At 41.7% G+C, this 71,096-nt stretch overlaps 5 protein-coding genes across 5 annotated transcripts in view; 3 read left to right on the top strand and 2 right to left on the bottom strand.

Annotated features, from left to right (window-relative positions):
• The first annotated feature begins 2,377 nt into the window (after positions 1-2,377).
• LOC129339755 (vomeronasal type-2 receptor 26-like) lies at positions 2,378-9,246 on the top strand. The gene is made up of 5 exons (XM_054994337.1): positions 2,378-2,665; positions 3,708-4,595; positions 6,131-6,340; positions 6,856-6,982; positions 8,345-9,246. The coding sequence occupies exons 1-5, from the start codon at positions 2,378-2,380 to the stop codon at positions 9,244-9,246; spliced, it is 2,415 nt and encodes an 804-aa protein (XP_054850312.1).
• A 6,937-nt stretch (positions 9,247-16,183) lies between these two features.
• LOC129339756 (vomeronasal type-2 receptor 26-like) lies at positions 16,184-24,623 on the top strand (the record flags this gene model as incomplete). The annotated part of the gene is made up of 7 exons (XM_054994338.1): positions 16,184-16,188; positions 16,272-16,563; positions 18,022-18,891; positions 20,520-20,747; positions 20,855-20,981; positions 23,160-24,029; positions 24,613-24,623. Coding segments are annotated over exons 1-7 (2,403 nt in total), but the record flags the coding sequence as incomplete, so codon positions are not given.
• A 4,782-nt stretch (positions 24,624-29,405) lies between these two features.
• Positions 29,406-41,264, bottom strand: LOC129339757 (vomeronasal type-2 receptor 26-like). The gene is made up of 6 exons (XM_054994339.1): positions 41,122-41,264; positions 39,711-40,002; positions 35,382-36,236; positions 34,805-35,032; positions 32,710-32,836; positions 29,406-30,304 (listed from the first exon to the last, which is right to left on the bottom strand). Exons 1-6 carry the CDS (start codon positions 41,262-41,264, stop codon positions 29,406-29,408), a joined length of 2,544 nt encoding a protein of 847 aa, XP_054850314.1.
• A 4,691-nt stretch (positions 41,265-45,955) lies between these two features.
• Positions 45,956-57,714, bottom strand: LOC129339758 (vomeronasal type-2 receptor 26-like). The gene is made up of 5 exons (XM_054994340.1): positions 57,431-57,714; positions 54,581-54,872; positions 50,285-50,512; positions 48,085-48,211; positions 45,956-46,857 (listed from the first exon to the last, which is right to left on the bottom strand). Exons 1-5 carry the CDS (start codon positions 57,712-57,714, stop codon positions 45,956-45,958), a joined length of 1,833 nt encoding a protein of 610 aa, XP_054850315.1.
• A 5,214-nt stretch (positions 57,715-62,928) lies between these two features.
• Positions 62,929-71,096, top strand: part of LOC129339759 (vomeronasal type-2 receptor 26-like) — a 9,843-nt gene continuing 1,675 nt past the window's right edge. The window contains exons 1-5 of the mRNA XM_054994342.1: positions 62,929-63,041; positions 63,670-63,847; positions 64,450-65,301; positions 65,895-66,122; positions 70,124-70,250. Coding sequence (XP_054850317.1) covers positions 63,812-63,847; positions 64,450-65,301; positions 65,895-66,122; positions 70,124-70,250 — 1,243 coding nt within the window. The 5' untranslated portion in view covers positions 62,929-63,041; positions 63,670-63,811. The remainder of the gene's footprint in view (positions 63,042-63,669; positions 63,848-64,449; positions 65,302-65,894; positions 66,123-70,123; positions 70,251-71,096) is intronic.

A 71,096-nucleotide genomic window follows, 5' to 3' on the forward strand; every position in this document is an offset into this window, starting at 1 on the left:
GCCAAAGAATCTTCGTCATGTACATGATACCTTCCATGTAAGTTTGTTGAAAAAAGCCCCTCCTGCTAATCAATGGCACACCCGTGCCCCTCCAATCCCCACTCTGATCGATGATCAAACCCACTATGAAGTACAACAAATACTAGACTCTAAAATACAAAGAAACCAGTTATTTTATCTCATTAGATGGAAGGACTTTGATTCTGGATTTGATGAATGGGTGAACTCTGTGCACGTTCGTGCCCCTAGGTTGGTTAAGGCATTCCACTCCCGCTACCCACATAAACCTGGAGGGGGGGCATCTTAGAGGGGGCAGAATGTCAGGTTCAGACTGCTTTCATGTATGCCTTTGCTTTACTGACTCCATTTTAATCTTTTCAGTGTATAAGTGCTCTCTCTTCCAGGTGCCAAGGTTCCCAGGAAGCTATCTTGCAGAATTGGATTGTTTTGGCTACCGACGTTCCACCAAGAACCGGCCTTGGGAGCTTCTCGCTCTTCCGTCTTCAAAGGGGTTGTTTTGAGAACTGCGGGGGGAGGATGGGCCTGCTGTGATCTGTTACTTTGTATCTCATGCTTTGCTTGTCATTGGTAACAATGCACATGTACCATCCTGGACCTTGTGTTCAGGCTAGTGGACTATAATGAACTAATTCTTCAGTAAAAGCCTTTTGGAAACAATGGACTGTTGTCTAATTGCAGAAGGTAGTCTGGAGTAAGAACGTTATCTAGCCACAAGTCTGACAAACGTTACTTCTGGGTCAGCAAAATGTCACTTCAGGGTCAGTAGAAGGTCAGCATAAAGCCCATCTCCCCATTGCCTAGTAAAGTGATTGATTGGATATCTCTGGCGATGAACTGAAAAATGAACCAAATGAACAGGCCCAAAGTTAATGGCAGTTCATCAGAAATGGGCTCTGACAAACCACTGGTTCGTGAACTGTGGACTGGCTCGGTTTGTGACAAATTTGGTTTGTTTTTCGGTTTGTGCCTGTCTCTAGTGCACATTAAAAGGGAGAAAAGTGGGTGGAATATTCTCCTGCCTACTGCAAAGCTTAAGTCAGACTTCCAGTATTCAAATTATAAAAAGGTACTAAAAAAAAAATGTATACACGCTTTGTCCAAGCATGAAGCTGAGCATACACACCATCTTTTTTCCTCTTTGTATAATTTGGACTTGGTAGTGGGAGAATAAGGGGCCATATCTCACCTTGCCTAGCTAGTTTAGAATGTTTTTTCTACTCTATGCTATCCTGATTGAAGACAAAGAGAGTCTATCTGTCAACTTCCTTTCCCAAGTCACAAACAAACTCTGCTTGGTGGCTTTGCATTCTACCTAATAGTGAGAATATCTCGTCAACATGTTTGCCCCAGTACCTTTCCTGCCAATGATGATACAAGGAGTTGAAAAACTTTTCAGAAGTAATTACCGACCCTGCCATTATCAAAATTATGGTAATTGGCTCCAAACCTCCAGTGGCTCTTCAGAAAACACCAGGAAAAATCAATGATGCCATATGAAAAAATAATATAACTGCCTCCTCGGTTTAGGTATTTGAGACAGGAAGGACTCTGTCAGATGGCTTTATTTAAAAACCATAAACAGGCTTTCATTCCAAGCCTTTTTCTGAGGAAACAAGATAAAGCAGACATGCTTCCTTCTAATGCTTCCTTGGAGAATTCAATATTAGTCTTCTACCCATCTCAGACAGATTGCTAAAACAAGCCATTGTATGCCTGCTCCTCAGTAGAATCCATGAGTGAAGGGCATCTTTGCTATCAGCATAATGAGGGCTGGGATGTTGCTGTTGCTGCTGCTGCCTCTTCCACACAAAATGTGCAAGCCAGATACTATGATGTGTGGCAAAAGCGAACCTTTGCACATTTTACATCAATGGTACAAGCCAGCTGACATTGTTATTGGTGGGATTGCAACTCATATTGCAGTCTTGTTTCCGATGATTTCCTTCAAAACACACCCCTCTCAGGAGCCACCTAATGATCTAATGTAAGGAAATATTTCATATCATAAAATGTTTTTGGTTTTATTTTACTTGTTATTTTTTCATTGATTCAAAAAATGAGTATTTTAAAAATATATTGTTGAATAAATGGATACTAAGTCTTTTTTTAAAAAAATATTTAAAAAGAAAAAAACAATAGAAAATGCATTAAAAACTGTGTGTACATATTGTAGATTTAGGCTACCACCAAAAAAGAAAGGAGAAAAATAAAAATAAAAGTATAGTGATGTGTGTGTGAGAGTGTGTGTGTGTAACAGTCAGTGAAAGAGAGAAAGAGAGAGAAAGATGGGTGTGTGATTTGACACATTCTAGATTTCAATGAAGAAACTTCACCTGGATACTTTCTTTGCAGTGTGATGACCAAGTTTTACCAGCACATCCTGGCCTTGGTATTTGCCGTCAATGAGCTCAATGAAAACCACAAGATCCTGCCCAATGTCACACTCGGCTTCCACATTTATGACAGTTTTTATGATGTAAGAATGGCTTACCATACAACCCTCAATCTCCTATTCAACTCACAGAAGCCTTTGCCCAATTATAAGTGTGGCTCAAAAAATGATGTAGTAGGAGTCATTGGTGGGCTGAACTCTGCTATCTCTTCACGCATGGCAGAAATCTTAATTCAATTCAAGATTCCTCAGGTGCGGTGACTGGTAGGAAGCCATGGTTTTATTTGCAGTTCTCCATATCAGATCAATTCCAGCATTGGGTGGGAGCAAGGTGATTCTGAAATAGGGGACACTATACCTAAAAAAGGAAAATGAGTATGTTGATCTGCCAAACAATAGAGAATAACACAGAATGTGTTTTGTTAGCATGCATAAACTATAAGAAGGGTGTTCTAAAATGAAGAATCTGGGGAAGGAGAGAGGGGAGGTCGAGCAGGAATGCGGATTGGAATGAAATGTTTTTATATGTAAAAAGATCCACCAGAAAAAGATTGCCCATCACCAATATGCACCTTCAATTCTTTACCAAATCCATCAATTTGATAAGGGGTTCGTCACACTTCCATTCCATCCAAGATTCTTCTCTTGACCTAGGCTGGGACATGTCAGGGCTTAGACAGAATATACTAAATAAAGAGGTGCAGTTAGCCTTTTGCTAAGTACGATCCAATCTGAAGTCCTGACATGGAAAATACAGTGAAATTAATATAGTAAAGGTTCAGATATGAAAATATAGTGAAAACACTTCCTTTCAGGAGCATTTGGAAGACTTCTGATGTGAGAATTATTCTGGCTTCTCATTATCAGTAAATCAAATCATTGGACACAAGCCATGCAAGTTTCTTTTGTTTGTTAAGGTTTACTATAGGAGATCTGTGAGCTACTATGTGAGATAATAAGTAAAACTTATACATGCACAAGGAAGTGGTTTACTTGAGGTGTAATTAAAGAAGAATTACATCATTAAAATTACACCATAAAAATTTGTTGAAGTCAATCGGTTCAGATGGTTTAGATGGATGCAATTTTGCTTTGGGTAGCACTATTAGAAACCTCAACATTTTAAAATTCGATAGAAGTAAGCTTGGTGTCTGAAAAGCCTATACAATAATTATGTTTTAATTTTATGTATGTATTTAAATATATATTTCACTTTTCTCCCAATCAATGAGACTTGAAGTGACTTACAGCACTGGATTTCCTCTCAGGAATTTATTCCTTTTTATGTTTTAAGTTTTCCTATGGTTCATTTGAGCCTGAAGAGGATGAAAGAACAGATTTTCCTTCCTTTTATCGTATGGCCTCCAATCAAGCCCTTCAATACCAGGGAATTGTCCAGCTACTTCTCCATTTCCAATGGAAATGGGTTGGAATCCTGACTTCGAGTGATGATGATGGAGAACAGTTCTCACGCAATTTGGAGCCACTGTTCTCCCAGAATGGAATCTGTCCTGCTTTCATAGAAATACTTACAGACACTTTAGACTTCTCTGATTTTGAGCAACTTTTCTCTGTCTCATTGAGTAAAATTCCATTTTTCCTGGACATCAAAGTCAATGCATTTGTTCTAGATGGAGAAGTTTTATCCATTATGTGGGTGGCAGCTCTTCTATGGATGACAACAAAATGGAGTCATCTGTCTGATTTTGCATATAAGGGAGACATATCTGTAGGAAAAGTGTGGATTACAACGGCACAGATAGACTTCATATTCACAACAATACAAAGAAACTGGGATATACAGATGTTCCATGGTGCACTTTCCTTCAACATTCATTCCAAAGAGCTTCCAGGATTCCGAACATTTCTTCAGAAGACAAACCCTCAAAGGACAAAGGCTGATGGGTTCATCAAAGATTTCTGGGAGCAAGCATTTGAGTGCACATTCCTTCTGAGTTCCAACGATCCTGAAGAGGGCAATAAGTTATGTACTGGGGAGGAGAGGCTAGAGAGTCTTCCTGGGCCAGTGTTTGAAATGGGCATGACCGGCCATAGCTATAGTATCTATAATGCAGTTTATGCTTTGGCACATGCATCACATGCCTTGTACTCTTCTAGATTCAAACACAGAGAAATTCAGAATGAAGGCATGATTTCTCCTTCTGATGTGGATCCCTGGCAGGTAATATGTTTTTAACAGTAAGGTAAAGTAATCCCTGTGCAAGAACAGAGTCATTACTGACCCATGGGGGAACCTCGCATCACGACGTTTTCTTGGCAGTTTTTGTTACGGGGTGGTTTTCCATTGCCTTCCTCAGTCATCTACACACTTTTAACAGTTACACTTTTGAAGAGTAACAATATAATAAACTACTGTCATGACTTGGGGATGATACAATGGTATTTCATATGTATTATTCCATCCTCCACAAAAGCTCAAATGCATGAGATTTTTAGTGAGTCAGGTCTTTAGAACCATGACATGGGGGAAGCTCAAACCTTTCCCCCATCCTACTTCCTAAATTGCCCCCTCAGTCGGAATGAAGAGGCAGACACCAAGCTGGGTTTAAGGGCCACTTTATTAACTTTCTACAACAAAACAAGCCAAACAGCGGCAAGAACCTAAAGCGGTACAGGTCAATCCACGGGGTCCCCCCTTAGACCACCGCCTTGACCTGTCTGGGCGAGCCCCGAAGCCCCGGGTGGGACCCATCCAATGGATGGGGCGGACCCGGCCGGCCAGGCAATTTGGTCACCCCCCCCCTTTAAGCTCCTGAACACCTCAGCCATATAGCAGTGAGGGAAGGACTTTCAGGCAGGGGTTCCCGAAGGCAGCCTGCCTCTACATCTGGCAGCCATCAAAGCAGTACCAGCCCTTTAGGCAGGCCCCTCTTCCCATCAATAGGGAAGCGCCAAGGGTGCTCACCAGCCTGCACCCTACTCCAACTCAAACCAGCGATGACACTGCTAACAGGCACCACCCTTAGCCAATCACCTCGATCCCTGAAATCGGTGCAAGGTAGGCAAAAAAAAACCCCTTCCAAAGCCAATTAGGAAAGGGGAAAAAATTCCTACCTGACTCTGGCAACAGCAGCCGGCTAATCCTATACCAATACTGGGAGAGGAGGGTGGGCCGAGTGACTTAACTACAATGACTCTGGGAAGGGCAGAGCGGCTGCCTAAGCATTTCCTCCGCCTTCCCAGCAACCCATATTAGGAAGTGGGGGGTGGTTCTGCCTCCCTCCTCCGAAGTGGCAATAAATGGCCCCTGGCCCAACAGCGTTGCTGCGTGCCAGGAAAGGGCCGCATTATAACCATCCTGGTGGAGTATTCTGTGCATACAGAGCTCCAATGTTATACAAGTATAAGGGTTGTTGGAGCTTGGAAGAGTTTGGAAGGGAGCTGGGAGACCCTTCTCCCTCCTACAGCACAGTCTCAAGTCAAATCAAGGCCCCTTTGCTTTTAAAACTGACATTACCCAAAGCTTCTGTGTGGCTGTGAGGAGAGCAACTTGATTTTTACTTCAAGAAGTTGTTTCAAAAGATAATAAAATCTCTGAATACTGTTTTGTGGCTACCTTTCTACCAAAAATTAAAAAGAATTGAATTCTTAAAATGATGTGTTAATCCAGATGTTTCTATGAATTTCAGTGCATGTATAGTATTATTTTAAAGATAATTTTGGTCTCTTTCAACCTAGCTCCATTTAATTCTTCAGAGGATCTCATTCAATAACAGTGCTAGAGAAGAAATTGTGTTTAATCAACATGGAGAATTAGACCTTGGATTCGATATTACAAACTTGGTCACTTTCCCAAATAATTCCTTTGTCAGAATTAAGGTTGGATGGTTTGATTCTCAGGCTCCTCTAGGTCAAGAGTTCTCCTTTGATCAGTACAGAATCAACTGGCACAGAAACATTATGAAGGTGAGAAAATAAAAGAAAAAAACCCAAATTATCTACTGAAATGTGAGAGCACAGGATTCTGGAATGGAAGAGAGGATGTGATTTCTTTAATCTGCCAGCTGTTCGGTGATAAATGGAAGGGGAGAAACAACACCTGTTTTATTGGACTGTTTTCAATAATATGAATGCTATATATGTATTTGCAGTGGCTGGAGTATTTTAAGGTGGGATGTACGTATAATAAATAAATAAATAAATAAATAAATAAATAAATAAATAAATAAATAAATAAATGTATGCTGCAGAATTTGTTTTGGTTTTTAATCTTTAAAGCAACAGGAGACTGATTTTCAACAGGCTTCTGTTATTTTATTACAATATTTATGTTGCAGTGCTGAGTGCCTTTATCCAAGACCTTGATATCCATGGTCTACACGGATAAAGAAAAACATTATTCTCCCCTTGAAGCTGGTTCCTTAGAAGGCTTCTGCAAACATTTTCTCGTCGCTAAATTCTTCCTTTATCTCCCAGAATAGGTGCCTCCTCCTTCTGTATGTAATGACAATTGCCTTCCTGGGTACAGCATGGAAAGAAAGGAGGGAGAAAAATTTTGCTGTTATGATTGTGCTCCTTGCCCAGAAGGGATGTTCTCAAATGAGATAGGTAGGAGATGTAGCCTTACTCGGTATGAAAATAACCAAATAATGAAAAGAATCCTAAGGATTCTTCATACCTGGTGGTATGAAGGGTACACAAATGTGTTGAATTTTCTTCAACTACAACACAGACCTGGTTGCCCACAGATACTGAGATGAAACGGATTCAGGATAGCATGAGTGGAAAAAGAAAGGAGGAAAAGTCAACAGAGAAGCGTGTCAGCACGTTCATTCTTGGGGCCCATGGGCATGGTGAACCACTAAGGAACTCATAGTGAAATCCTAAGCAGAGTAACTTCAATGGGCTTAGACTGGAGTAACTCTGCTTAGGATTTCACTGTCAGAATTTTACAGCACAATCCAAAACAGACTAACATGCTTCTCAGCATATTGACTTCAACTGGAACTTGAAGAGGTAGATCCCTACCGCACCACTCCCAGAAACCTTACCTGAGCAGGCAGTAGGAAAGGTACCAATAATAAATAATAGCTTGGCCCAGAGCCTGGCAGCAGCCCTGGAACTTGAAGGGGTAGATCCCTATCCCACCACATACAAAGAAAATTCAAGCTCCAATGCACTCTATCAAAATGCCAACAGCAGCTGTCTCTCCCTCTCCAAAGCCAGAGCTGGGAGCCCCCCTCCCCCCTGCTCATTGTTCCCTTGTAACAAATTTGGAACTCCACACTTGAAAGGAAGACCTGCCTATCAAGATAAATTGGGCTTAGATTGGGGTTTCCAGGGCAACAGCAGGAATTCAGACAGAGTTCAGACAAGCTATGCCTAAATTGCCAAGAGAATTGATTGCAGGTGCCAGACAGTCTGGCTTGATGAACAGCAACAAACAAGGCTTGCAACGACCACCTGTTTGTTTAGAATGTGGCCCCACGAACAGCTTCTTCTCGAACAGCAAATTGGGCTGTTCATGGCTTTTTTTTGTTCGTATTGCTGTTTGTGCCCATCTCTACTTTTGACACAAAATAAGTTGAGGGCTAGGAATAGTCAACTGAGATTTATTTTTTTCTAAAATGAATTACCAGAACTCTTCTAAATTTGGGACCAGATTAGTAAAGGATGGTGGAGTTGAGCCAAGCTACTTTGATGAAAGACTTTGGATCATTATCCTAATCAAAACGAACAGATATTGGATAGTCATGACTTTTGCAATGAGAGCACATCAGGGAAGTATTTTAAAGAAAAGTAGAAGCATTTGAAAGAAAAAAATGTATTGTTTCTGTAATTTTAGCCCCTGACCAAAGAACCATAACGTCACTCCAGGCTGTAAATATAACTCTGGTGAACTTGGGCCAGGGTATATCATTTTCCTGAGCCAAATGGTATCTTTCACCTGCAGTTGTGTTTCTCTTTCAGACATGGATAAATGTATCACTTGCCCAGAAGGTCACTATCCAAACAAGGGACAAGATCAATGCATTCCTAAAATGACAAGCTTTCTATCCTTCCAAGAAACTTTAGGCATCATTTTAACTTTTGGGGCTCTTTTCTTTTCATTGATCACAGCTGTGGTGCTTGGTATCTTCCGTATGTACCAGGACACTCCCATAGTCAAAGCCAACAATCAGAACCTGTCATATGTACTCCTAGTTTCAATCCTACTTTGCAACCTTTGTTCACTGCTTTTCATCGGACAGCCGAACAAGGTGACCTGCCTCTTCCGACAAGCAGCTTTTGGCGTCATCTTCTCAGTGGCTGTTTCTTCTGTTCTGGCCAAAACCATTCTTGTGGTGCTGGCTTTTGTGGCCTCTAAACCCAGAAACATTTTCAGAAACTGGATGGGGAAAGGACTGGCACCTTTGATTGTCTCTGTGTGTTCTCTTATTCAAGTCATCATCTGTGTGACATGGCTGGGTACTTCTCCTCCATTCCCAGATGTGGACATGCACTCAAAGACAGAAGAAATTGTACTGGAATGTAACGATGGCTCAGTCACCATGTTTTATTGTGTCCTGGGCTATATGGGCCTTTTGGCCTTCGTCAGTTTCACTGTGGCTTTCCTAGCCAGAAAGTTACCGGATAGTTTCAACGAAGCGAAGTTCATCACCTTCAGCATGTTCGTCTTTTGCAGTGTTTGGCTCTCTTTTGTCCCAACCTACCTAAGCACAAGAGGAAAAGAAATGGTGGCTGTGGAGATTTTCTCCATCTTAGCTTCCAGTGTTGCATTACTGGGGTGCATCTTTTTGCCAAAATGCTATATAATTCTTATAAGGCCTGATCTGAACAATAGACAACCACTAAAATATAATAAAAATTAAAGTATTTAATAATCCATTTGTCCGACTGTTCTTTTTTTTTTGTCTCTTCTCAAGTATTTATGGAATGAATCAGGGTGGATTCCACATCTCTGTGGGGAGAATCTCCTGTCCGTCACTTTGAGTACTGTGAGCAGAACCACAAGTGACAAAAGGCACAGATTGGACACTTGTCAGCTTCCCTCAAGTTTTGATGGGAAATGTAGGCAGCTTGGCGGAATGTTGGACAAGTGACAGTTGAAAAGTCCATTGGACAGCAGTCAGAGAGCAAAGCTGCGAGACCAGGATGCCTACATTTCCCATCAAAACTTGAGGGAAGCTGACAAGTGTCCAATCTGTGCCTTTTGTCACTTGTGGGTCTGCTCTGTGTTTCTTTAGATCGGTATGCTTGTCCAGCCCCATCTCTCCATAAGAAAAAAGTCCTTATTCTGAATACAGGCATCACACTTTCTCCTCCTGGAGGCACCCATCACTTCTCTCCAGAGAGATGGGAATCCCTTGTTCTCTAAACTTGTTGAGCATTTCCCTTAGCATGATAGATAAGACCCAACTTGATTTCACACAAGAATGAAAGGAAGGAGAGTTACATGAAGAACAATGCCTGGAACCTTACAAGCAGTTGTTGCAACTATTGGACTACCCAAGACTTTGTTATGGAAATAGACAACTATCATGCTCTAGCAAGGTTCCTCTACTTTTTCAAACCCGCTCATTCCAGGGGGATCTAGTGACATGTAGAATTCTACCAGTTATTCTGTTGTCTGAAAGGCACAGGAGCCTTGGAAACGGGAAGTGATTAGGAATCCCGTGTATCTGAATTCCTTCCTTCTGGTATTCAGTAAAAGTTGGGACTGTTTCAAAGGTATACCTCCATGCGTTAATCACATAAGCATGTGTGAAATATTCCTCATGTACTCTGCTTCCCCCCCCTTCCCTTATCTCAGTTATATTAAGAACTGGGAGAGAAATCCAGAGGATCTGATATCTTTTATCTATTTTTCTCCACCTGGACCTAATACAATCCTCTATGCTTTTCTAACACATTAGATATTGTTTAAGTTTAGTTATTGGACTAGAGGGAGTGTGGCAAATGGGTCTTTGTTGTCTTCTATTTTCCTTCTCACCCCTTATTTTCTTCTTTGGATTTCTTTCCTTTAAATAAGAGTATAAGAAAGATGCTGAGACAAGATATCTTCTAGGACTAGGGAGGTAGAGGGGACTTTGTAAATTTGTTAAATTTCAAAACTTAAACTATTGGTTAAGCTAAGTCTACCTATACACTTTCTTTTGCCTTCTGTAATGAAAATACAAGTACAACGCCTCAGATGGCTTGGGTTTTGATGTATGAAAGATGGAGGGTAGGCTGTTACAAAAATCCTTTTGTACACTTTTCTCCTTTAAGAAATTATTTAGTCAATGATATACACAAATAATGGGACTAATAATAGAATATAAAGATGTGGCTGTTTGGTGTTGTTTTTTTTTAGCTCTGTCTCTGGACTGGCTATGGGCTTAGTACCCTAGGCTTAAGAATTAAAGGATTGAAGTGTGCCTTAAGAATCTGCTCACTTAGAACATAAATAATTGTAAGAAATGAGAAAAGGAATTGAGTAGTTGGGGTAAAAGAGCAAGGAATTTAAAAGGTGCTTGGAGAGATCTAAATGAACTGTGTATTTTATAAAGGGGGGGGAAGGGGGTACTCAGTTTCTTTTTCTGTGGATTGATGTCTGTATTGCGAATTTCTTGAAATTTTGGATATATAATGACTATCTTGTACATGAACCTGATACTAAAAAGTTTTCTTTTTTCTTTTTAAAAAATCTAATAAAAATCTATTACAAAAAAAGAAAAGAAAAAAAGAACTGGGAGAGAAATCCAGAGGATCTGATATTTTTTATCTATTTGTCTCCTGTTTACAACTGGAGGGGGTGGCTCAATGGCTGCATCAGTCTAATAAATACTGTGTTACACAGGGTGGCTGCAGACATCCCTGAAGCTGTGTTGTATAATTAAATCGATTTATTTATTTCATTTATACCCCTTCTTTCTCCTCAATGGAGACCCAAAGCGACTTACATCACCCTTCTGCTCTCCTCCATTTCATCCTTACAACAGCCCTGTGACGTAGATTTGGCTGAGGGTGCGACTGACCCAGGGTCACCCAGCAAGCTTTCATGCCAGAGTGGGGATTCAAACCCAGGTCTCCCAGATTGCATTCCAACTCTCTAATCATTCTGGTTCTCTAATGATGTCAGAAATCACAGAGCTCTCAGAGTACCAAAAATTTCATCCCTGCTGATATCGATGAGACCCTTTCCATCACCATTCCTCACATACTGAAAACTCTTGAGTAGACATGGGCACAAACCAGGAAAGAAATGAACCACGTGGTTCATGGTTCATTCAGTTTCACGGAACACGAACCACAAACTTTGCCGAACTTGAGCCAGTTCACGAAGAGTATCTGTCTCTTCTCACTCAGGTTAGTAAAGAAAACAATGTAATACATCAATCAATATTGGCCATCCTCTAGCAGAGGAAGAGATCATCCAGAACCCTGAGTATCCTTAGATAGGGAGAGGCAAACAAACATAACATTTTGGGCTGTCCAGTCCAAATATCTGAACCATTATGCTGACCAGTTTAAGGGAGCAGCCTTGATGGGTTGCACATCTCAGTATGGCATAGGTAAACAGGCAAAGATAAGTAAAGAGTCGCTTGGGTATTGTTTGGGCCTTTTGATCCAGGGTTGGACTGCTCAGATCCTGGTGAATTTCTTGGGTAGCCACTTACAGTACTTGCACTAAGTGGGGTGGTAGAGATTGACCAGATGCAATTCAGCTTCTTGAATGTTAATAAACCCTGTTAGGGAAATAGACAACTATAACAACAACAACAACAACAACATTCGAGTTTTACACCACCCTTCAGGACAACTTAATGCCCACTCAGAATGGTTTACAAAGTATGCCATTATTATCCCCACAACAAACACCCTGTGAGGTGGATGGGGCTGAGAGAGCTTCAGAGAACTGTGACTAGCCTAAGGTCACCCAGTTGGCTTCAGGTGGAGGAGTGAGTGAGTGAGGAAACCCACTCCTTCCATGAGGATCTAGTCACAGGGAGAGATCTATCCATTATTCTGTTGTCTGAAATACAATGAATCGGTCAAGGTAACCGTGTGCGTTGAATTACATGAACGCGAGATTCATTGTATAGATTCTTGGAAAGTTGTTAGTGTGGTAGATTGCAAACTGGCCCCTGAGGAAGTGGACGCTACACGAAACAAGTCAATTTTGCCGGCCGCTTGTATGGCAGGGGGACCCCATCGTGGTCCTTGTTACATCTTTGTGGCTCCACCTACAATAAAAAGAAAGAAATATTTCATATAAGAAACAACATCACTTGGGAACACCCGTTCATTCTCACCTGCTCTTCGTCCTCACAGGCACAGTAGGGAGGAGGACAACGTTTCCCTGCAGTTATTGTTCCCCCTTTTTTCTCTTGGAAGAGATTCATTTTGGAAGAGAATCATTTTGGATTTGGAATTGTCTCCAGTATTGAGGACTTAAATTTATTTCATTCTTGACTTAGAGACTGGAACTATATTGCACTGTAAGACTCATGAAAGTATCACGGTCTATTGTTTAATTAATTGTTGATGTGTATATATAGAGTATTATAGGTGATTGATTGATTCTTAGATAAATATTTTTGTATTGAAAACTAGATTGGAATGTTCTTGATGTATGAATCGTTTCATTCTCTTTAATGGATTTTCACTGTGGGTATTAATTTTATTTCCTGGGAAGTTATTTAGGTGCTGTAGGAGATTACTATCCCTTGGGAATGCCTCTGTTGTGTTGGTTCTCTAATGATGTCAGAAATCATGGCGATTTCAGTGTACCAAAAAATTTCATCCCTGCTGATATAGATGAGACCCTTTCCATCACCATTCCTCACATACTGAAAACTGTTGAGCTCTGCAATCTGCCCCTCAGATTCTGAGTGAAGCTAAGAGCCTAAAGATCTATGGCCCAAGCTACAAGTGACGAATGACATTTGAACAGCAAGTGAACAGACTCACATGTATTCCTCCCTGTTCACTTGCACTCCACTTGCGCTCCACTATGTGATCGAGTGGAGTGCAAGTAGAGTGCAAGTGAACAGAGAGGAATACATGTGAGTCTGTTCACTTGCCATTCAAGTGTCATTCGTCACTTGTAGCTTGGCCCAAAGTCTCTGTGGGTGAAAAATGATTTAATTGTAGAAGGTCTCAGAAGAAGTCCTATTCATTCATTCTTTGGGGTTATTATTAGTTTAGGTTTTCATTTATTTATTTTACTTCATTTATACTCTGGCTTTCTTCCCCATGGGGGTTACGTCCTTTTCCTCACCTCCATTTTGATGTGCTAAAGAGAAGTGCTATAGAGATGGGATGTTATCCCAAATGTTTGTGGGTTTTCTCTTTTGATCTAGGCAACTTGGAAGTCAGTTGGAGCTTTTCTGTTTTGAGGCTAACAATGCTCCAACCCATTTGATTCCAGCCAAGCATGGGAGTGGATCTTAGGGTTGCCAAACTCAAGGTGGGGCCTAGATTTCTCTAGAATTATAATTGATATTCATACTGCAGTGATCTCTTTCCCTGTGAGAAATGGCAACTCTGGAGAGAGGACTTCATGGAATCACATCCCTTCTAAGCTCCAACGTCTCAAAATCCCACTCTGTACAAGCTCCACCCCAAAATCTCCAGAAATTTCCAAAGCCAGAGTTGACAACACTAGTGAGTTTCCAGTTGCTGCCATGCTAAGAAGCAACAGAACATTTTAGTCTGGCATGATAAACATGTTTTCTCCAGTGGCTGGAGAACCCACACAGAGCTGGAAAAGATGTTTTGCAAAAGTGACTATTATCTCCTCCATAATTATTGGGAAAATGTCTTTCTGTAATTACTTCACTGGGCCAAAGTTCCAGTTGCTTTCAGAAGGAGGAAAAAAGAGACCAACAAATATGCCTCCCTGGCACAGGTCAGGCTTCCAATCTGAAGAGTATTAAAACCACACAGCTGCAACATAGTTCATGCTATGGATGAAGTGAATATGGTACTTTCAGAGCTGGCTGCCACCCCAACAAGTCTGTTTAAACCAAGCTACTTGCTGCTAGCTGATGATGCCATACATGAAAGAGACACAAGAGCATCTATGTCAAGAGGAAATATTTCCTGTTTGGATGTGTGATATGCGGAGTGCGATACTCTTCCTGCTGCTGCTCCCTCACATGGTGTGCAAAGTACATAGAACAAACTGTGTGCTGACTGACGTCTTTCACATTCCACATGAGTGGTACCAGCCAGGAAAAGTCCTTATTGGTGGAATCACAACCTTTATCAACTCTGTGTTCCCCCGACTGTCATTCAAAAACTACCCTTCTCAGGAGGCAATTGACACTAAAATGTATGGAATGTTTTCATCACCACTCCAAAAAGAAGTGTTGACTCTATTTGATTCTTTGTATGATTGCAAAATGTGGTTTTTTTAAAAAGAGAGAGAGAGAAGTTTTTTTTTAAAAATGTATCAATAGATAAATATATTATTATATGTATATTGTTCAAAACTGTTATAATGAATGACAGTTCGTGTACGGAGTGGCAAACTAAGATATTCTGAAGAAAAAAAAGGAGCAGCAGTGGAGGTGTTTCCCATATGGTGGTTCTCCAGTTCTATCTGTCACACCCAGTTCATCTCCAATTCTTCCAATTCAGGATTAATGATTAAAAGATTGTGAAAAAGTCCCTTTCTCTGCTGTGACTCTAAGCATGACATTAAACTTAGAAGGGGCTCAGGAATTGCAGTAAAACATTGATTGAAAGAAAGTGGCATTATTGGGAAATATAGCTATTACTCAACACACATTTTTAATGCCAAGAATTCACACACACTCCAAAAATATCTATATAGATGTTTGAGGAAAGTGACAGGAGTATATTTTTTTTCTGTTGGTTATGAGGAAATCACTTTGTCTCAATTTTTTTTTGTAAACACCCCCAGAAATATGATGGCCCCATCGCTGAGGAAAAACTTCCTGTTTTCCCCACACAGACCACACACTGGCCCTATGCAGCGGTCCAATAGCCAATTTAAGTCAGCCTAATATCACCTGTTGAATATCAGGAGATGCCTTCATTCCAAGAAGTACATTTGGCCTCCATGAGATAACTATCCCTCCTAGTTGCAGCAGAAATCTTGAGGAATGGACAGGAGAAGTTGTGTAGGACACCCATCCCTACCCCTACAAGGTTTAGGAGTTATATATGGCTGTTATCATTCCAGTAACTCTCTCAAAATTAACCTTTTGATGGAAATCTATTTGGCACCAAAGTGCTCTTCCAGGGGTATAATCTGCTGAATTAAGGACTGGATTGAAACTGAATTAGGATTTTTTGTAAAGTTGTAACCACGAAGTAGCACTTTGTAGCCACTAGTTGTATTCTGTGACTTATTGGGCAGGTCAAGAAATTTAAACCATTCATATCTTGACCTTGCTCAGGACTTGAATACCAGGAACTGCAACAGCAAACCATTAGTCATAAAATTTGTTTCTCTGCTCCACTCCTTCATGGTTTCTAGCTATGAAAAGCTAACCCCTACAAATATAGTGAACTATATAGTCACATTTCCCTTGTTTCCAGTGGAACTTGGAACAAAAGTAGACATGAATAGAGCGATCGGTGATTACAATTTCCTGCATTTTAAAAAAAATATACAAAATACCTTCCTCAAATTTCTGGTTGCCTCATAATAAAGAATATATGTTCCTTATTCACTGTCATGGCAAATAGCAGTTGGAGTGGTGGTGGTGGCGGTTGATAATTAGAATGGGAAAACTAAAATCAGGAAAATAGTTTGGGGAAGAAGGGATAAACCCCACATCCTCTAACAGCATGGCGTACGAAGGTTGCTTTTACCCTCTTAAAACTATGGGAGATCCAAATTATACTTCTTTTGATCAATAAATCATTGTATTTACAGTGTGATAACCAAGTTCTATCAGCACATCCTGGCCTTAGTATTTGCTGTCAACGAGATCAATGAGAACCCTAAGATCTTGCCCAACATCACATTCGGGTTCCATATCTATGACAGCAATTATGATCCAAGGATGGCCTACCGTACCACCCTGGACCTCCTCTTCAAAGCACACAGATTTCTCCCCAACTACAAATGTGGCATCCAGACAAATGTAACTGGCGTGATTGGAGGACTGGACTCTGATACATCTTCATGCATGGCAGAGCTCTTACAAGTTTACAAGATTCCACAGGTAGGAGTAAGAGATACAGACAGTGAATATTTTTCCTAACCTCATATGTATTTTGCTTTTCCATTCTATTTATTGTAGTGACCCCATGGTTGGGAAAAAAGAGAGAAATGTTGCCTGAAAAAAGGGGAATGTTTCTGAAATGTAAAACAGGATGGCCAAATGTGCATAGACACAAAATGTAAAGGAGAGCTGGTATTGTTCTCAACAGAACTAGCTTGGGAAGAATGGTTAGAGTTAAAAAATGATTGAAGATGGAGGTGTTGCAGACATATTTGATAACATAGGAAAGCACATTTCGAGAAAAACTGACACATCCAGTCTTTGACCCACTCTGAAATTCTCACATATATTGCATGTTGGTGACCAGCTGAAATACAGAATTCACAGAACTTAAGAGCAGAGCTTTTAATCATTACCTAGAGAAAGTGTAGATTTGACATGATTCAAATATTTATTTTGGAGAAAATCGGGGGGGGGGGGAATTATGTATGTTTTTGTATGTTGATTAGTCATTTTTGGTTTTGTTTGTTTTATTAGCATGTGTGTAATTGTAGTATTTTTAGATTTGTTTTTAAATATATCAAACTCTTAATTTAAAAAAAGAGCAGAGCATGTGATACATTCCAACTATCAATAAACTGCTTGGTATGTTATGCCACAGGCAGAGAAAAGAAAACATTTCCATAAGAATTGCTATGATTCAGCCAGACATTAAGAAATGTTTTTATCACCTTTTTATGTTTAATTTTTTCCCCTGCCTATTCAATGCACACCCTGACCTAAACGGCCAAAGCTAGTCCAATCTCATCAGATTTTGGAAGCTAAGCAGGGTCAACCTTAGTTACTACACAGATGGGAGGTCACCAAGGAAGTCCAGGGTTGCTACGCAGAGGCAGGCAATGGCAAATCACCTCTGAACATGTCTTGCCTTGAAAACTCTATGGGGTCACTGCCATATGTTGGCTTTTGGCTGCCAATTGATGGCACTTTCTACCACCACCATTCAATGTATGTTTAAAACTCCTAATTCTCCTCTTCTGTCTTCCACTTTTTATCTAAATGTTGCTTCCATTTTTCTCTCTGAATCTGGACATCTTCCTTCCTTGCTTTCTGCCTTAATGAGCATTTATTGCCTTACTAATCATATATCTACACATTACATTTGTAATCTACACATTACAAAGAACCAAAATGGACACAATGTTTTTCAGAGTTGGGACTGGGTTCCTCAGACACAGCACACTTTGCTCTCCATCGAACAATTGGTTTGTGGCATGTCAGGTCAGGGCCATTTCTAAGTAGCTTGCATAAAAATTATAGTGGAATATAAGGAAAAGAAATTGTCCAATTTTTTTAAAAAATAAAAAATATAAAATATATAAATCTATAATGAACAAAGAGGCCCTAAGATGCAGTTGCCATTCTCTTTGTATAGATCTCTCTCCGCTTCTTGTATAGGTTTCATATGGGTCATTTGAACCAGCAGCAAAGGAAGAAACCCATTTCCCTTCATTTTACCGCATGGCACCTAATGAAGTCCTTCAGATCACAGGGATTGTCCAATTACTTCTGCGTTTCAAGTGGAAATGGGTAGGACTTATTGTTATAGATGATGATGGTGGAGATAATTTCTTGCACTCTGTGGAGCTTCTGTTTGCTGAGAATGGAATTTGCACAGCCTTCACCAAAAGAGTCCAAAAGAATGCCCGATCATTTAGCATGGATGAAGTTGCCATTTGCATAAAAAATAATGTTCCAGATTTCATGGAGAGCAACGTCAAGGCATGTGTTATTTATGGGAACACTCAAACCATTTCATGGCTAGAATTTGTTATCTGGCTGGCAACAACAGTACTTCCGCTACGGTTTCCTGAGTATAAGGGAAAGGCTTCTTCAGGAAAAGTATGGATTATGACATCCCAGACTGATTTTTTAGCCAATCTGTTTCAAAAGATCTTTGATATTCAAATGCTCCATGGTGCTATGTCTTTCACTATTCACTCAACAGAGGTCCCAGGATTCCAAGCATTTCTTCAGAATACAAACCCTTTGGCGGAAAAGGGAAATACATTCATCCAAGATCTCTGGGAACAAGCATTCGACTGTTTAATTCCAAATTCTGTTCAGCCAACAGATGGCAATGAAACATGCACAGGGGAGGAGAGCCTGGAAGACCTTCCTACAACTTTTTTTGAAATGAGCATAAGTGGTCACAGCTATAGTATCTATAATTCTGTCTGTGCTATTGCTCATGCCTTGCACACCATTCACACAAGAAGAGTGAAGGATATTGGCAGACTAATTCCTTTGAATGTGCAACCCTGGCAGGTAACCTCTTCTCAAGGACAAAAAGTGTATTGGCATATATGATGTAAGGCCCAATCGATCCCCCGCTGTGAGACAGATTTTCCCTCCAAAACTGTCAAGATTGCTTACTGTAGCTGGGCAGCCTCTGGTAGCATGTCTCTATAATTTAAAGGTCTTGTTGTCCCACACTTTAAGTTTATGTATTTATGGCTTTTATCTCAGCTGAAATATTTGATAGGGGAGAAGCTAGAGTCCATGTCTTTTTTAAATGAAATGGAACTAGAGGCTGAGTAAAGTTCAAAAGGAAACAGCAGGGGTTGATATATAGCTAGGCAAGGAAAGGAAAGCTAAGGTAAATTTTGACTGTAGAACAGAATACTTCACAAGCCTTAGGCACAATAATCTTCTTAAAGCTTAGTTTCAGTAGTTACAGATCTTAAAAGTGAGAGGTTGGTAGTTTCAGACTCAGGTTATTTTACCAAGATTTCTTCATAGATTTTACTTTATAGCTTTTCCCTTTACACCAGACCCAGGGTCCTCCTCAAAGCCAAAACCCCTTTTTAGACACTGGGCAGGAATTTTTCTTCACAAAAAAGCATAACCATGATCACTTGGCTGAAGGGAGTCTTCATTCACTTCCCTTTCCTCTGCCAACAACCCCTCCCCCCCAGTACTATCTCGTCTATGTAAATTTGTGCTGGCTTTCACACCTTCCTTGTCATACTCCAAACTTCAACTCCTTCAACTATTCTGTCAGCTCCAAATATTACATTCTCACTAACCAATCACAGAGAAGGGGGGAGCAGCCTGTCAATCATTTTCCCTTCAGGCAGATTTTTTATCCCTTTCCCACTCTCTGGGTGCTGCACTTAGTAAACCTTTCGTTTAAAAGCCCATTCCATCACAGCATGATGTAACTTTCACAGCATGCTGTGACTTCCAGCTCTCACTTTTTGTGTTGGCCACTAAGGCTGCTTTCATACACATTGGATAATGGACTTCCAATGCACTTCAGCAAACTTTTGCAACTGGATTCTCCTGTGTGAAACAGTTAATGTGTATTATATGTGAAAATATCCTTTATCTGCTTCTGTATTCCCTCAAATTCTTTCTCTTAACTACCATATATTGTGTCATAAATAGACTTCTTATATATAATGTCTCATTCATGGCTCTCATTTTAGAACTTTTGAGCAACACAAATATATGATACAAAAATCTACCTCATACCGAATCTCACACTAAGAATTGTTGAGGTCCTTCACATCACTGACTTATGATCTTCTCTCTGCTAGGAATGTGTAGGATTTGGTCTAGGACTTTCTGCAGAAGGAACATCTACTCTGCAGTGGAGCCCTTCCACAGAAGCAGAGAGAAGAAATGGGACTAGAATTCTTACTTCACAAACTCCATTCCTTCCCTTTCATCACACCCCTAAATTGGTGTTCATCACTTAAAGATTTTACCCTTTGCCACTCTTTTCCTGTAACTGATGCCTAAACTGAGATATTGTTCAGTATCACTTATAAAACAATAACATTCATAAGCTCAATGTCTCCTTAGAAAACAAAATTTGTTTTATAATCTCAAATGAAAATATACTCCCCCCAATTATAGTGTCCATTACTTATTTCCTCCTTTTCTTCTAGCTCCACTCATTGCTTCAGAGGATTTCATTCAACAACAGTGCCGGAGAGGAGATTGTGTTTAATGAACATGGAGAATTAGTCACTGGATTTGATATTACAAATTTGGTCACATTCCCAAACAACTCCTATGTTAGAGTTAAAGTCGGAATGGTGGATCCTCAGGCACCTCCAGGCAAAGAATTTGCCATTCAAGAGAACATGATTGAGTGGCACACAGAACTCATTCAAGTAGGAAGATAAATGCATTATATTATTGCTTCATTTGTAGACTCTGTATGAAGAATATTTTCCAAAAATCTTTTGAGCAATAATTGTGTCCTTTTGTCCAAGTATAGGTGCCTCCATCATCTTTGTGCAATGATCTCTGCCAACCTGGATTCAGTAAGAAAAGGAAGGAGAAGGAGAAATTTTGCTGCTATGATTGTGCTCCGTGTCCTGAGGGGAGGATCTCAGACCAAGAGGGTAGGACATGCACTCTTAACAAATAGGATTACGAGTAGACATGGGCACAAACAAAAAAAAATTAACCAACCGGTTCGTGGTTCGGTGCTGCTGATGAACCAGAACAAACGAACCGTAATGAACATTTCTCATTACCAAACCAGTTCGTGGTTTGTGGGCATTGGAATGGCCTCCATTGCACTTAGAGAGCCCATATTCATAGGGAGTGTTTAGCAGGCTCTCCTCCAGCCAGCAACCAAGTTTGGTCAAGATTGCAATAGGGATCTTGAAGTTATACCCTCTCCAATCCGAGGCCCCCAGGAAACTCCCACTCGATACAATTAGAGCCACCAGTTGATGTTGGCCCAGTGTACAAGGGGTTGGCTGTCAGAACTGCCTATCAGGGTTTGCAGGGATGAGATTGGAGTGCCCATGGCTACAGAACACCCCCCTTCCCCCTCCCTCCCCCCGGGTGTCTTCTCCCATGTAACCAATTTGCAGCTCCATGGTTGGAAGGAAGACCTGCCGATCAAGGTAAGCTGGGCTTTGAGTTGGGTTTCCAGGGCAACAGAAGGAGTGCAGACAGAGTTCAGGCATTCCCCTAGCTCCATTTCCAAGGGAATTGATTGATGGTGCCTGACTGGCTTCACAAACCACGGGCGAATGCAACAAACCGGGCTTCCAACGAACCCTGGATGAACCCTGAACCCATGGACCTTCATGAACTGCCGGATCGCGAACAGACAATCAGGTGGTTCATGGGTTTTTTTGGTTCGTAATATGGTTCGTGCCCATGTCTAATTACAAGTCAACCCCATATCTGAATTCAGAGTGATGGTAGAAGATCCTACTTGGTGGGCATTTAAATCCCCCTCACTAATGGTATTGGGCCTTTTTGCCAACTAAGAAAAAACCATGCTAAAAGGAGTTTTGCTTTCTTAACCATTCATCCAACTGTTTTCAAATGTTTGCTTAATACTCTGGCGAAATGATAGCAATGGTCTTCACAGGCGTAACATTGAAGAGTACATTGTATGTGGTGCAAAGAGGGACTCCTGAGATATAAACTAAAAGAGAGTGCAAGAATCCTCACTTTTATGGTAAAACACAAGGAAGAATAACTGTAATTCTTTAAATAATGTCATTTTAGGTTATATAGAAAAGTGTCCAGTAGCACCTTTAAGACTAACCAACTTTACTGTAGCATAAGCTTTCGAGAATCACAGTTCTCTTCGTCAGATGCATGGAGGACAAGAAAAAACTGGTCAGATAGATAGGTGGCGAGGGGAGGGGGGAGTAGATGCAATCAGTGGCTTCTGATAATGGGATGAGTTTGCTTCTGTTAAGGAAGTCAGTTACTTCTGATAATGAGAAAACCATTCATAGTCTCTATTTATTCCAAGCCTGACTGAGTCAAATTTACATATGAATTCTATTTCAGCAGCTTCCCGTTGGATTCTGTTTTTGAAAGGTTTCTGTTGAACTACAGTGACCTTTAAGTCCTTGATGGAATGTCCTGATAGATTGAAATGTTCTCCCACTGGTTTCTGGATGTTGCCATTTTTAATGTCAGATTTGTGTCCATTTATTCTTTTGCAGAGGTTGGCTGGTTTGTCCAATGTACAGAGAAGATGGACATTGTTGGCACATGAGGGCATATATGACACTGGAGGAGGAGTAGCTGTGAGAACCAGAGATAGTGTAGTTAATGCCATTGGGTCCTGTAATTGTATTTCCTGTGTAGATATGAGGGCAGAGCTGGCATCTGAGTCTGTTGCAGGGTCTGGTTCCTGTGTTGGTGACTCTGCTAGTCGATTCATGGTTGTAAGTGAGAAGTCGTTTAAGGTTGGGGGGCTGTCTGTAGGCAAGGAGAGGTCTTCCGCCCAGGGCTTGTGAGAGAGAGGCATCATTTTCCAGGATGGGTTGTAGATCACTGATGATAGGTTGGATGGGTTTGAGCTGGGAACTATAGGTGACAACCAGTGGTGTCTTGTTGTTAGTTCCTTTAGGTTTGTCCTGGAGCAGGCTGTTTCTGGGTACAGGCTGGGTACAGGCCTGGAGCAGGCTGCTTCTGGGTTCTCAGACTAACACAGCTAACTCCTCTGGATTTTAGGTTATGTTTGCACATCTGCTGACATTCTACATTGAAAGCACTAAAAATAAAGACTGATGGGATCCAACTCAATGCTTTTCCCCCAGATATGGATCATTGTATCACTTGTTCAGAGGATCACTATCCTAATAAGGAGCAAGATGGATGCATACCCAAGACGATAAGCTTCCTATATTTAGAAGAACCTTTGACCATCATTTTAGCCTTCTGGGCTTTTTTCTTGTCTCTGCTCACAGCACTGCTACTTGCAATCTTCATTAAGCACCAGGACACGCCAATAGTCAAAGCCAACAACCGGAGCCTCACCTACATTCTCCTTGTCTCACTCCTTCTTTGCTTCCTTTGCTCCTTACTCTTCATTGGACAGCCTACTAAGGCATTCTGCCTCCTCCGACAAACAACATTTGGCATCATCTTCTCAGTTGCTGTTTCTTCTGTATTGGCCAAAACTACTACAGTGGTGGTAGCTTTCATGGCCTCCAAGCCAGGAAATATTTTCAGAAAATGGGTGGGGAAAAGATTGGCCCATTCCATTGTCTTTTCCGGATCCTTTGGTGAAGCCATCATTTGTGTTGCTTGGTTGGCAACCTCCCCTCCATTCCCAGATTTGGACATGAACTCTCTGACTGCAGAGATCATAGTACAATGCAATGAAGGGTCAGTTACCATGTTTTACTGTGTCTTGGGCTACATGGGCTTGCTGGCCACCATCAGCTTCATTGTGGCTTTCCTAGCCAGGAAGTTGCCTGACAGTTTTAATGAAGCCAAGTTCATCACCTTCAGCATGTTGGTCTTTTGCAGTGTTTGGCTGTCCTTTGTCCCCACCTACCTAAGCACCAAAGGGAAGTACATGGTGGCTGTGGAGATCTTCTCCATCTTGGCCTCCAGTTCTGGTCTCCTGGGCTGCATCTTTTTGCCTAAATGCTATGTCATAATACTGAAGCCTGAACTGAACAAAAGAGAGCAACTGATAAAGAGAAATCATTAAATATTTCACCATTGGCCTATATATCTTCACTCATTTATGCTTCCTCTGAAAACTCCAGTGAATGTGGTTTTGTGGAAATTCTGAGTTTTTACTGTCATATTGAAAGTTCCAATCGGTAGTTCCAATCAATTCTCAACACATAGCTAAACTAAATACCAAAATACTGCTCTTATATGGCTGTTGAAAAAAACGTTCTGAAGAAACAGTATGGTTTTTATCAGTTTAGTTCTTTCATTATATGCATTTCAAAAAAAAAGGAATTTTTCTGAGTCTGGTTTTTTCTGAGATATGACAAACAAACAGCACTTGTGAACGTTTGGGTAGAACCAGCTTAAAGGTCACTCACTGCATAATATTCTTATTACTTCTTTTATTGAATTTGGTAAAAAAAATAACATAATAACATTTGATTTATATACTACCCTTCAGGATGACTTAATGCCCACTCAGAGCAGTTTACAAAGTATGTCATTAATATCCCTACAACAACAAACACCCTGTGAGGTGGGTTGGGCTGAGAGAGCTCCTAGAAGCTGTGACTGACCCAAGGTCACCCAGCTGGCTTCAAGTGGAGGAGTGGGGAATCAAACCTGGTTCTCAAGGTTAGAGTCCAGTGCTCTTAACCACTACACCAAACTGGCTCTCACCAAATTGGCTTTATTTGAAACTTTTATTTTTTGGTCATTGTCTATGGTCTAAAAGTAAGGATGTCCTCTTAAGATAATAAAATCCCTTCCCCGAGTCATCGTGTCTGGTTCCTGTGCTACACAAACTGTAAAGGATCTGAATTGCTCTGGAAGCAGCCCCTCAGGCTCACTAAATTCTAGTCGCAGCTCCTTCTAAATATGCCACTCTGAACTCTGAGCTTTCATTTAAAAAAAACACACACACACCACTCTAGTGCTGTGCATAGCAAAAAACAGAAGGCAAAATATGACAGATTTTTTCCAGGATTGTCTGGTATTGAATGGTGTAAAAACAGCTGGAAGATGGCTGCAAACTGAGTAGTTGACTGCTTTCTTAATATACACAATTCTGAGAGGAAAGGGACGTGTAATGGGGGTGGGGGTTAGATTCGGTGGCAATTAATTTTATCTGGACATCATGTACATTAATTCTGAATACACAAAACAGAATAATTACATAATAAGTTAATTTCCTAATGACTAGCTCAATCAATCATTTCGTAGTATTTGCTAATTATAATTTGTGCCTGCACCAACCCAAATAAAAATACTCAGAACAGTTTAGTTAAATGTATGATTTTCATCACTAAATATGCACTACTCTAAGGTGGCTTATCAGCAGCTACCAATTTTTTTGAGATCTTTCTTTTCTTTAAAGTTTTATAGAAATTTTATTTAAAGAGAAAAGATATGACAATAGAAAGTGCATAAAAAATAAAATTTACAAAAACTCCATTTAGAATTAATTTGAGATTTATACAAACTTATATAAACACTACATTTGGGATTAGTTTGAGACTTATACAAGCAATGCATTTAAATGTATTGTCGAAGGCTTTTAAAATTATATTAAATTAATAGAAGAATATATTCAAAATTTGCCTTAACTAAACTTAATTGTGTAATGGCTCTCCTTCCCCCTCTTTGGTCACTTAGACTTGTACAAAGTATAATATCAGTTTTTTTGGTTAGTCATTTCCCTGTGTTTTATCTTCTTATCTTTATACTAAGTTACCAATGTTTTGTCATCTCCAACCTGGCTCCCAATATTGGCCAGCATGCTTGCTAGCTTTATCCATCCTACCCTGCCCAGCAACTGTGCCAAGAGTTGCCAAGTCTCATCCCCTCCCCCAACATGCCACTTAGACAACGATATATTTTCTGGATACTGCTCAACATCAAAAATGTTTCCTCCCTTTCGACATAAAGCCAACATTTGGATGTTGCAGAAATGGCTCTTCAGCCTTTTCCACACATTACAAAATACATATTGAATCTGAGTTCCTACTAGGGTTATCAGCTCCCCTAGTCGAGGAAAGGGATCTCCCACTCCTAGCCTCCACCCCCACTACCTCTCACCTGGCTGGTGAGGGGGGAGGGAGGAGCAGGAATGGGGAAGTGATGTTATTAATGCGGGAAACTTGACTGCATAATTTGTGGTAGTGGGGGACTGCATTTGCGCTTTACCCTGTTAAATTATAGAGCCAGTGGTTATGAGTGTGAGACTCTAATCTGGAGAACCGGGTTTGATTCCCCACTCCCCTGCTTGAAGCCAGCTGGGAGACGTTGGGTCAGTCACATTTTCTATCTCTCTCTGCCCCACCCACCTCACAGGGTGTTTTGTTGAGGGGATAATAATAACATACTTCGTAAACCACTCTGAGTGGGTGTTAAGTAGAGATGGGCATGATCCAAAAAATTTGAATGATCCAGCGGATTGTGGATTGGCACCGACAACGATCCTGAATTAACGACCCGCGCCGATCATCTCCCGTTCCCGAGCCGTGCATCATGGATCGTGGATCGTGGAGGCCAAAGTGGGGCATGCTGGTATTATGTGGGAAGGTGGGTGATGACAGCGGCCGCTGGGCCTGGCGGGCACGGGGAGGCGGCGATGAGCCGCCTTCCCTCAGATCCCATTCAGCAACACAGGAGGTCTGTGTTTGGCCATCAGAGCTGCCTATCAGGGTTTGCAGGGATGAGATTGAAGTGCCCATAGCTACAGAACACCCCCTTCCCCCTCCCTCCCCTGGGTGTCTTCTCCCAACTTGTGACTGCTTTGCTGCTCCATGGTTGGAAGGAAGCCCTGCTAATCAAGGAAAGCTGGGCTTCCATTCGGGTTTCCAGGGTGACAGAAGGAGGGCAAACAGAGCTCAGGCATTCCCCTGGCTCCGTTGCCAGGGGAATAGATTGCTGGCGCCTGAGTGTCTGGAGCCCCGATCTGAGCCTGAACGCCCCAATCCAGGCCTCTCCCGATCACTGGATCATTGGCCGTGGCCGATAATGATCCGCCGGATCGCAATCGCGCAATCACTATTATCGTGGGTTTTTTTCGATCGTAATGCGGATCGTGCCCATCTCTAGTGTTAAGTCATCCTGAAGGGTGGTATATAAATCAAATGTTGTTGTTGTTGTTGTTTCCAGCATGATACTGAACCATCAGGTTGCTCCGGGGTGGGGGGTGATTCAGTAAAAATCGGCCCCAAAACACTACATCTGAGACTGATTTTTATTGAATCAGACCCCATCGTGACCTGTTGCTTCTGCATCACTCCAATACTGACATCATCCCCAGTATGTCACAGCAGTGTTCTGGAGTATGCATGCTCATGTGGTAATACCCCACTGGCGCATCCCCCTTATGACCTCCACTTTCAGCAGACCTGGCAATCCTAGTCCCTACACACTGTCAAACATAAAAGTCCCATGTGAGTTTTGGGTTCTCCTTAATTCCTGCACATTCAGTGCATGATTAGGAACTGGACTGTAGTACATGTAGAGAAGGGATTTCATGAATGGTTGCCACGGGGCTGGAAAAAATGTCCTGTCCCTTTAACAAAAGTTCAATGTGTGAAAATGGACAGTTGAACTACAGGCAGTCTCATTACTGCTCCCAGCTTCATCACTCTCAAAATCCATTAATTGAAGATTCCTTTTTTAAAAAAAATCCTTAATTCCTTGCATTTATGCTCCATTCAGTGAAGAATTTGAGGAGGGCATACATGAATGAGGTGTTTCTATTTTTTCACCTCCAAATAACTTTGTGAATTGGGGAAACCCTAGCATGTTGGATGGCATGGTGATGCTACTTCCAGTTGCACAGTCAAAAGTGATGTTGTGGTATCACATATTTATTTATTTATTTATTTATTTATTTATTTATTTATTTATTTATTTATTTATTTATTTATTTATTTATTTATTTATTTATTTGATTTATACCCCATCCTCCCCACAAATGGGCTCATGGCGGCTAACAACATTCATAAAACACAGTGAATTAATCACAAAACCATAAAATCAATAATAATCTTTTAAAAGTCATTAAAATAGTCCAGGTTCAGGCTATTTAAATACATATTTGGGAGTCCGTAGATGGGCATAGTAGATGGGCATAATGCCATTTCACCATGTCTCTGACCCACTAGTCTCCCAGCTGTTGCCAACACTGGACTAGCAACCCTACCACCAGCCAACTTATCTTGCTGCTCTCCTTTTTTCAGCTTACTCTCCTCTACTCTCTCTAACAGCCTCTCCCTTGGAAAAGTCTCTCCTAGATATGCAATGGCTGCTGGTGTCAAGTTGCCTGGGCATAGTTGTATGTTGGCTGCCAGGGCTGGGATAGTCCTAACTGTATGGTGGTCACTGGCTGGGCCAAGCTGTTCAGTGCTGTATCTGGGCTAAGCCAAGAGGTGAGCACATTCAGTGCCCAGAAACTAAGGCTTTGGAGGCTTATCATTTTAATCCACACTTTAAGACCTTGTTCAGTATTAGACACAGGGCTCATTTCAAGGGGGAACGTGCAGGAATGCAGTTCCAGTAGTTCCCCAAAGAAGTCACATGTCAGGTGGCCCTGCCCACCTGACTCTCGGCCATTTTGGGCCCGTTTCAGCCTGGATTGGGGGCAAAATAGCCCGGATTGGGCCTCTGATGCATGATGGATCACTCTCCCACTCAGCAGCGGCCCAATCCTGACCATTTTGGGCCCCTTTTTGGCCCTTTTCAGCCCCTTTTTGCCATTTTGGGCCCAATTTCAGCCCTGAATGGCCAGGATTGGGTCCAAAACAGCCAGGATAGGTGATGTCAGGGGGTGTGGCATATGCAAATCAGTCACGCTAATGACACATTTCCAGTAATGGCAAGGGCATGGCATATGCTAATGAGTTATGCTAATGAGCTGTGTTAATGAGTTCCTCCAGCTCTTTTTCTAGGAAATGACCCCTGATTAGACACATGATAGATCCACTGATTCATTCGGGAAGAAATGTAAATTCTAATCCACCTGCTGCGCTGAAGCAACTCCCTCAGCTTAACCTTGTCATATCATACTATTCTAAGTAACGCAGATCAGTAAGAGCCATGTGCCAAAGTAGTCTATCAAACACAATAAACTTGACTTTGAAGTATAACACTAAGTCCAATTGAATCAAACCAGTTAAAGAAGCATGAAACACAGGGGGAGCTACCAAATGTTCCTTCAGGCCTTCATCTGAAGCAAGAATTACTTTCTTTCCTCACGCTTCATGAAGACATGAGATGTGGGCATGGATTAGACTTGGAATTTATTGCTTGGAGCCAAAAGATACTTAGTAGCAAATTCCATTCCACTACATTGGTGTAAAGTCTGAAGAAACAAACTAAAGGTCATTGGATTCCTACTACTTTCTCCTGAATAGATGGTCTTTATTGTTTAATTCAGGTCTCAGGGCAATTATATAACATTTGGGAGAAAAAATGCACCCCAATAATCCAGCCCCAGAGGCCAAGATGGAGAAGATCTCCACAGCTACCATGTATTTCCCTTTGGTACTTAAGTAAGTTGGAACAAAAGATACCCAAACACTGCAAAAGACCAACATGCTGAAAGTGATAAACTTGGCTTCATTAAAAGAGTCAGGCAGTTTCCGAGCAAAGAAAGCTACGGTGAAGCTGGTAAGAGCCAGAAATCCCATATAGCCCAGGATATAGTAAAACATGTTCCCAGATCCTTCATTGCATTCCACTATGATTTCTTCAGCCAGAGAGTGCATGTCGACATCTGGGAATGGAGGATCAGTGCACAGGCAAACCATGAAAAGACACATTTGAATGAATGAACAACAAGCAACAATAGAGCCTGCAAGGCCCTTCCCTGCCCATTTCTTCATCTTTGATCCTGGTTTAGAGGCCATGAAAGCCCAAACCACAATGATGGTTTTTGCCAGCACAGAAGAAATGGCCACTGTGAAGATGATGCCGAAAGCAGTCTGGCGTAACTGGCAGGTCACTGTCTCAGGCCGGCCAATGAACAGCAAGGAGCAGAGGAAACAGAGCAGGAGGGAGATGAGGAGAGAAAAGGAGAGTTCTCTGTTGTTGGCTTTGACGATGGGCGTGTTCCGATGCGTGATGAAGATTCCAAGCACCACAGCTGTGGTCACAGAAAGAGACAGAGCCAAAAGAGCCAAACTGATGCCCAAAGTTTCACCATAAGACAGGAAATTGAGGGTCTTTGGAAGGCATCTATTTTTATCTCTATTTGGATACTTATCTTCTGGGCATTTGGAACAGTCATCCATATCTTCAAAAGAAAAAAAATCTCATTCACTCTGTCATATTTTGAGGTCAGCTGAGTGACATTTCATTATAGGATATCATTCAGTTGCTTAAAACATTATAATGCTTAATAATGCATTATCTACGTTTTATACATGCAAGTCATTGTGTTGGCTTTGAGATAGCACAGGTGTCCTTATACACATTAGAATGGAACAATTTCATCCAGTCTAGCATTGCAGGTTTAAGGATTTATGTGCATGGAGCACAGCCCTCTTGCCTCTCTCTTTCCCTGAAACGCTTATTAACAGCTGACCCCTGATTGGCTCTTGAGTTGCTGGGTAATGCACTGAGTCCTAAAAAAGATGGCTTCTCGGCTCACTCAGTTCCATTCCTTTCCTCTCTGAGCTAGCTTTCTTTGACCAAGTTCAGACCATGATTCAAGTATGCAAGAGAAGAGCTGAAAGTGGCAAGGTATTAATCACCTCAGCATATCCCTATGCTGAATGAGTTAGGCTTGGGAGAGGATTCATGGTCTAATGGTCAGGTGAGATAAGCAACAAATGATTGCCAAAGAAATGCTTAGGTAGCTAGGTCTCAAATTTTAGATAGACCGATTTTATGTAGCAATGGTAAGGTTGCTTTGTTTTTAATGTCTGTTGTCTGTGTCAGAGTGCTCCATGCTTTTGGTAAACACTCCTTAAGCAAATAAAATTAACTTTTATTTAAGCTGAGTCTGGAATTCATTACTTGGGTGTGGGAACACCCCAGAACGAATTCAGAGATAGAAAGTCAAGGCTTTCAGGAAAATGAGAACTTTCGGTCTCACAAATAAAAGATAACACTTCCCAAATGCCTGATTGCTGAAGTGGCTGTGATCTGCTCTCAGAATTAGGAGGAAGGAAGGTGGTCTTCACAATATTGATCCCACCACCACCTAAGAAAGTGGGCATAGAGCTGTGATGGACTGCACTTCAAAGCATGTTTTCTAAATGCATTGCTCAAAGAGCTGGGAGTGAAAGGGTTAACTCTTGCATGGAATAGAGATTTTGAGTGAAAGACAGCTCCCTCCAATCTGATTAGTCAGTTGGAACCTAGCTGAAGGTTTCCCTGAGGATTGTTCAGGGAGAATTTGTGAATCTGACAGGGAGAGTCAGACAAGTTTCCCTTTTCATTGGTAGTTTCTGGGCCATCTTCGTTGGTAGATTCTGAGCCATCTTTGTTGGTAGATATCAAGGGACCTCTTATGAACTCAGAAAATGCCCTCGTGGCCTGGGTGTCATTGAATCTGTCTATCATGTTCTACTAAACTGTCTATTTTACTCTAAGATTCCAGACAAATTTTTGAACTCCCTTCTTTATTCATGGTGTGGCCTTTCTGATAATGTCAAGGTCCAGCAACTCCTATCTGGTCACAACTTTTCTATAACCTCCAATGTTGCTTGTTTTCTTCAATCGGCAATTTGTATCAGGGAAGCTATCAATTAATTTTAATGTATCTCCTTTTGCTCTGACATGCCAATAAAGGTTGTGTGTGTGTGAATTCAATTTAAGAATTCTTAGTATAAGTGTCAGCAAAAGCTGAAGCTTGCTTGACACAGACACCATAAAACTGGGAGTGTGTATTGGCAAAAGTGATTGCGTAGTAGGTTAGACTCCATTCAAGCCAAAAGAAGAAGGGTTATATCTTCTTAGAAGAAGAAAATTCCTGCCCAGTTTCTAAAGGGGGCTTGGCTCTGAGGAGGATCCCAGGTCTGTTGTGAAGGGGAAACAGTTTTAAACTAACTTCAAGAAACCTGAGCTGTCATGGGAAACTGTGAAGAAACATTGTTGCTGTAATTAAAGTATTAAGTAAAACACTTCTCACTGCTAAGAACCAAGAATATAAGAAACTAAACTTCAAGGAAATTATTTTGCCTTTTACTCAAAGTGTATTCTGTACTAACAGCAAAATTTTACCTTAGCACTTTCATTCCCTGACTACACTTATCCAATCCCTGCCTGTTAAAGAAAATTATTTCCTTTTGAATGTTATACAGTCTCCAGTGCCATTTCCAAAAAGAAAAAAAAGAAGAGGGCTCCTGCTGCTTCTCCCCATCAAGCCAAAATTATATCTGACTGTTAGGTTGGGACAAACAGACTTTCAAACCACAAGGATTAACATGCTACTTGGGGCTGCTCAACCAAAGCAGGCAAACTGAATTTTGGCAGGAAAATCTACCTCAAAGTGGTGGAATGAAAAGGGGTCCATCATAAGGGCTGACTGCAAGAGGTTTTCCACTAAATCTAAAGTGGGAAACCTCACCAGCCTAGTTCATGGGGGAGGAAGGAGGGGGAAATTGCACTCCACAGATTTGTTTGCCCATGGAAATCCTAAACTATATCCAAGTTCCATGCAACATATGATATACATCTTTTGAGGTCTCCTACCCTTCTGGTTGGAAATCTTCCCTTCTGGACATGGAGCACAATCATAGCAGCAAAAAAGTTCCCCTTCCTTTCTTTTTCTGCTGTAACCTGGATGGCAGTTGTCATTACACACAGCAAGGGGCATGACCTATCAATCATAAGGCAAATGAAGCCCTTTAATCTTTGTGCTGTAGTCCCAAGGTCACTGAACTGAATTCAAGATTTAATAAAGCTGTAACAGCATTTTGGATCCAAGTTGTTGATAATAGTTGTGCCGAAAGAGGAGGGGCAGCAATTTTGCAAATATTTTCAGCAGAATTAGAGCATGCTCCTCTCTCCCCTTTCAGCAGCTTCCCTAACATGCTGTGAATGGGGTTGAAAGGGTTCAGAAAGTATTGCCTCCATCCCAAACAGGCTTTATATGCTCTCTGTACGAAAGAAAGAAAGAAAGAAAGAAAGAAAGAAAGAAAGAAAGAAAGAAAGAAAGAAAGAAAGAAAGAAAGAAAGAAAGAAAGAAAAAGAAAGAAAGAAAGAAAGAAAGAAAGACTAAAAATCTGGACCCAACAACTAGTAGAGGAAACAATCACACTGAAAAGCATTCAAAATAAACAACAATTGTACGCACACTTCTTTCCTTGAGAACTATTTCTATTGTCCTGAGAGCATCATGCTCAGTTCACTTGAAAACTTGGAAGTGATCAGTATTTTGTGCAAAGTTAGTTTATGCCATCCCGGGTAAGTAAATACTGAAAATAGGAATTTGCCTTCAATTCTGCTGCTCTTTTTTTACTAAAACACAAACAATTTTTATATTAATTATTTACCCTGTACTGAAGGGTTATGATCTAGAATGGATTCCACTGACTCTGGGTAGCTCAGGGTAGTCTCAAATTAGTGAGATTTGGGGTTTCCTCATGCTTGCCAAATCTATTGTCTGCCACTGCTGTGGGTCTCTCCTGTTTCGGAAAGCATTTAATTCTAAATATGTTGCACATCAAAATAATTAATCTGGTGCATGGAATAGAATTAGAAGCCAAGTGATCATGGAAATCACCATCTGGACATTGAGTAGTTGTAAAAATTTGCTGGACTTCAAAGTAAATCACTTCACAGGTCTGAGCTTCTTGAAATACAACACTGACATCTCCAATAGACTGCTGAGTAGAGATGGGCACGATGCGTATTACGATAGAAAAAAACCCACGATAATGGCGATCGCGCGATCGTGACCCGGCGGATCGTGATCATCCATGGCCAACGATCCAGGAATCAGGAGAGGCCTGGATCGTTGCGTTTGGGCTCGTATCGGGGATCCAGACACTCAGGCATCAGCAATCTATTCCCCTGTCAACGGAGCCAGGGGAAATCCTGAACTCTGTTTGCCCTCCTTCTGGGCTTCCTTCCAACCACGGAGCAGCAAAGCAGTCACAGGTTGGGAGAAGACACCCAGGGGAGGGAGGGGGAAGGGGGTGTTCTGTAGCCATGGGCACTCCAATCTCATCCCTGCAAACCCTGATAGGCAGCTCTGACGGCCAAACAAGACCTCCTGTGTTGCTGAATGGGACCTGAGGAGAGGTGGCTCGTCGCCACGTCCCCGTGCCCGCCAGGCCTGGCCGCCGCCGCCACCACCCACCTTCCCACATAGCTGGGAATAGCAGCGCGTCCCGCTTTGGCCTCCACGATCCATGATCCACAGATCGGGAATGGGAGATGATCAGTGTGGTTCATTAATTCAGGATTGTCGCCGGCACCAATCCACGATCAGCTGGATCGTTAATTGTTTTGGATCGTGCCCATCTCTACTGCTGAGAATGAAGGATTAGCAAGGTAATAATAATAACATTAAATTTATATACCTCCCTTCAGGATAACAATACCCACTCGGAGCAGATTACAAAGTTCTTATTTTTATCATCCAACAATTACCCTGTGAAATGGATCGGGCTGAGAGAGCTCTGAGAGAGCTCTGACTGACTTAAGGTCACCTAGCTGGCTTCAAGTGGAGGAGTGGGGAATCAAACACGGCTCTCCAGATTACAGTCCTGCCTCTCTTAAGCACTACACCAAACTGACTCTCTTGTCTTTGTACTCTGAAAACACACCAGTCAGTTCTTACCTGATTGAAGTTGCTATGCCATGTAATGGTCTCATCATTAATGGAGAACTCTCTGCTCAATGGTGCTCGAGAATCCATTTTCCCTACTTTCACTCTTGAAAAGGATTTATTTGGGAAAATAATCCAATTTATAATATCAAACACACCCACCAATTCACCTTTCCCATCAAGAGATATCTCGTCTCCAGCACTGTTATTAAATGTAATACTCCTCAGAAACGGATGAAGCTAGAATGAAAGAAATTAAGGCAGATTACATAAAAACAATTGTGAAGAAAATAGTAAGTAGAGGTAGGCAAAAAAAAGGGGGGGGGAATCTATTCTAAACCAGATCCTGTGTTTTTTGTTTGTTTGTGAATTTAAGTCTGAGCCCCCAATTTCAAAATCAGAGGGGTCTCCAGTTTTGCATAAGACCTGTTATGTGGTCACACTTGTCTTTGGAAAGGGGAACGTTAGATATTGAATGGAAGCTTGTATCCTACAACTGAAGGTATATCTTGGCCAAGAGGGAAGGCTGAACAGAGGGGTTTGTTTAATCTGAGTTGTCACGTTAGTCTCTTTCTATATGAAATTTTACCTGAAATTGCTGAGGCTTTGGAGGCTTCAGCTTGCCTCCATCTCTCATGATGCTATACTTGGTTCTGGGTGAATACATGGCATGTAAAGCATGTGCCAGAGCATAGACAGCATTATAGATACTGTAACTCTGGCCTGTCAGGCTCATTTCAAAAAAAGTCCCCGGAAGATTCTCCAGCTTCTCTTCCCCAGTGCAACTATTCATGGGTTCGTTGCCCACATCAGTATCTGGAAAGACACAGTCAAATGCCTGCTGCCAGAACGTCCTGATAAAACCGTCTTCTTCACCATGGGGATTCAGGCTTTGAAGGAAGCTTTGGAACCCTTGAACCTCAGTGAGATGAACTGAAAATGACAAGGAGCCATTGAAGACTTGCATGTCTTGATCTCTATGATATATTGCTGATGAGAAATCAAAATGGGCCATCATAACCCACACCTTGCGAAGGGGGGTCATAGACTGTGGATCAAACTGATTCAGCGCCAACTGCAAAGCGCTCATGAACTGAGAGTCCGCACTTACAATACAGATGCTGACGCTAGTCTTGGTTAAGAAAATTGTCAAATTCAGGAACAATTTTAACATTCCATACACCTCAAACAAATTTCCATAAGTTGGTATTCTTTCCATAAAGGCTATACAGATGCCATTCTGGGAAAACTTGTGTGCCAACGTCTGGACAAACCGTTCTCCTTTATCATCACTCACTGCAATGGTGCCAACCCACTTCCACTGGAAATGCAGAAGAAGCCGGACAAGGCCATTGTACTGATGATCTTCATTGGGGACAAGCCGGTATAAAGGAGACAGCTGGACTGTATCACTCTTTGGAGGAGCAAATAAGCAATATGTGACCTAAGTACAAACAGAAAGATAGTTTACATATTTGGGTTTGACATGATATGTGTTATAACTCTACCCATCCCCTAACCCAACACTGTAACCACTGCATCATACTGGGGTGGTCAAATATTTTAGATGGAGACAGAGAATAGTGTGCTCAAAGTCACTGCATATGAGTGTGGTGAGATGAGAACTGGCTACCTTGGAGAAAACCATGGGATGTAAGGACAGCCTGTGAGATTTCTACTTAAAACTTAAAATTAAGCAAGGTGACCACACACAACAGAAATAACTGGTGACCATATGCAAGTTTTATATAGAAATAGCCACAGACTGTGCTGCTTGCCTTTCGTAGTCTTTTAATTTTACTCTTTACATTTTTTTTCTCTATAACTGTGTGTGTGTGTGTGTGTGTGTGTGTGTGTGTATGGGTATCTACTTTAGCAAAAATCCATATGACTCTCCCCTTCCTTAAGGCAGCTTTTTAAGCACAAAAAACAAATCTGGAGTTCCGTTCAAAGAACTCCAGCAACATATGTAGTTTCATCCACGTCAAAATCCAAAAGTATGTTAATACGCTTTGAAAATAATAATCACATTGTCCAGCTTAAGCACCCATGATATTTTTTCACATATTTTTCAATAATGTGAAGTATATGTGTTTGTACACCCAAAACAACGCCACTATGTTTTCCATATTTTCGCTCTTAGAGATTGTAATATTATTTATTTATTTATTTATTTATTTGATTGATTTGATTTATATTCCGTTCGTCCCACAAGCAGACTCAGAGTGGATTACAACCAAGAATAAAATCAACAAGGTAGCATAAAAATATAAAAACGTCAGTAACAAATCATTAAAACAACAGCACACGTATGTTGTACAACCCTCCGGTATCAGCAAATCTGTGGGGCAGGATGGCCAGTTGATAAGCAGTAGAACGAGAGGGGCCTATGCACCCCGCCCCCCCCCCCCGCCCCCGTGGCGGAGGCCAGTTGGATGGCTTGCTCACCTCAACCACCATATATTGAAATATATGTATACACTGATTAAAAACAAAATACTTATACAGTCTTCTGAGTTTCCATGGGGAGAGCATCGGTACAGATTTAATGCTGAAACATGTGAGCATTTTAACTGAGGAAAGATTGTACTTCATATCAATGAATTCTGTCCTTAATAGGATACTTTTAAAAGATTAATAAATTTACAAAATAGCTGCTTAAGAGAGAAATTAGTCCTTGATTTATTCAGTTTGAATGCAGCAGTTTTGGAGACAAAATGGGTTCTGTCTAGTTAATAATAATAATAACTTTTTAAAAAAAGAATAATAATAATAACTGCACTTATCTACCACTCTTCTAGACAGATTAGTGCCTCACCCAGAGCAGTGAACAAGTTAGTGTTATTATTATCGCCACAATACAGCTGGGGAGCTGGGGCTGAGAGGAGTGGCTTACCCAAGGCCACCTACTGAGCTCACTGCAGTAGTGGGATTCGAACCAGCAGAGTGCTGATTTGCAGCTGAACCACTTAACCACTGTGCTACAACTTATGATAGAATAAAAACTTGGTCATGTTCAAAATGCCACACTTCTCCTGTTAACTTTTCGCTGAAACAAGATGACCATAACTACTTCTCTGGAATTATTACCAATGTACCATTTTGAGAGAGAGAGAGAGAGAGAGAGAGAGAGAGATCAGCAACATTGCTTATATCGCTATATGACTTCTGGGTACAACCTAGAAGTGACAAAGGGTAGCTCTAGGAATTGCCATTGTTCCAGCAATTCCTAGAACTACCTGTTGTCACTTCTGCATTGTACCTAGTGGTGATATAAGTTGACAAATAATGTTGCTGTTCAATGTTTTTATTTTTCTCCCACTGCAACTCCAATTGGAGGGCTGGCAGCTGAGACATTAGGGGTAGCGGTGTCAGGAGACTGTGATGGCATCACTTCTGGGGTAAACCTGGAAGTAATGGGGAAAACCATAGAGTTTCAGGCAATTCCTAGAGATAATTTCCATCATTTCTAAGTTTTCCCTGGCATATTGCCATATTCACGATAGTATCAGTTTTTTTAAAAAAATCCCCCCTGCCACTATTTGTAGGACAGGCAAGCAATGGGAGCTCAGAGTGGGCGATTCTCCACCCCTGTGGGGGGTTTGGAGGCCGTACTTCAAGATTAGGGCCACTACCCCTATCGCACATCCCCTTGCCCGGCATCTTTTTCTTTCTTTGCACTCTGTTTCTTTGTAGCTGCCTTTGTAGCTGGTGGCCTCCATGACTGATGCCCCTTTAGCCTTGTCAATGGCTCTCCAGGGTAGAGGTCCTCTGGGAACTCTCCTAGTGAGAATAATGGCCAGTCCACCCATGCTCTTGCTAGTCACTGTGTTTGTCATAATTGAGAGTAGTTGAAATGTTCTAGGTTTTCTTTACTATTCCTTGCTTAATTTTAACCTTATTTGAATTTCTTTGAAGAACAAGAGAAGTCTATTAGTGTGTTACATACTGCACCACATTCAGACATCTTTTTTCATTCTGTCTCATCCGATTCTCCTCCTTATTACAGCCTCCATCCCACATGGCTGCCGCAAAGCCAGCAAGGCTTTTCCGGTTCGTCAAAATGGACTTCTCCTTTTTTTCACCAGGAGAAAAAGTGGTTGGATCCAACCCACTGACCCTACACTACTACCACATATATCCCAAGGGAATGCAGGGTGATATGGTCACGACTCCTTTTTTGAACACCCCTTTCCTCCCTTCTAACATACCACCAATGAAAAGATGACGTGTGTTTGGATATGTTTGTATACCAAGAATCAAAACTTGAGCTATTGCTTCCTTCTTGCTTCCGTCATGTGCTGTTAGAAACCTATCTGAGCTTCAGAAGCATGTTATGCTTGTGAAATGATTGCCACTTTTTACTTCCCTTCTTTAAGAATGTTTCGAGAATGATAATAATGTTAGTTGCTCTTTCTTTGCAACCCTAACATCCACAGCTTCACGGGGACATTATGGGTGGATGGAAGGTCAAGAGTGCACTGATATTTTGAATCAGTGCGTAAAAAGTTTATTATGCTTAAGTGCTAGATTAAGGATATGTTGCATGGACATACATGTTGCATGGATGTTTCACATAAAGAGATCTAAAAGAAGGAATGCCTACTGAAAGAGCTCTCTAGTGCATATTTGCAAGAATGTCAAATGTTATAAAGAAAGTACGGATGTACCTCTGCAATAGCTAAAGGGAAAAATAGGAACAATGCTAAAGAGATTATAGGAATGGCCCAAATAAATACCAATAGTTTAAGAAAATTGGGTTGGATCCAGCCAATTTTTCACTCTCTCATTCAAATCCCTTGCTTACTACAGTCCCCAACTCACATGGTTTTTGTCATTCCAGGTCCTTTAAGTAGTCAATGGGCACCCCTTCTTCTCTTTTTTAATCATTAAAAGATTCATTCCATCTTCATATTACCTGTGGAATTTTGTAAATGCCTAAGAGAGAGGCCACATGAAGAGAGGTTTCAGAGTCCAATCCTCCGATGACAGCTATGAGGTTCTTCCAGATGTCACAGTTGTAGTTGGGGATAGTTCTATTCTGACTAAAGAGAAGGTTTAAGGTATTTCCAAAAGTCATCCTTGCGTCAAAGAAGCTGTCATAGATGTGGAACCCCAGTGTTAAGTTTGGTAAGATCTTGGGATTCTCATTAACCTCTTTCATGGCAAAGACCAAGGACAAGACATGCTGGTAATTCTTGGGCACTGTACTGAAGTAAGAGACACACGATGTGTAAGACTGATATTAAAATTGTGGTTTCACAGTGTACAGACATTCAAAACTATAAGACAATTATCCTGAAAACTTGAATGTTTGATATCTGTATGTGTTTATTTCTGTAGATCAGTCCACTATTACTGAATATTCAGGAAACCTTTTTTCTTTTAAAATGTGTCCTATTATCATATTGTATCGTATCATATCATATTGTATCACAATAGAGATGACTATTATCACTTTTCTTTTTCGAGCTCATCAAATATTGTGGCAACAAACAGGTTAGTAGAACAAACAGTCAAATACAGAATGGGATGCAACCAGCTTTTCTGCTGATGAAGAAGGGAAGAGGAGGGTACCTTTGATTACTGCAAAAATTATACTGGGGTCATGGGACCAACTTGGACAAAACAAATATGCAATGTGCACTGTCATTAGGAGGGTAGTTGGAAGAGATTGAGTGAAAAAAGTGTTTGGAACCCACCCTTAGTGAATCATAAGAAAGAAGAGATCACTGACAATAGAACAAGGAAGAGAAGAAAAATGGAAATAAGGCAAAAGAAAGAGGTATCATACAAGTAATCTACACTTCCAAGTTTAGTTTTCTTTTTTTACATATTTCTCTGTGCTTTGAATAGAAATCTAGATAGTGGCTTCTCTAATTAAACCAATACAAAAAATGTTGCCAAATGACAGCACTTATTCCAGAAAATCAAAAGCCCTTTATATTGAAATAATTGTTCTGTACGCCTAATCACATCCTGGAATTTGAAATTTTACTGAATAAATAGGCTATGTTCAGAATATGTGACTGCTTGTATTATCTGTTTGTAATGCTTATGAAGTAGCTTAATTCATACTATGCCCTGACCTGGATAGTCCAGGTGTTCCGGATCTTATCAGATCTCAGAAACTAAGCAGGGTTGGCCTTGGTTAGTACTTGGATGGGAGACTTCCAAAAAAGGCCAGGATTGCAGAGACAGGCAATGGCAAACCACCTCTTGCCTTGAAAACCCCAGCAGGGGTGTCCATAAGTCAGCTATGACTTGAGGGCACACTCCACCACCACTAATTCACACTATAGATAAATATATATATACAATTTTCATACAACGTTTCAAGTAAAACATTTCCTTTGGGGTTCTCCTTGAAAGCGACATGGTCAGTAATGGAGAAGAACTGAGAAGTGATCCCGCCAATGATGACGTCTCCTGGCTGAGAATACTGGTATGGTGTCTGGAGGGGATCATTCATGGTGCACATAGTTGGAATCATCTCAGACTCTGTTTGTGGCAGCAGCAACCACAATACCAGGAGTAGTAGTGAAACATTGAGTCCAGTCATCTGGGATGCAAAGGCACCTTCCATTGAGATGAACGCCTTTCTTTGTGTCCAGTGCATTTACCAACCAGCATCAGACTCTTGAACATCCACTCTTTAATGGCAACCTGTCCTGCCGTTGAGCTGATATGTATACCGGTCCCTACATTTGAAGAAAGTATGAAGAAAAGCAGACTGGCACAGTCCGATCTTGCAAAGACTCCCTCGCCACTGCTCTGAACACTATAGAAATACTTTATGTAAGTTATGTATTTTAAAAAAAACAAGTCTGGGCTCGTGCAAGGAGGAGGGGAATCACAGAAATTGGAAATGATTGCCGGGTACGCAAACACCTCCCCAAGGTATTGTGTTCTGTATGACATCAGGTGCATCAGAAACGTGAAAAAAAACATTGTATGAAGATAGATGCTACTATACTGCACGGTCACACTGATTTGATTTCAAAATCCCAGGTTCTGACATAGGTTGTTACTATTCAGGAACAATACAGAATGTTTTTAATTATTTCATGAAGGGACTAATAAAGTATGAAAGAAATACTAAGTACATAAACAATGCAATCCTAAACAAAGTTAATCCAGTCTAAGCCCATTGAAATCGATGGGCTTAGACTGGAGTAACTTTACTTGTAGAATAAGCTTTCAAGAACCACAGCTCTCTTATGTTAAACGAATATATGAATGGATTACTCTAGTTAAATAGCTCTATAACGGAGAAATTAGATAATAATATTGGATATGATATGATATGTAAAAGGAAGTAAGGAGCAACATATATAGAATATAAGTCAAATTGATTGATTTATTATGAATACATGTAAAGTTTATAGAAGTACTAGAAAATATGTATAAGGTGGGGCAAATTGAAGGGGGTAGAAAGAGTAAAATAGAGTATAGGTGATCAGAATGAATATTATTGAAAGGAATCAGAAATAGCACAAATATGATAGATAAGCTTAGAAGAATTTGAAAGTAGATTATAATAAATATAGTAAAATTCATATGAGTAAAGGGAAAATAGATGAGGGGTTGGAAAACTGTTGGAAGTCAACAAAAGGGGAGGAATGGGAGGGGGTTAGAATTGGAAATTTAAAGGAATGTGAGTGTAAATATGATATGATATATTTCTAATCCAATAAAAAATTTTACAAAAAAAAAAAGAACCACAGCTCTCTTCATCAGTTGAGGTGGTTCTTGAAAGCTTATGCTACAATAAAGTTGGTTAATCTTAAAAATAACTGGACTCTTTACTATTTTGCAACTACAGACTAAGGGCCAGGCTACAAGTGACAAATGACACAGGTTGGACACTTGTCAGCTTCCCTCAAGTTTTGATGGGAAATGTAGGCATCCTGGTTTTACAGCTTGGCTCTCTGACTGCTGTCCAATTGCCTTTTCAACTGTCACTTGTCCAACATTCCACCAAGCTGCCTACATTTCCCATCAAAACTTGAGGGAAGCTGGCAAGTGTCCAAACTGTGTCATTCATCACTTGTAGCCTGGCCGTAACATGGCTAACTCCTCTGGTTCGATATACATTTCTTATTGCACTCTTTCTAAACAAGGTTTGAGAGTTTCTTGCTTTTTAACATGAAATCTCTGTTTTGCTTTTCCCCTTTGAACCTGTGACCTTTTTCTTTCAGCCCTATTGTCTATATCTCCACACTAAATTATTATTCTGTATAATCTGTATCTGTAAGTAAAAGTCTCTGTCTGTCCAATCATCCAAGTTTCTGTCTATGGCACATATAACTGCAGGAAATGAAGCTAGGAGACTTAAAGTTGCTCACCCAGTTCAGGAAGGTCATGAGAATTGCAGTGCCAAGCATGAAGGGAATCAAAACGTCTGGGTATCCATAACATGAAGGACCTGAAGGATTGCCTTCTCCGGTATGAATCTACCCATCTTCAGAGGCCTTGCTTCAGGTTCCTCAACCATAGATGCAGAGCCAGCGTGCCCATTGAGGCAGGTCTGGCCCCCACCTCAAGCACTGAGGCGTTGAAGGGGGCACCAGAGGGGGCGCTGGGGGTGGGGCATGTAGCACGGAGCTGGCGTGCCTGGCCCACAGCTGCTGCAGCCAGCCAGCCCCATGCCGCTGCCACTGCTGCTGCCAACACACACACCTGGCCGGGTGCAGCAGCCGCAGGCCAGGCACGGCAGGCATCCGGGATGGCGTGCGGAACCTCCCTAGCCTCTGCGCACTGTCCCAGCCACCCACCAGCCAATGGGGCCGGCTTGCTGTGTGATGACATCACATGCAGTGACATCATCATGCAGTTCGAGGGGCGCATGCGCACATGTAGGGGCAGCTGCGGGCACCAGAAACCCTGGCACCGCCCCTGCATAGATGCATGTGAACCCAAGAAAGGACTTTCTTGGTTGTGGCACCAAAAGTTTGGAACTCCCTCCCCCAGAGAGATTTGTCTGTCTCCCTCTAACATGGTCTTCCACCAGAAGATCAAGACTTTGTTGTTTTGTTTGGCATATACCAGTAACTCTACCAGTAACTCTTATTGTTCATTTTCCAAGGTTTTGTTGTTTGTGTGGCTATATGTCCCCCCCCCCCCCAATTTGGAATGAAGAGACAGACACAAGGCTTGGATACAAATCTGGGCCACTTATTGACCAACATTAAACCTAATAATGGCAAGGGCATCACTAGCGGTACAGGTCAGGACCCTAGGGATCACCCTGGACCTCCTCCTCAACCTGTCTGGGCAAGTCACCCACTGCCCCAGGTGCAAGCCATCCATGCACATGAATGTAACCCAGCCGTCCAGGCAAATCGTTCCCCCCTTAAAGCTGCAAGTACCCCAAGCCATGGAGCCTGAGGGAAGAACTGGTACAGGGATACCACAGGCAGTCTGCCCTCTCAGCTGGCAGATGTAAAGCCAACCAGCCGATCCCTGACAGGCTCCAATTCCCCACCAATGGGGAGGTGCCACTAGGTGCACACCGACCCACTCTGACTACCCAAATCTAACCTTCCAGAGACCTAGGTAACAGCTCCACCACTCCAAATATCACTCCCACAGGACAGTACAAGGTAGGCAAAAAACACCTCTTCCCTGAGCCAATTTGGGAGAAGGAGAAAAAAATCCTACCTGGCCCCGGTAGCCAGCAACCAGCTAATCTTGTACTGCCATAGGTTGCGGTGGGTGGGCCGAGCTTTCAAAGCTGACTGAGCCCTATGGAGGTGGAGCCATCCTTTATTGAGCCAGGCCCCACCTCCCAAAGACCCAGATGCTCGGGAATGCAGGGCTGCCTCTCCTTCCATGCAGTGAGGCAAAAGCAGCCCCTGGCCCAAGTGCATTTCATGTGCGGCTGGGTGTGCTGTCTTATAGAATGATTTAAATATTTTATCTAGAACTTATTTTAAATGCTGTTTTCAATGTTTTTAATGTTTTCTACATTGGGGACCCTATCTGGGCAGAATGTGGCATGGAAAAATAATCACTACAAACTTCTCTACCCTGCTTTTTTTGCATTGTTATTGTTGTCTCTGGAAGACACACCTCAGCAGAAAATTAAGCTGGACATGTGAAAACTGGCCTGTTGATGGCCACGGCATGAAAAAGAAGGAAGGGAATCAACTGGGGCTGAAACCAGACTGGAAAGGATCCAAACACTAGTCTGTTTCATCCAGGAAAGTCTGAAGTTGCCCCCCCCCCGCTCATTCAGTCACCTTGTTCAGAATGGGCCAAGCTAGAAGTGACAAATGACACTTGAATGACAAGTGAACAAGCTCACATGGATTCTTCCCTGTTCACTTGCACTCCACTTGCTCTCCACTTGATCATGTAGTGATCAAGTGGAGTGCAAGTGAACGGGGAGGAATCCATATGAGTCTATTCACTTGCCGTTCAAGTGTCATTCATCACTTGTAGCTTGGCCCTTAGGTTGTACATTAATAGAACTGGATGCTATTGGACCAGAAGCATTGACCAGGACAGCATGTTGATTGGAAACTAATGAACAGGAAGTGGTAAACAGTTATGTTACTATTGCCAAAAAGCAAATCACAGAGAATCTACATGAGCCCTGTATCAGCGGGAGAGGGGTTTTTTTTCTTCTTCTCTGCAGGAAATCTCTTGAAATTCTGCTTTTCAAGGGAGAGGGCTAACTCAGACAATATTTAGAACATCCAAAATCAAGCTCTACCATCATTTTCTAAAGGTGGAAATCATCAGCAAAGTTGAGGGGACTAAATTTGGGCTTCTTGTTGGGCAAGGAAGAATTTAGCACTACCCCATGCCATTTTTCTAAAACAGAATAAGAGATTCATGAGTGTCTCAGTTTTTTATTCTTTTTAAAAGAATTCCAAAAGAACTAAAATTTGAGAAATATGAAGACTGGGCACCATTTTTTTTGATTGACAGCATATCTTGAAGAAATAATTCAACATTTTTTGAAGATTTTGGTTGAAATATTCACTGACTTATTTGGGAAAATAATTTTATAAGGCATTTTTTATTTAAATACTTTATTTCATGGGAAACAAAACTGTGTACAAAGAGTTTTCAGGCAATAATCAAACTCAGATCTGTTTAGCTTTAGCAAAGCCAAGGCAACCTTTTAATTCTGAATCAACACAATTAAGGCATTTAGTAATTGCGCCTTATTAGCTGCTCCTTATTATTGAGTTCTGGCCTTAGGATAATTATGTAACATTTTGGGGAAAAGATACAACCCAATAAGCCAGCACTGGAGGCCAAGATGGAGAAGATCTCCACGGCTACCATGTATTTTCCTTTAGTGCTTAGGTAAGTTGGAACAAAAGAAACCCACACACTGCAAAATACCAACATGCTGAAAGTGATAAATTTGGCCTCATTAAAAGTGTCGGGCAGTTTCCTTGCCAAAAAAGCCATAATAAAGCTGACAAGAGCCAGAAATCCCATGTAGCCCAGAACATAATAAAACATCTGGGCTGACCCTTCATTGCATTCCACTATGATTTCTTCAGCCAAAGACTGCATGTCAACATTTGGGAAGGGAGGGGCAGTGCATAGCCATGCCAAGCAAATACCTGCTTGAGTGAAGGAGCAGCAGAGAACCACAGAATTTGCAACTCTTTTCCCAACCCATTTCCTCATCTTGGATCCTGGTTTAGTGGCCATGAAAGCCAGGACCACTGTGATAGTTTTGGCCAACACAGAAGAAACAGCCACTGAGAAGACGATGCCAAAAGCAGTTTGACGTAGAAAGCAAGTGAGCCGTTGAGGCTGACCAATGAATAGTAATGAGCAGAAGAAGCAGAGCAAGAGGGCAACAAGAAGAGAGTAGGAGAGGTTCCGATTGTTGGCCTTGACAATAGGACTGTTCCGGTGCTTGATGAATATTCCAAGGACCACAGCTGTGGTCAGAGAAAAAAACAGAGCCAAAAGAGCTAAACTGGCCCCCAAAGGCCCATCATAAGAGAGGAAGTTGAGACCCTTTGGGAGGCATCCATTTTGGTCCTTGTTTGAAAACTGATCCTCTGGGCATTGGAAACAAGCATTCATATCTTAAAGAAAAAAAAAACAAGCAACTTCAGTTCTTTAGACATATTTTGAAGGCTGTTAAGAGATCCTTTCACTAGCAGGGATCCATACACTTAAAAATGATTATACCAATACAATATGGTATAAATACTTCTTTACATACTTAGAGATTAAGATATGAAATTCATTTCCAGAGGATGTAGTGATGGTCTTGAGCACAGACAGCTTTCAAAGGGGATCAGACAGACTCGTGGAGGATAGGGCTATCAGTAGCTGCCCACCATGGTGACTAAAGGAAACCTCCATGTTCAAAGGCAGTAAACCTCCAAATATGAGTGCCAGGGGGCATCTTCAGGGGAAGGCCTTTTCTTCTGTGTCCTGTTGTTGGACCTCCATAGAAACTGGCTGGCCACTGTGTGGGATGAGATCCTGAACTAGACGGAGAACTAGTCTCAACCAGCAGGGCTCTTCTTATGTTCTTAAACACTTTATATGGTATAAACACTAGATAACACTAATTTTTATTATTTGTATGCCATGTGTAAATTCCCACAACCATAATTTTCTCCCTTATGAGGGACCCAGAGCAGCTTCCATCATTCTCTCCTCCCCCATTTTGATCCTCTCAATCTTTGTGCAGTAGGCAAGGCCAGAGTTAGTGGCTGGCCCAATGTCACCCTAAGAGCTTCCTTGACAGGGTCCTTCTGATCCTACTCATAACCTGGATCGCCCAGAGCATAATCTGTCACTCAAACCGCTACTTCACACTGGCTCAGTCATGGGTGTAATGCGTAGGGTTGCCAGGTCCCTTGACCATCCTGGTGGGAAGGGGAAGACCCAGCACTCACCTTTATTTTGCTCCTCGTGTTCATGCAAAGCATGCCTGATCTCAGAGCACAGTGCAATAATATCACTTCCAGGAAGTGATGTCATTGCACAGGCCTGGAAGCATGCCAGTAGGCCTTTCTCCCCCACCAGCTATGTGAGTGATACCAGGGGTGGAGAGTGGGAGCAAGGGATCCCCCACTCCCACTGGGGGACCTGGGATCCCTAGTAATGTGAACTGAATGAAGAGCAAATGGAAAGGATTACTCCATTGATTAAAAGGTAAGTGGGGTAGGATTCAAGAGTTTCAATCAAGGGGGAGCTGTGGGTGAGTGGCACATAGGAGGTTTAGCCACTTATCACACATTTCCCTTTTCCATTTCATTCTCTCTTTCTTACATGTTTAATAATACAGTATATCTGACCTTTGTGGTTTGTTATCTTCCCTTTGGGACATTTAACACAATCATAGCAACAAAACGGCTTGCCCTCTTTCCTTTCTTTGCTGTAGCCTGGATGGCAGTTGTCATTGCACACAGCACGGGGCACAGTCTGTCCATGGAAAAGAAAATACAGCACGAAAATCATGGCCTTCCATTTACATCTTTAGAATATGACCACTGAGTTATATTCTATAACTGCGGGCAATTATAGGCCTGTGAGGAGATTTTATATTGCGGGTCGTTTTAATCCAAGTTGTATGCCAAGATGGAAGGGAAAGTGTTTTTTTATGGCAGCAGAAGACATCCTAACACTTTGGGTGGCTAATTTTTTTTTAATTGGCTGCAAATCAGAAATGTAGTTTAGTTTCTGGAATTCGTGGGGAATTTGATGGTCAATAAGTCTGTGGAGCAGCAATGAGGCTGGTGGGGAGTTCATATTTGAGTTTTATATTTCAGAAATTTCAAGAAACTTTCCAATATTCTTGGAGAGACTGAGGCATTCTCCTGTCAGGCCTGGCTAGGGGATTCTTCATCAAGCACAGTTGCATGAGTTAAAGTTCTTTATTAGAGTTTCCCAAGGTCAGTTCCCAAACACTCAGTTCCAGCTGTACTGATAACCCAAACACAGCATCACAGAGATACAGCGAAGCAAGAAATCAACTACACTATTGGTTGTTGTGGGTTTTCCGGGCTGTATTGCCGTGGTCTTGGCATTGTAGTTCCTGACGTTTCGCCAGCAGCTGTGGCTGGCATCTTCAGAGGTGTAGCACCAAAAGACAGAGATCTCTCAGTGTCACAGTGTGGAAAAGATGTAGGTCATTTGTATCTACTCAGGAGGGGTGGGGTTGAGCTGAGTCATCCTGTAAGAGTTTCCCAGGGTGTGGAATGCTAATGGCGGGAGGCTTCACTGTATCCTGAGGCGGTTCTTTTGCATATGGATTGGTGCTTGATGTGCAAAACTTCAACAGGAAAGAAGAAACCTTAAGAATGAACAGAGCATGGGCTCCAGTTCTGAAAAACACCAGGCCAACAAAACACTCCACACCCGACAATAGCCCTGCAGAGAAGATTAGCACATCAAGCACCAATCCATATGCAAAAGAACCGCCTCAGGATACAGTGAAGCCTCCCGCCATTAGCATTCCACACCCTGGGAAACTCTTACAGAATGACTCAGCTCAACCCCACCCCTCCTGAGTAGATACAAATGACCTACATCTTTTCCACACTGTGACACTGAGAGATCTCTGTCTTTTGGTGCTACACCTCTGAAGATGCCAGCCACAGCTGCTGGCGAAACGTCAGGAACTACAATGCCAAGACCACGGCAAGACAGCCCGGAAAACCCCCAACAACCATCGTTCTCCGGCCGTGAAAACCTTCGACAATACAACTACACTATTCTACAACATTCCCCCCACCCCCACCCCCCATAGATCTAAATTTACAGGTATGGCTGACAGGCTGGGTTTTCTTTATCAGATCCCATTGTTCTACGATAGAGTTCTACCAGACGCTGAGGTCCCCCCACCACTCCCAGGTGGGGATCTTTTACAAACAGCAAGGCTTTGCCTTCGAACCCCTGTGTGCCTTGCCGCTTACAGACTTACTGAAAACCAAGGGGAAAGGTGCTGGGAAAGTGAAACCGAGCACTAAACTGGCCTGGTCTAAGGAATGCCAAATGGCCTTTGAGAAGTTAAAGGCTCGCTTTACCTCCAAACCTGTGTTGCACCATCCTGATGAGAGCTGCTCGCTCATGATGCAGGTGGATGCAAACAACATCGCTATGGGAGGAGTCCTCCTGCAAGAAGGGGAAAACACACCCCTCTGCTTATGTGTCAAAGAAATTCTCGGAGGCTGAAAGGAACTTGGCGGTGTGGGATAAGGAGGCAGCAGCAACAAGATAATTGGACTGACTTTTTTCCACCATGGGAAGGAGAGGAGGGAAGTTTGAAAGGAAACAGCACTTTTCTTGCTGTTTTCAATGTAATATTCCTTCCATTTTCTGACCTGGACATAAGGGCTGATGGATCTTCATTCTCTTTGTGTCAGATGAAGTGAGTTTTGACTCATGAAAGCTTATACTCTGAAAAAATTTGTTGGTCTGCTACTAGATTCAAATTTTGTTCTAAATACCCAAGTTAGCTTCCTTGTGTCCTAAAAAATTCCAGTCAACTCCTACCTGCTTAAATTGGTGGTTCCAAGTAATGATGGTCTCATTAATGGAAAACTCTTTGTTTTTTGGAGCTTCAGGATCCATTCTTCCTACCTTCACTCTTAAGAAGGACTTGTTGGGGAACGTAATCCAGTTTACAATATCAAATCCAGCTGCTACTTCACCATTCTCATCAAAAGACATCTTGTCCCCGACATTATTGTTAAACGAGAGTCTCCTCAAAAAAGCGTGAAGCTGAAATAAAAGAAATCAAAGCAAATTATATGGATGTGATGATGGATAGTAAAACAAAAAGGTTTTGGATCTTAATCCTGTTTTGTACTCAAGCAAACAGTTCTTTGTAGTTCTTTGCTTTCTTTCCCTTAAAGACAAAGTACAGCCATCACTGGGTCTATTTCAAAAATGGGCAATATTGAGTGGAAAGTGTGAAATTAAATTCTTGGCAGAAGACTGAACAACTTCAAGGGAAGAAATAGTGGCTTGGAGGAGGAAACTTACTGTTTCCCTATCTAAAGTTTCTTCTCTGTCCTCTAGAAGAAAACAAGTCTTCTGAAAAGGCAATTGCAAGCTACCAGACAGAAGAAAAAAAAGAATACAAAATTTAAAAGTGCAGACTGCGATCCATACAGATAAACAATTTTAAGTTGGATTTCCAAGATTTAGGAGCACATGATAATTTTAAAACAGTGTTTAATCAGGAGAGGCCACCACCATGGCCATTTGCTGCCAGGTGCAAATGACTTTTGCTCAGATTTTCATGGTTTAGTAACGTTAAGATACATAGGGATCTACATCAGATAGCCGATAAATTCTTCCCCCCGCCCAGCAGTGTTTAAATTTAACCAAGTTAAAATGGGTGCATTTCAAAATATTAGTGAAATTTTCAAGGGAAAATAAACTTTTTGGCCTTTATGTGCACTTTCTCATTCATATGTTTTTTTTTTAAGAAAAGGGTAATTCCAGACACAAGTATATGTAGTTTACCATAATTTAGAGCTATTTTACATTCATGTGTGGGTTGGATCCCTTCAGCCGAGCTAGATCTAATGACTCCCTATAGCTAATGTCTGTCTTCTGTTGAGAAGGCTTCCTTCTCTGTTGGAGGATGTTTTGCTCCATCAAAACCTAACCGAAAGATCCAACTGCGTGGATTCAACTTTGTGAATGAAATCTTTCAATACAATACACGGTTTCTCAAATCTAAATCATTTTCATAATTAGAAAGGTTTGCAAAAATTAGCAAGATACATACTGTCTTGGGTTATCTTTTTAACCTGTTCCTGTTCAGCACATGTGGGAAGGCAGCATGGTACAGCCCAATCTCAGAAATTAATCAGGGTCAGTAATTGGATGGGAAACCAACTAAGGAAGACTGGCATTGTTCTGCCCAGGAAGGCAATGGCAAATCACCTCTGCTTCTCACTTGCCTTGAAGGCCCTTGGCTGGAGTCATCATAAGTCACTTGTGACTTGATGGCACACAAGTACATATAATTAGGCACAACTAAATAAAGTTCATCTATGCACACCATGTTCTTCCATATTTTGAGAAAAATGTGGGTCAAGAAAGTGATGCAGAACAGGCAACCTCTTCAGAGTTTCACCCATATGCTTTTTTTAAGGGGTGAGGGAAGTTTGGTTAGCAGTAAAAATGTATGGAGAGATATGAAGGCATCATTGAAAGCAAGTGGAGAAGGGAAGTCGGTTTGACTTCTAAACAACAGGATTCCATACATGGGGGGAAATTGAAGATATCCATGCCATGCCCGATTGACATTATCAACTGTATTCACTAGACAAGGAAACCTGCTGGAAGATCAAAATTTCCAGGACAAACCTGCAGCTGCTAGGATAGAATACAATGTTTGTGTGATCTGAAATTAATTCAAAGAGTTGGAAGAGCCCAAAAAGAGAGCAAGTCTAAGGAAATGAAAATTGGACGCCATAGATCAGTTTGTTTGTGGTTAAAGGCAGATCTGCCTTTTTCATATTACCTGAAACTGTTGTGGTTTAGAAGACTCTGGTTTGTCTCTACCTCCCATTGTTCTGTATTTGCTTCTAGACAAATGCATGGCATGTAAAGCATGTGCCACGGCATAGACTGCATTGTAGATACTGTAGCTTTGACTGGTCATGCGCGTTTCAAAAAAGGGCCCGGGAAGGGTCTCCAACTTCTCTTCCCCAGTGCAGATGATACTGCTCTCCTTGCCCACATCAGTATCTGGAAATAAGCAGTTGAATGACTGCTCCCAGAAGATCCTGATGAAACCATCTTCTGTAGAGTGAGGATCCAAACTCTGGAGGAAATTTTGGAATCCTTGCACTTCATTGGAGTGTATGGCAAAGGATAAGGCACCATAGAAGATCTGGATATTCATTTCTCTGTGAAATGTCTCCGAGGAGAATTCCCAATGAGCCGTCATAACCCACACTTTCTGTACGGATGTCAAAGCATCTGCTTCAATCATACTCAGTCCCACTTGCAAGCATAACATGCTGTGAGAGTCGGCACTTACGATAAATACATTGACACCTGTCTCACTTTGAATAAAGGTCATATTTTGGAAAATGTCTAACAAAGAAAGTGTGCCCAATATGTTACTCTGGCTCGGAATTCTGTCTATGAAGGCAGCACAAATTCCATTCTGGGAAAGTATACGTTCCAACGTCTGCACGAATTTTTCTCCTTTGTCATCATTCTTAGCAATGATTCCTACCCAGTTCCAGTGAAAATATTGAAGAAGCTGGATAATGCCTTTGTACAGATATAATTCATTGGGGACAACTCGATATAATGAGGAGTGATGAGTTTTATCATGTGCTGCGGGATCGTATAAGCAATAGGTCACCTAAGTAAAAACCAGTATTTAGATTACTGGGTGGAGTTGATATATTTTGAGATCAACAAGTTCTACATTGTTACACTGATTTTAGCTATTGCCTTTGTCTCTCAAACACCATTGAAAGAACTCAGGACAGGTTTTGTGGTTTTCCACAGCATTTTAGCGTCATAACAACTGTATAACATTTAATAGGTTGAGAAACAAGTAGAAAGACAAAGGTCATGGAGATCCATGACCGTGTCAGGATATTGACCTCTGCAAATTCCTTTTCCAGTGATGAACAATCCAGAAATTTAATATCTTATGCTATGAAAACTTGCCTGAAACACCATTGTTGGTTTGTGCCTAAGCACATATGCCCTCAAACCATCACATTTCTCCCATTGTTTCTTCATTCACATCAACAATATGGATTTTAGTTTCAGGAGGGTAGGCATGTTGGTCTGTACTACGAAAGCAAGATATGGGTCCAATAGCACCTTAAAGATCAACTAGCTTTCTGGGGTATGAGCTTCCAAGTGTCAGAGTTTTATCGGTCACAACATTACTCCTTTAACTTTATTTTGCCGCAGATCTTTTCTCAGTTTCTGGAAGGCTCTTCCGTACATTCTTTGCTCGTTCACACTCTCTGTGTGATGGTTCTTGTACGATACTGGATGCTTTCTTAGTTTACATTGCTTTATGGTGAACTCATTCTCATTCCAAAGGAGCTAACAAGGCTTTTCTGTCTTTTTCTTGTTTCCCACACACCCAACTCAGAGCGGGACCACAAGTGACAAAAGGCACAGAATGGACACTTGTCAGCTTCCCTCAAGTTTTGATGGGAAATGTAGGCAGCTTGGCGGAATGTTGGACAAGTGACAGGCCGTTTTCACACTACTAACCTGCTTCTGCAATGTTGCGCAAAAAACGCGGAAGATAGCGTCTTCTTGTGAGAGTTTTGCGCAATGTCGTGCAAAACTCTCGCAAGAAGACGCTATCTTCCAAGTTTTTTGCACAACGTTGCACAACGTTACGGAAGCAGGTTAGTAGTGTGAAAACGGCCACAGTTGAAGAGTCCATTGGACAGCAGTCGGAGAGTCAAGCTGCAAGACCAGGATGCCTACATTTCCCATCAAAACTTGAGGGAAGCTGACAAGTGTCCAACCTGTGTCAAGCGTCACTTGTGGTCCCGCTCTCAGTCTCACCGAATACAAGGAAATACAGTTCTGAAACCTTCCTTCTCTCATGTTCTCATCTCATGCCCTACAATATCACAAATTTTAACATGGGAGCTGTATTATATTTCTGCATACCACAAATCACTATCAAAGTCCCCCCCCCCCCCATCCTGTTCTTCTCTGCTCACATAGTATTGTCCCAGTTGCACAGGGACAAAATAGGGACAACGTCAAGGACTTTTACCAGAAAAATGGAACTGTGTTAGTAAATAGGAATAATTGGAGCATGCGTCATCTTACCTGCGGGATCTTGTACATGCCTAAAACAGAGGCTATGTGGAGAGAGGTTTCAGAACCAAGTCCCCCAATGACAGCTACTGGATTCCTCTTTGTGTCACATTCATAGTTGGGGACAGTCTTATTCTGACTAAAGAGGAGGTTCAAGGTGTTCTGATAAGTTATCTTTGCATCAAAGTGGCTGTCATAGATGTGGAACCCCAAGGTGAGGTTGGGCAAGATTTTGGGATTCTCATTGATCTCTTTCACAGCAAATGCCAAGGACAGGACATGCTGGTAGTTCTTTGTCATTGCACTAAAACAAGAGGCATATTATATATAAGAGGAATGTCCCGTCTTTCATGAACTCTTTACTGAAGAAGCATCTGCTATGGTTCCTCTTGGACTGCATGTTATATCAAGTGTTATTTCACAGCCTCCAATGAAATGTAACATTTTAACTTATTGTTCTCTTATCTATCTCTTTAACAAATGGAATAGTTCACTTTTCTTTTAAAGTACTACGAAAAGCAAGACATACATAGTGATGAACTGAACAAGAGGTTTGTTGCATCTCTTTGGATTCCATTGATAGTTCCTCCTTCACATTGGCCATGCTTATTCAGGCCTCTATTTTTTTTTAATAATAAATTTATTCCACATTAACTTAAAATATAACCATACAAAACCCCTTCCACATTAACTTAAAACAACCATACAAAACTCAAAATATGACAATTCCTAGGGAGTTCCATACATTTAGAAATTCAATAGTTCTTGACAATGAATGTTAGAAGAAACAATTTCTTTTTCCTGCAAAAATTGCACAATAGGAAACCATATTGCTTGGAAATTTTTTTGATAGGCTTCCAAATTCTGAATGCCTGTAGAGCAATCCACTTTACCCAATATAAAATGGTTCCAGATGGAATCATACCAATTTTGTAGTGAGGGCCCTTTCTTATTTCTCCATTTCTTGGCAATCTCTATCCTAGCAATTGCTAACAAAGTTGTTATTGTAACCAGCTTGTTTTTATCTACTTGTTTTAAGAAATCTATTTCTAGAAAAATATTTTCTGGGTTTCTTAGGATCTGTTGGCCCACTATACTTTCTGTTTGCAATAATACTTTATTCCAGAACCTTTTAATGGTGGGGCAAAGCCAAAAACAATGTAAAAAGTCCCCTGTCTGTCCACAACCTTTCCAACATTTTAAGTTCAATTTCTTTTGAAATTTAGCAATTCTCATTGGAGTTAAATAGCTTCTATGTAAAATCTTAAATGAGTTAAAGTGAATTGTTAAAATTTTAGAATTAAAACTTGGGACCTTCCATGCTTTTTCAAACTCCTCTTTGGAAATTCTACCTTCACAATCTGGGTTTATTACATGTTGATAATAGTGCGTTCTAGATCTTAGAAAGGAGACCTCTAGGCCTCTAAATTGAAAAAAAAATAATTTTGTTTTTGTAGTGCTGATCAGAATAGATTTTGTTTTGCAGGCGCATTATTCTGTGGGCCAAGCTACACATGACGAATGACACTTGAACGGCAAGTGGATTGAGTGGAGGGCAAGTGAACAGGGAGAAATACACTTGCTGTTCAAGTGTCATTCGTCATGTGTAGCTTGGCCCTCAGATAGTGCAGTACTAAGCAAACTGACATCTTTCCAAGCCCTTTGGCTTCAATGGTCTTTGAAGGATGTGCTCAAAATTGCACTTATAGTTAATAGAATATAGGTGAATGAGATTGCAGTTCTTTTTCTAGGTTAGACTATGATGCGCCCAGCCCAGCCTTTTGACAATGAAATGTTGGATGTTTCTGGATGCTCACAAGATGGCCATCAAGGTGAGACATTCATTTATGTTTCTACCCAGCACTTCAAATGCCTCCCTATATGGCAGACCCATACAACTTTCAGATTCAGATTTCAGATTTATTACAGTCAAATTACCAGCAAGAACAAGATCACATATACAAACCACAGTTCCTATTTACATAAAAAGAAAGAGAGAAAGAATTTAGTTAAAACCGTTATCATACTCAGCAGATAATAAATCCTAAAAAATAAAACTGTCTTCAGTCTCTCCTTTTGTTAAAAACTTACACTTGTTTATGACCAAAAACAAATATTTTGCTATTGTTGAGGATACAGTCTTCTTAGTATCTTCCAACAAATATTTCAGTAGCACAGAATCATCAAATTTCAAATGATTATCCAAAGATTTAAAGAGTAATGGATATACTAACTGCTGTCTCTCTTCGGAATACAACTTACAACGTAAGAGAATATGAGCAACGGTTTCAACTTTCTTCTCTGGGCATATGCAACATCTTTGATGGACAGGCCTGAGAAGAAACCTTCCCTGCAACACGTTAGAAGGGAAGGCATCCATACAACTATCACGGTTAATCTAACGATAATTTTCTTACATTGCGTTTTGTGATTGTACTTTTATTATGTTACAGAGTTGATTTTACCATGTTTTCTTTCTCTTTTGTAGACAAGTGGGGTATCAGCATTCTCAACAAACTATTAAGGGATGATGGTTAAGAAGAAATAAGACATTGTTTGGCAGAAACTGATGAAATATAATACCAACAGGAAGGGGGGGAAATTCCATCCTAAGCAGAGTTACACTTTTCTAAGTTCACTGATTTCAGCTTAGACAGCTGTAACTGCTTAGAGGTCAAAAATAAAACACTGAAGACAGCCTGTAGATAGAAGCATCTTTTATCATAAACTTTAAAACACTCTAGAACGTGTTTATCTATATAACTAAATGTTCATTTCAGAATATGTGATTGACCATATGTATTTTCTCCTTTGAAAGGATTATAAAACAGTCTGATACATTGCAGGGGATCACTTTCTTACATAGGCTCATCAACTATCTTTGTTTTGGGGTACTCCTCAAAGGTCACTGGCTCAGACATGGAGAGATACTGAGAAGTGATTCCACCAACAATGAGGTCCCCAGGCTGATAATACTGGAATTGTGTCTGGAGGGGATCATTCATGGTACATATGACAGGACTCCGCTTGCATTCAGTCTGAGGCAGCAGCAGCAACACCAGGACTTGTAGTGACACATTGAACCCTGTCATCAAGAAGGCAAAACCTTCTGTTGTCGTGGGCTCCTCTTTTTCTGTCTTGGTCATTATCATCCAGCATCAATTTTTGTCAAGAGTATCCTGCTTCGAAAGCTGTGGAAGATGATGCAAAACTCATCTGACTCCTGGTCTCCAGTTATAAAGGGAAAGAAAAGCCAACAAGGGAAGAAGGAAGGGGAAAAAACCTCCTGCTTCCTAATAGACCTTTCCTCACTAGTACAGAGGGGGTTTTTAATGGACTTTTTCCAGAAAGATGCAGGTCACCGTAATTTGGGGTTAATTAAAGGGTAGGCAGCCCATCCCCAGAGTAATTTTTGTTCTTTATGGCATCAGGTGCACTGAAACCGTGAATTTGCTCACAGTCAAGCTAAAATTAATAGCAGGCAGGTCCCGCGGGTTTGGTTGCTGCACTGAATTTTTTCATGAGTTGATTTTTCCCTATGAAACAGGAGATTTAACTTTATTTGTAGGGCAGGGGGGGCGAGACCCTGACCTTCCCATTTCTTTTCATGGCTCTTTGCATCAATTTACTTTTCTTGTCTAGTGCTGTTCCAACATCATAACCCAACTTCAGTGAGGTAGCCAAGATGGCCTTTAAACACATTTCTTTTCTACTGAATATTTCCGCTCTCTTTCTTTATTTAGAAACATCCCCAGGATCCTGGACTATCTTCCTCACCTTTGGCTGATCAGTAACATAGCTTCTCATTTTCATGCTCCCAAGCAAAAAAACTTCTGATTTGATTCAGATCTCTTGCCCTAAAAATGGGGCCAAAACCTGTCCCAAAATGAGCTTGAGGCTCCCCAGGATGGCCTTGGTCTTATGATCTGTAAAAATCCTGGTACTGGGCACCTCCTCACATGGTCATCTCTACTCTCTTCCTTGGATTAGTTTGTTTTACTTGCTACCTGGATGCAGAAGCCCCTGGCTAGAGAATCAGATCTTTGCTACATCTGCATAGCCTCTGTTTTACCTACTTTTGTTCCTTTGTTCTTTTGCCTCCTCTCTTCTTGAATGGATCGCCCCCCACAAGTCAAAATAAAAGGCAGGCACCAAGCTTGGGAATAAAAATTGGACCACTTCATTGATCACAACATAAATTGTCAATATGGCAATGCATCAAACTAGTAAGACAGGTCAAGACCTGGGGTCACCCCAGACCTGCACCTTGATCTGTCTGGGTGAGCCTCCACTGCCCCAGAGGTAAGCCATACAAACGTGTGGCTGTACCCAGCAGCCAGGCAAATGGTTCCCCCCTCCAAACCTACAGTATCTCACCATAAATCCAGAGGGCCTTACTTGTACAGGGGGAGCCACATGGCAGTCTCCCCTCACAATTGGCAGCCGTAAAGCCTACCAGCCGCTCCTGACAGACCCCAATTCCCCACCAATGGGGATGTGCCAAGCGGGTCACCATCCTGATCATTTTCCCGTTCTATCCTGCCAGTGGCCAAACTATTAACAGCTCTATCATACCAATTACTGTAACCTCATCTCGAAGTGCACGGTAGGCAAAAATTACCCCTCCAATTGGGAGAGGAGAAAAAATTCCTACCTGGCCCTGATAAACAGTGACTGGCTAATACTGCATTGCCATAGGGAGAAATGGTGGGCTGAACACAAAAAGGCGATTGCAAGCAAGGGAGGGCAGAACGGGCTTATATGCCTTAGGCTTGGCCCACCCAACAAAACACTCAGATGCCTGAGAAGAAGTCTAGTGCCTTTCCTTCTTCCAGAGCTGCAAACGCAGCCCCCATCCAAGCTGCAGTGGCTGCTGCCCAGGAGGGCCAAAATATATTGCACTATGTGTGTTTTAAATATTTGACTTTTATTAAGAGCATTTTAGTCTTGAACATTATTGCTGAATGCTTTATGCTGCTCTGACTGTTGATATTATTAACTTCAATTATTCCCCACTATTTCTCACTATAGTGATCTCAGTATTACATCTGAGCCTGTAGAGGACATTTACCTCTTTGTCAGTGGTAAAACCATAAAGTTTCTAGCAATTCCTAGCAAGAAGACTGACGTCACTTCTGGGTTTTTCCTGGAAGTGATACTGCACCATTAGTCCATTTCTCATTTTTATTTGTTAATTTTTCTCCCACTGCTGCTCTGAGTGGTGGTGGGAAATGGATCCCAAGTACAGGATTGCTCATCCTTGGTGGAGGCTTGGCAGCCCTATTTAGGATCAAACTCATGGCAACAGTATCCACAGTACTGTATATCCTCTGCCACAGGTGGCTGCTTAGATGCCTGGCCAGGTACTACCACCTCCAATTGGAAGCTGCCACAGTGGCAGTGGAAGCAGGATCCCTCTAACTGATCTGGGGAGAATGAGGAGAAAGGTGGAGAAAGGAAGGGATGGAAGAAAAAGCTATACAACAAGATCAAGGCTATGGCAACAGTATCCACAGTACTGAATATTTTATTCCCACCCCCACCCCCCACACACAGGTGGCTGCTTATATGTCTGGCCAGGTGATGCCGCCTCCAACTGGAACCTGCCACAGTGGAAGTGTAAGCAGCATCCTCCGGATTGATATGGGGAGAATGAGGAGAAAGGTGGAGAAAGGAAGGAATGGAAGAACAAACTATACAACAAATGAGCAGTCAATGAACGTTGAGAATTCCTTTTCCCTGTTTATTTGTATGCCCCTATTCTGCATAAGCAATAAGCACACATGCATTCATAAAGCATTGTAACAAAACAATGTTGATGGAAATTTACACACAACTGCACAAAAGTTCTTTTGTTGTAGCATTTCACTAATGCAAAGAAATGCATGTGCGTATCAGTAAAACACTGCACAGAAAGTATATTGATGGAATTCTGCGCATGATGACACGTTTTACGGTGTTTTATTAAAGCACATCATAATGTATAAAATGAAATAAAGATGTAATTGAACCCATGGCAAAGTATGCATTACCAATACTACATTAATTTGAGAAATCTTTTTTGTTAAATCAGTGCTGACTTAGCTTTAAATCAAACGAGTGCTGACTTGACTTTGAATCAAGGATTATGTGGGAAGTAGATTTCATGAAGAAGATTTTATATACCCTTATGTGCCTTTATTACTGTCATGCAATATTATTCTCAGGAGCTAATGTAGTATTGTAACGCAACTTGCAAGAAAAATAAGACTTGAAACAAAATTATCAAAGCAGAATGTATGCTATGAATATTAATCACTGTGGGAACAAAAGACCAGTCACTGTGAAGCTTGCTATAAGGTAGATTGCACTTGCCAGACACCTGTTCATGACTTGATACAGAAACTTCTTAGTAAAGCTGCTTTATGCTAAATGTAGCAACAGAGAAAAGAGACAGAAAAGGGGTTGCTGAAAGAAGGAAGCTAGCTGCGAGCTAATTAGATTAAACTGTACCTTTCAAGGCTGAGAAGAAGCCACATTTGAAAAAAATGGCACATTTTGAAAGAAGTACAGATTTGCATCCCTTCACTCAAACTTCGAAACTCCTTCTTTCAAACTTCAAAAAACATGCCTTTCTTACTGCAGGCATCTTTGGGGGCAGAGGGGGGAATCTGGAGGGTTATTCTATTAGTTTCGTTCAGCCACACGAAAAGATGGGTAGGATGTAACCCCACCCACTGTTCCACTGTGAGGCAGATTTTCACTCCAAAACAGTCAAGATTGCTTGTTGTGGCAGGGCAGCCTCTGGTATCCAGTCTCTGAGTATTATTTAAAGGTCTTGTCTCACACTTAAAGCTTATGTATTTATGGCTTATATCCCAGCCCAAGTATTTGGTAGGGGAGAAGCAAGAGCTCATGTCTTCTTCAAATAAAATGACACTAGAGGCTGAATAAAGTTCAAAAGGGAACAGCAGCTTTATTAAACAGACAGAGTAGGTATTTAGGTAGGCAGGAAGAGAGAAGCTAGGGTAAATTTTGATTGTAGAAAAGAATAATTCTCAAACATTAGTTACAATAATTTTATTAAAGTTTAGTTTCAGTAGTTACAGATCTTAAACCTGAGAAGTTGGTAGTTTCAGACTCAGGTTACTTTAACAAGTTTCTTTCAGAGATTTCACTTTATGGCTTAGGAGTTCTGACTTCAATATAGCACTCTTTCCCCTTTACACCAGAACTAGGGTCCTCCTCAGATCAAAAAAACCCTTTTTAGACACTGGACTGGAATTATTCTTTTCCAAAAGTCATAACCCTGATCACTTGGCTCAAGGAGAGTCTCCTTTCTGTATTCACTTCCTTTGCCAACAACACCCCCCCCCCCAGTTCTATTTTGTCTGTGTAAATTAGTACTGGCTTTCACGCTTAAGTACTTTAATAAAAGTCTTCTTTAAACTTCAGCTGTCCCTATTAGGGCAAACTTTTCCTTTTTCCTCACACAGAGGGTTACTAGTCTGACCCTCTTTGACAGACTCGGAAATTCATTTCCTTCAAAAATGGCCAATCACAAAGAGGGAGAGCAGCCTGTCAATCATTCTCCTTTCAGGTAGTTTTTTAACCCTTACCTTTCTACTCTCTGGATGTTGCACTTAGTAAACCTTTCATTTAAAAGCCGATTCAGTCACAGTGGGCTATAACCATTTAAATAAATAAATAAAATCACTAAGACCTCATTTCTGGTGGCTTTCTCATACTGCTTGTCACAAGTACACCATGTGCATCCTCTTATTCTGCCCGAGAGAACTTGAGAAACTTCCACAGATATAGGATCAGGGTTTTTTTTCTTGGAAAAGAGGTGGCAGAACTCTCAAGAGGGAAATGAGGAAAAATACACAGGATTCTTTAAAATAATATTATTTTCAAGCACTATTGCCAAGTATTTTCAAGAGATTCCTGAACTCCATTCCACCATGTTCCCACTTTTAAAAAGCCCTAGATAGGATAAACTTATTTTCCTTTGAAATGTCATTGAAAATCTATAACTGGGAATAGTTAATTATGGACCCTGTAATGATCAATGTAACCATCATTATTTGACCTTCTTCTTCAAACCCCTAAGGAGTTTCGGATAGCAAATTACAAACCAGGGCTTAAAATGCTATTACTATCCCTGAGAACTTTCAGAGATGAAAGGCAGAAAGAGCTCTTCTGATCTTCTTGCTGATACTTCTCCAGGCTCTGAAATGGCAATGTGGGAACAGATGAATTGGGGTCTAGAAGGAAGCAAGATGTTGGCATTTGTGGGGCTGTCACTGATGCTGATGCCTCAGGCTGCATGCACTGGTTTTAATTGCATGCTCAGTGACTCACTTTCTATTCTTCACAAGTATTATCATTTAGGAGACCTCATCATTGGTGGCATCATCTCTCAGATCTACATCACTTCTGAGCTGATAACATTTACAAGATATCCTCACCAGGAAGAAGCTGAGGAGCTCGTGTAAGGAGGGATGATGCATTCCATCAGGCTGGTCTTATGGGTTGGCTGTGGCTTCAGGTGGTTGATGAATGACAGTCATTGCAGGTCCCCTTCACTCAAGGAGGCAGACTCTTAAATTTTTTATAGTTGAAAGTAGAGCACTGTTCACACTACAGATCTTTTCTGCTTCCTCTTAGTTCAGATGCAATGAAAAGGACTGCAGTGAGAAAGGGGGATCAGTTGAAAGTTCTAGACCTGCTTCAGCAAAAGTGAACTATTGCCTGTGTAGAAACAGGCTGAAGATTAGTCAAAGTAGAATCAGTACATTTACCTTGCTTTTTACAACCGCTGATCTGCGCTCCTACTGGATAGTCCTTGAGCCTTAGCTTCTTTTAGTTGATTAGGGGAGTTAAAGGCTCAACGGAGCTCCCACAGCCTGTATACTGTACTGAAATATAGTGAATGTTATATTCTGCAGCTGATACACACTGAAAGTTGCAGTCTGTGGCTGATGCATCATAAAATTCTGTTTCAGGATAATAACTCAAAACTACCAGCATATTCTGGCTTTGGCCTTCGCCGCCAAGGAGATCAATGAAAATCCGTATATCTTACCCAACATCACCCTGGGCTTCCACATTTATAATAATTATTTCAGTGCAAGATTCACTCACCTCGCTGCAATAGACCTTCTTTCTACCACAGGCCAATTAACTCCTAACTACAAGTGTGGCATCCAGAACATTCCAACAGCAGTAATTGGGGGACCCACCTCTGACACTGATCTCCACATGGCCGCCATCCTAAGCAACTACAAAATACCACAGGTAAGGTGTGTGCCTAGAGTGCTGACAGTACAATACTATGCAGTTCCTCCAGTCTAAATCCTCTGAGATTAATGGTTTTAGATTGAAGTAATACCAATGTGAGTTTAAGAAGAGAAAAGGAAGCACTTCTCTTGTACCCTAGATATGGTTTGGTGGCATAGAGTTTGAAAGTGCCATGGCTGACATAAAGAGAGAAAACCCCACTGCTACTTAAAGGATAAATCTTGAAAGAAGAAGAAATCACCTAATGATTCCTTTGGACTTATAAATCAAAATGTAAATGTATGTAATTGCCACAGCTTATGTCTGACCAATGTTCGGTTAACTTAAAGATTAGTAGCACATCTCCAGGCACTCAGGCACCTGTGATCCTTTAGATGGAGATATGAGGTTTTGATTATGCTCTCTCACTCAGTTATGGCCATCTCCAACTTACATATAATGTATCAGTGTTATATTATTGATTTGTGCTTCTAATTTTATGAGAAGGGAGAGAATCTTTGCATTCTCTGAGGCCAAATTCAACATTTCCATGTATGTATGCATTCACATTGTTTTTCTTTTGGAAGTCTATCTTCTCTTCCATCTTTACTGCCCTCAAGCTCACATATGGCTCTCCATCGGTGATGAATAACAAAAGCCAGGCTGTTTTCTTCCAATGGATGTTCCCAAGTAGGAACTATCATTATACGGGGATTCTCCAGCTGCTTCTGCATTTCAGGTGGACATGGATTGGGGTGATTTATCTACATGTCCAGAGTGCAGAGGAGTTTGTACACAGTGCACTTCCCATCTTTTCCCGAAATGGTATCTGCTTTGACTTTATAGAAAGATTCCCCAAAGTAGCTTCTTCCAATAATGTCGCAGAAGTGATGGAGAAAGGAATGGGCTTATACAATATTGCCATGAAAAGCACTGTCAATGTTTTGGTAGTCCATGGTGAAATTCAAAGCATGATGATTTTGAGAATGTTGCTGTATTTTTCAAAATTTGAGAACAGACTAGTGAAGAAAAAAGTCTGGATTATGACAGCTCAGATGGAATTCACATCAGTCGCCTTTCAAAGAGATTGGGACTTAGACTCCATCCATGGTGCTATATCCTTGGCAATTCACTCAGAGGAGATGCTGGGATTTCAGGAATTTCTTCACAGAAGAAACCCTCGACAGCAAATGGAAGATGGCTTCATCAAGGACTTCTGGAAGGATACCTTTAAGTGCTGGTTCCATGACTCTGATTTAGATATGAGGGCTGAGAAAATCTGTACTGGGGAGGAGACCCTGGAGAATCTTCCTGGGTCTGTTTTCGAAATGAGTATGACAGGCCACAGCTACAGTGTCTACAATGCTGTCTATGCTGTGGCACATGCTGTGGACGCCATGCATTCCTCCAAATTGAGACAAAGAAGAGTTGTGGATGGAGAGAACTGGAAGCTGAATCGATCACCATGGCAGGTAACAAAAGACACTTCAGATTATCCATGGATAGAACCCTAGATAGCACATCCTTTAGTAGGTTCCGAGGAGAACTATTTTGCATTGATATTCTTCAGCTCCTTGAAATTTAAATCAGAAACTTTGTGAGTTTATAGGCCATTTTTGCATCTATGTTTTTTTTTTAAAACCACTCATATTGTTTTGGTCAGTTGATGAAACTCTTTTTAACGAAACTGTTCAACCTTTCAAAATAACTTTTAAAATGAGGATATAATTTCCTACATCATTCTTTGGTTCGTGAGCAATTGGCTTGGGAATGTTTAAGTTCAAATAAAGCAAACAGAGGTCTAACCCTGTAAGAAGTCAAAGTGAAGACAGTGTGATTCAGGAATCATTCTTTTGATTTAGCTGACAATTGAGTTCATTTGCTCCACAATGCCATCAGTACACGATTCTGGATTTGGTTGGGTTCACACCACAAAAGAGACATGCACCAAGCAATGATGCAAAAACAGAATGAGAATTAATGAGAATTAATTTCCCTTTGTCCACAGCCCTGAAAAGCCTTGCATATGATATTCTTCTAAATTTATTTCCTCCTTTCTATTTAGCTCCATCATTTTCTGAGAAGCATCTCATTTAACAACAGTGTCGGGGAAGATATTTCCTTTGATCACAATGGGGAATTGTTAGCCAGATTTGATATCATCAACTGGGTTGCGTTCTCAAACAAGTCCTTTCTTAGAGTCAAAATTGGAAGGATAAACCCAAAGGCTCCCCCAGAAAAAGTCTTCAACATTTGTGAGGATGCCATTGTGTGGCCCAGTGGGTTTAATCAGGTAGGGTGGTACCTATTTTAGGACATCTCTAGTCATTTCCTGAATATTAAAAAAGTGGTTTATTATTCAATTCTCTGTCTCTGCTTTCTTAGGTGAGTCTCATTTGAAACACAATTTCTAATACAATTTTATCTTGGTGAATCTTCAAAGTTATCTAATGATTAGAGATGGGCACAAAAAGCAATACGAACCAAAAAAAAGCCATGAACAACCCAATCTGCTGTTCGCGAACAAGCTGTTCATGAGGACCCATTCCCCATGAACATGTGTTCATTCCAAGCCTTGTTCATGGCGTTCATAAAGCCAGACAGTCTGGCACCTTCAAGAAATTCCCTTGGCAACGTAGGCAGGGACTGTCTGAACTCTCTCTGAACTCCTTCTGTTGCCCTGAAAACCCCAATCTAAGCCCAACTTACCTTGATAGGTAGGTCTCCCTTCCAAGTGTGGAACTCCCATTTTGTTACATGGGAGCAAAGGGCAGGTAGGAGGGACCTCTAGTTATATTTCTCTACTAGCAACAAAGCCCGTTGTGGGGGGAAATACAAGGCAGGCAGGCATTCATTCCTCCTCCCTCACTGATTCCAGCTGGTGAAGGAGGGGGTGGGCATTGTTATCTGCTCCATGCCTTATCTGCCTGATCTTGGCTATGTGAAGGGGTGATGGGTTTGCTACCTGCTCCATGCCAGCTACATGCCAGGTAAAGGGGGGGTGTTGCCTCCTGTTCTGCACCTGACTACAGCTGGATGAAGGGGGCAGGCATTGCCGCCTGCTCTGAGCCTGATTCCAGCTGGGTGAAGGAGGGTGGGCATTGCCACCTGCTCCCCGCTGGGTGAAGAGAAGAACAGGGATTGCCTCCTGCTCCGTGCCTGATCCTGATAGGTGAAGGTGGGTGGCGGGCATTACTGCCTGCTCTGCTCCTGGTCCCAGCTGGGTGAAAGGGGGCAGGCATTGCTGCCTGTTCTGAGCCTGATCCCAGCTGGGTAAAGGGGGGTGGGTATTGCCACTTGCTCCCCACTGGGTGAAGGGAGGAACAGGCATTGCCTCCTGCTCCGCGCCTGATCCTGACAGGTGAATGTGGGCGGCAGGCTTTACTGCCTTCTCTGTTCCTGATCCCAACTGAGTGAAGTGGGTGCAGGCATTGCCACCTGCTCTGCTTCTGATTCTGGCAGGTTGAAGGGGGGGCAGGCATTGCTGCATGCTTGGCTCCTGACTCCAACAGGGTGAAGACAGGGTAGGCATTGTTGCCTGCTCAGTGGCTTATTCCAGTAGGTTGAAGAGGGCGGGCATTGCCACCTGCTCTGCTCCTTATCCCAGCTGGGTGAAGGGAAAAAGTGCATTGCCTCCTGCTCTGCACCTGATCCCAGACAGGTGAAGGTACGAGGTGGGCATTGCCACCTGCTCCGTCACTAATATCAGCTGGTTTAAGGCTGGAGAGGGCATTACCACCAGCTCCACTCCTAATATCAGCTGGGTTAAGGTGGGGTATGGGCATTGCCACCTGCTCCACTCCTAATACCAGCTGGATTAAGGTGGGAAGAGGATATTGCCCCCAGTTCTGCTCCTAATATCAGCTTGGTGAAGGCAGGGGGTGGGCATTGCCACCTGCTCCACTCCTAATATCTATTTTGTTAAATTGGGTGGTGGGCATTGTCACCTGCCTCACTCCTAATACCAGCTAGGTGAAAGCAGGAGGCGAGCATTGCCATGTACTCCCATCCTTCTCCTGACCTAAGCTTCCCACCATGGTACATTTTCTGCAGGGGCATGGTGACTTGCCTAGGCTTTCCTCCATGGCAGCACCCTCTGGTGGTGCACCAGGGTATAAAGTGAGTTGTCTGAAATATGCTTACTCAATTATATAGTAAGATAGGACCTCTGGTTATAAAAGACACTGTGTTCCCAGCTATGGCTTTCAGTTTTATCACACAGTGGAGTGGGAGAGAGCTGTTGCTGGCATTTGAGAGAAAGAGGGAGACTGCATTGGAGCTTGAATTTTTTTCTGTGTGTGGTGAGGTGGGGCTCTACTCCCTCAGGTTCCAGGGCTGTTGCCAGGCTCTGGGGCCAAGCTATTCTTTATTATTATTATTACCTTTCCTGCTGCCTGTTCAGGTCAGGTTTCTGGGAGTGGTGAGGTAGGGCTCTACCCACCCTCAGGTTCCAGGGCTGCTGCCAGGCTTTGGGGGCAAGCTATTCTTTTTTATTACCTGTCCAGCTGCCTGCTCAGGTCAGGTTTCTTGACCAAACTTGGATGATGGCTGGAGGAGAGCCTTCTGAATACTCCCTATGAATATGGGCTCTCTCTGGCCCCAATGAACATCCAACCCCAAACATGTTCGTGAACAGGTCATGTTCATTGATGTTTGTGAATCACTGTTCATGGATGGCAATGAACAATGAACATTGTGTTTGGGGGTTTGTTTCCTGTTCATGCCCATCTCTACTTATGATACATATACATATTTAAATAAAATACAGATAACCTGATTATTAACAGGACACACTGTCCACTGTTTTACTTATATGCAAATTTTGGAAATGTTCAAAGTTGACAAGAGGCAATATGATTTTGACCAATTTAAGACTGAACTTGAGACAGCTTTATGTACCAATGATGAGTATTTGATTGCCAAAATGTATACACTAGTGTGGAAATTTGAGACAGAGGAAGAACAAGGGAAAGAATGTATTACTAAATGGGCTAAAAACTTTGGATAAGATATATTAATGGAATAATTCCACTCTTAAGCATAATTTTTATAACATGATGTATCACTTGTACATGACCCCTGAGAAATTGACTAGAATGAAGGATTGTTTTCCCATATGTAGTAGACATGTAAGAAAGCAAAAGCCGTTGGGAAACACATGCAATTATAAATTCAGAAGACCTTAAAGATTAAAATGACGGGCCTGCCTGGAGTCCAAATTGGTCTGCTATGAAGTGTGACTGTACTCCTGGAACTGCGTGATGATATCACTTCTGGGAAGTGATGTCATTCTGTGCAAAGAATAACAAAAAGTGAAGTGCTAGGTCACACCTCTCTTGCTGGGAGGGTAAGGGGATCTGACAAACCATTGGCAGATTGCTGTAAGTTAAAATGATCTCATCAAGGCACCTGGCACCAGGCATTTTGGCACCTGATACAAACACTTATCTACTACCAAATCCAAAGGCTTCAGGTAAAATAATAATAATAACAGTGTCCTTATCTAAAGCCCTTCTGGACAGATTAGTATCCACTAAAAGCAGTAAACAAAGTCAGTGTTATTATCCAGAGGAGTTAGCCATGTTAGTCTGTAGTAGCAAAGTAGAAAAGAGTCCAGTAGCACCTTTAAGACTAACCTTTACTGTAGGATAAGCTTTCGAGAAACACAGTTCTCTTCATCAGAGGCATGGTTATTATTATCACCACAATTCAGCTGGGGAGCTGGGGCTGAGGGAGTGGCTTCCGAGGCCACATGCTGAGCTCATGCCAGTAGTAGGAGTTGAACCAGTAGAGTGTTGATTTGCAACCCATCCATTTAAGCACTACGCTACAGCAGCTCTCAAACAAAATAAATAAAATGGACAAGATGCAAAGTAAGGAAAAACAAGAAATGGTATTAAAAGGCAGGAAATGATGGCAGAAAACGTTTAAGTGAAGACACTGCACTAAGCCTCAATCCGATCCAAGCCACACAGTCGCGTCCGACCCTCGGCTACTCCGTAGATCGTCTCCCTCCAGGCCTTTCTGTCCTATAGCGAGTCGAGAGAGATCCACAGAGTCTCGCAGTGAAGTTTTTAAAGGGTAGTTCACCATTGCTTTCCCCAACCCAACACACTTAGCTGTACGACAGCCACAGATGGTAAGCCTCAATATAATGGACATATTTTCCCCCAAACATATTTGTTGTGAGAAAAAGAGTCCAGGAAAGGCAGCTTAGGGAACCTCTAGAGGTGATGCCAATGTGCCAAACTGTATTATCTGACTATTAAAACAGTCTCTTTCCCTTATGGGCAGGTACGGCCTCTTTCTCTGTGTAATGACCTTTGCCGCTCAGGTTATAGTAGGATGAAGAAGGAAGGGGAGGCATTTTGTTGCTATGATTGTCTGCAGTGTCCAGACGGGAAGGTTTCTAACCATGAGGGTAAGAGATGACCTGTGCAGAATTTCTTGGCTCTATTGGTGTAGCATGCGCAGACCAGGGTACACAGATGCTAATTCTCCCAATGTTTCCAAAAGCTCTTTACAAAACGTGGCTGGTGTTTTGTAATAGATGGATTGTTTTGCTAAGATCCTATGAATGTGTCATGCCTCACTCTGGCTCCACTGATACAGATGTAGAAGGTTGCTTTGTTGGCCATGAGATGCCCATGGAAAAGGCCCCTCCAAACATATTACTGGTGTATCCTATTGTCGTTCGTCCGCAAAAAAAAAAAAGCGCAGTCCATGTTCCTAGGAATTCAGCTGACCAGGAACTTCCTGAGGAGATCTGCACCCCATTGGTACCTCAGACTGTCCTGAAGCCATAACAGACCCCCAATCAGGACCCTGCACGCCCCAGTGGTGTAGCATGGGTTGCTAGTGCCCCGGGCAAGACAATTATTTCTCCTATGTGTTGTGTTCTGTTGCACGTGCACAAAGCATGCATGTTCCTGGGCCCACACGATGATGTCACAAGTGATGTTATCACACAGGGTGTGGTGGCCCCCAGAAGCACTCACACACTCATGGGGGGCACAATCTGGGCCAATTTGGGCTCCTTGTTTCCCCACCCCTTACCTGGCAGCAGGCCACCTTGGCACTCTACTCAGACTCCAGGCTTTCCAGCTGCTAGTGCAGAGAATCAATGGCGCCATGCAGGACCTTGATCTCAGCCAAGCAGGACTGCAGCAGGTGCCAGTATTCCACTAGTGGATGCTGCGCACAGCCTCCTGGTTGCAACTGGCCAGCTTACATGGATTAGCCTGCGCCCTCCACCACAGCTGCCTGC

Source organism: Eublepharis macularius, chromosome 12 (assembly GCF_028583425.1).
Source record: "Eublepharis macularius isolate TG4126 chromosome 12, MPM_Emac_v1.0, whole genome shotgun sequence".
Taxonomy (NCBI): domain Eukaryota; kingdom Metazoa; phylum Chordata; class Lepidosauria; order Squamata; family Eublepharidae; genus Eublepharis; species Eublepharis macularius.

What these genes read in the sequence shown, in the direction of transcription:
- LOC129339755 (XM_054994337.1), top strand. Translation starts at nt 2,378, where the DNA reads ATGACCAAGTTTTACCAGCACATCCTGGCCTTGGTATTTGCCGTCAAT. An exon ending in CTGATGTGGATCCCTGGCAG is followed by an intron (nt 4,596 to 6,130) that starts GTAATATGTTTT and finishes TTAATTCTTCAG; the next exon opens with AGGATCTCATTCAATAACAG. An exon ending in GATGTTCTCAAATGAGATAG is followed by an intron (nt 6,983 to 8,344) that starts GTAGGAGATGTA and finishes TTTCTCTTTCAG; the next exon opens with ACATGGATAAATGTATCACT.
- LOC129339757 (XM_054994339.1), bottom strand. Translation starts at nt 41,264, where the DNA reads ATGAATGATCCCCTCCAGACACCATACCAGTATTCTCAGCCAGGAGAC. An exon ending in GCATTTACAAAATTCCACAG is followed by an intron (nt 36,237 to 39,710) that starts GTAATATGAAGA and finishes GTTTGTACTTAG; the next exon opens with GTCACATATTGCTTATTTGC. An exon ending in GGCATAGCAACTTCAATCAG is followed by an intron (nt 32,837 to 34,804) that starts GTAAGAACTGAC and finishes TATGATTGATAG; the next exon opens with GTCATGCCCCTTGCTGTGTG.
- LOC129339758 (XM_054994340.1), bottom strand. Translation starts at nt 57,714, where the DNA reads ATGACCAAGACAGAAAAAGAGGAGCCCACGACAACAGAAGGTTTTGCC. An exon ending in AAGATAGTTGATGAGCCTAT is followed by an intron (nt 54,873 to 57,430) that starts GTAAGAAAGTGA and finishes CTCTTGTTTTAG; the next exon opens with TGCAATGACAAAGAACTACC. An exon ending in GCATGTACAAGATCCCGCAG is followed by an intron (nt 50,513 to 54,580) that starts GTAAGATGACGC and finishes CTTTTATTTCAG; the next exon opens with CTTCACGCTTTTTTGAGGAG.